Source organism: Aplidium turbinatum, chromosome 8 (genome assembly GCF_918807975.1).
Source record: "Aplidium turbinatum chromosome 8, kaAplTurb1.1, whole genome shotgun sequence".
In the NCBI taxonomy this organism is placed as follows: Eukaryota; Metazoa; Chordata; class Ascidiacea; order Aplousobranchia; family Polyclinidae; genus Aplidium; species Aplidium turbinatum.
The window spans coordinates 7,281,527-7,353,615 of record NC_137479.1 but is presented as its reverse complement, the minus strand read 5'-3'; the positions used below and the strand labels follow the sequence as shown (position 1 = coordinate 7,353,615).

Here is a 72,089-nt window from a genome sequence, read left to right as displayed (position 1 = left end):
AATAACCTACCACCCGCAGCTTTCTCAAGTGAGTCTGTTAAAATGGCCATTTATTGCTTATTCAGTATATCCGCGATTCACCTCTGCAATGGAATCTCACTAGCAGGAGTTCAACCTAGTCCGTAAACATTGCTGGAATTTGCCAATTTTAAATTACGAAACTGTTTCTTTTTCCTTTTTCTGAAAGTGCTTTATATACCTCTGCACAAAACAATTTTGACTCATAATAATATAAGATTTACTCATAAAATTCAATTTTTAACAGAGACTCATAATATTATTGAAAGTAGACTCAGACTCATAAGATAACTTTTCAAATTCAAAATTTAAATTTGACTCGAACTCACGAATAAAAGAACTTGAGACTCATTGTGTTATCTTTACGCCATCGAAGCTTTGTTACGCCAGCAGCGGTTCTGCTGTCATCAAGGGGTTATAAACATTTAATATAAATAAAACCTAGAACCCCTGCAAGTGCATTGCTGCAACTGCAATGCTGCAGAGGAAACAGTTTAGCTGCGAAAGTTGCCAGATTGTCTTATGAAAATGGACCAAATAGAAAGAAAAAGTTCAAGCACAATGCAAACATTTCAATGTACCACATTCAAACAAAAAGAAAATGTGCATCAGTTGTAAAGAAAAAATATTATGTATTACAAAAGACAGCGTTTACGATCTTGAAGTACTGTAGTTGGAAAAATTATGATTACCGGATTAAAACTGGACTACTAATACTTTGCTTTATTATCCATGTCAAAACAACTTTATTTTTTCTTTTTCTTGAAATAAAGACAAAATTGTGCGTAAACAAACAAAACTAAACAATTATTTCAAAATTTCAATTATTCTTAAAATGTTATTTTTACATACAAATCTAATCAACAACTTTTTTGAAAAATGACAAAAATAAAGGTTAGAAAATTATGTATTATGAAGTGCTTCTGGTGTCAAATTAGAAGCTTCAGACATTAGAAGTACCTTATTAGTCATTAAAAAATTTAAACGTGCAGATTAATCCAAACGGTTCAAAAATGGCTAAACATGATCAAAATTTATTTAATTAGTTTGGAAAATACAAAAATAGACGAACATGCTCAAAGCATAGATATCTTATATATAGATATGCAACTGAGTGGTGCGTAACGATGTTTGAAAGCTAACAGCGTAGCTATGGCTGTATGCATTGACTTCAAACTTGGCACAGCAAAACAACTTTATTTTTAATATATTTTTTTGGTTTTTGTTTAAATAAAACTTTCTTCGTTTTCAAGTTGACGTATGGATTGCTTGTGATGACGTCACATTCTCGTTCCGCATGGACTGCTTTATGGAGATTCTGGCGATTGAAAACAAATCACAGTCACAGAGGGTAGGCTACCTCTAAATACCCATTGTCTGGCATTGTAGGCATTGTCGGGCATTGTCAGGCATTGTCGGCTTTTTGGGGGGTTGTGGAGCATTTTCAGGGGTTGTCGAACATTTTCAGGGGTTTCAGGTATTGTAGAGTAGGCTAACTACTTTCAGGCATTGTTGGGAATTTCTAGGCATTGTGTAGGATTTCCAGGCATTGTCGATCATTATCAGTGGTTGACAGGCTTGTGAGGCATTGTCGAACATTTTCAGGCATTATCGAACATATTCAGGGGTTGTCGAGAATTTTCAGGGGTTGTCAGGCATTGTAGAGTAGCTACTTTCAGGCATTGTTGGGAATTTCCAGGCATTGTCTACTGTCTAGGATTTCCAGGCATTGTCGATCAATATCAGTGTTTGACAGGTTTGGTAGTCATTATGGAACATTTTCAGGCATTGTCGAACATTTTCAGGGATTGTCGAGCATTTTCAGGGGTTGTCAGGCATTGTAGAGTAGCTACTTTCAGACATTTGTTGGGAATTTCCAGGCATTGTCGAGCATTTTCAGGGGTCGTCAGGCATTGTAGAGTAGCTACTTTCAGGCATTGTTGGGAATTTCCAGGCATTGTTAATCATTATTAGTGGTTGACGAGTTTGTCAGGCATTGTCGAACATTTTCAGGGGTTGTCTAGCATTTTCAGGGGTAGTCAGGCATTCTAGATTAAGCTACTTTCAGGCATTGTTGGGCATTTCCTAGCATTATCTAGGATTTCCAGGCATTGTCGATCATTATTGGTTTTTGACACGTTTGTCAGGCATTGTCGAACATTTTCATGCATTTTTATTCCCAGCTCTGCATGAGCAGCAGAATGATCCCTTTCTATTTTGCGTAGGTTGTAAACGTATTTACGGTATACACAAACACAGCAGCGTTTAAATGACCTGGCTATCATAAGTATCGACAACGCCTGACAAACCTGTCAAAACCTGGTAATGATCGACAACCCAAGAAAACGTTCGACAATGCCTAACAAACCTATCTACCACTGAATATGTTCGACAATGTCTGGAAATCCTAGACAATGCCTGAAGATGTCCGACAATCAGTGGCGTAGCTAGGGGGGAAGGAGGGGTGGACCGCCCCGGGCGGCACGTCTGGGGGGGACACTTTCAGACTAAGATTTTTGATTTTGATTATAATCTGATAAAAACGCATTTCATTTTCACACAGGGCCGGATTTAACTGATGGGAGGCCCGGGGCACTTTTAGATCAGGGGCCCCCGTGCAAAACAACTCGCCTACGGCGCGAAACACCCCCTCGACGTCTACAGTAGCATCAATCCAGCACTGCACAGCATTTTGCAGAAACCACAAAAGCTAAAAAAAAAAAAATAACACGAAATTACATTTTTTTCACGTAAGGGGGCCCTTTAAAAGTCGGGAGTCTGGGGTACCTGTACCCTCTGCCCCCCCCTAAATCCTAGACAATGCCTTGAAATTACTGACAATGCCTGAAAGTAGCTACTCTACAATGCCTGACAACCCCTGAAAATGCTCGACAACCCCTGAAAATGCTCGACAATCCCTGAAAATGTTCGACAATGCCTGAAAATGTTCCATAATGACTACCAAACCTGTCAACCACTGATATTGATCAACAATGCCTGGAAATCCTTGACAATGTTTGGAAATTCCCGACAATGCCTGAAAGTAGCTAGGGCCTACTCTACAATGCCTGACAACCCCTGAAAATCCTCGACAACCCCTGAAAATGTTTGGCAATGCCTGAAAATGTTCTATAATGCTTAACAAACCCGTCAACCACTGATAATGATCGACAATGCCTGGAAATTCCCAACAATGCCTGAAAGTAGCTATTCTACAATGCCTGACAACCCCTGAAATTGCTTGAAAATTTCCGACAATGCCTAACAACAAGCCTGTCAACCATTGATAAGTAGGTAAAGACCTTTTTTGGAGCTGTAGTTCCAGGACAAGCTGAAGTTTTATTCAATTAATCTACTGAGTGTTACCAAAATGAGAGTTAGGCTACTGCTGGCTACCGAAAGCTGTGCTATAGCATTTGGTAGCCTAGTTATGGTGTGTACCAAACATTAAAATTGTCTTGGTTTGGCGGTTGGATCCGTGATGCTAATGAAGCTGTCTCAGCAGGGGAGAGGATGCCCCCTGCCCTCAAATTTTTTCTGGATGGGGGGCAATGGTGCCCTTTTAAGGTCATGTAAGCTACTGCACATTTTGCAATATAACAACTTCTGCTATTCGCTTTTAGCCAAATTATAGGGCCTATAGCCTACAGTAGGCCCACACAAATTATCCCGTGGACACATTTTATACTTTGCAGCAGATTGTGATGCTATGAATGTGAAATTTGCCTTTCGTTTCTTGTTCAAGCTATTGCAATTATTCATCTGTCTCACATTTCGACTTTCATGGCTAATAGCGGGAAAACGAACGAGTTGCCCAGCATTATCGCTACCGTATATCTCACCCTAAAATCGTTCCGGCGCCCCTCTATCTCAGGTTTGTAAACTGCCTACAACAAGCTTTAATGAGTCACTGGAAATAAGCTTAAATGGTAGTTCCAACGATCATGAAACAGAAGTTGCATAACCTACGTGAAGAAAGATTATTGTCTTGATTTTTCATAGTAGGCTATTCTGTGAAAACTTGAAATATACGCCAAACAAAATATTCCAAAGGAGCTCAAAAGCCACCACTCGCCAAGCTCAAACCGTACAATAATAGCCTATCATAGATACGCTAGCCAAGCTGGCAACCTTGATTGTTGATTGTGTCCATAAAGTCAGTCGAGCGTGACGATTATTCCACGATTGCTGAGTTGCATATCTATATGTAAGATATCTATGCTCAAAGTTAGACAAAAATCTCCCTAAATTTGAAACTGGCAACGCTACGTCAGTTGCCAATTCTTGGCTTTATGCTTGAGATTTGAGAAGGGTCAGTAAGTAAGTATGGTCAGTTTATTTTATTTATTTGTATCAGACAAGGTTGTCCATATTAAAGCCAAAAAACAAGACGTAATGAGTCACTTGGATGACATGTGCAACATATCATTGTAGTGCTTAAAATAACAAAATTCCTAAAATACCTAACAAAATTCACATGCTGCTCAATATACACCCATGTTTATTGGTATAACAGAAACATGGGCGAACAAAGATATATCAGATGTCGTTTTTCAACTAAGTGGGTACAACATGTTCAGAAATGACATGAGGAATCGTGCTGGGGGGGAGGGGGGTTCTGTTGTATGTAGATAAACAGATCGAATGTACACTTGTTGAAAACCTAACTTGTGATGTGTAGGTATGAAGAAACTATATGGTGTAAAGCCAACTTTCCATCAGATGTAACAGTGCTGATCGGCATTGTCTACCGCCCTCCAAATAATTTCGCATTGGACAACGAACATCTCAATGAGCTTCTGTGCAAAGCCTGCCAGGAAAAGTCAACTTTTCGACTTATTGCTGGTGATTTCAATTTTCCTTCAATTAACTGGGCTAACCTCTGTTACAAGCCAAGCAATGATGATTTTATGGAGGTAATTCTGGACAATAACTTAGTGCAGTGTGTATTAAGCCCAACAAGAGAAGAAGCAACTTTGGATCTGCTGTTCACCTCTAATCCAGAGCTTATTACCAACGTCGATATTTTAGAACCCTTAGCTAACTCGGACCATAACATGGTCTTGGCAGAAGTTGCGCTGTTAAGCATCCGCCGCAATAAAAGCTCTAGATTGCGTTGGAATTTTAGGAGGGCAGACTGGGTTCTGTTTCAAGATCTTGTGAATGCTGCTAACTGGGAAAATGTTTTTTCCACCGTAGAGGTCAATTCAATCTGGGAAAATTTTGTATCAACCCTGGATTGTATCTTGGAAGTTACAGTCTCATCAACAACACAAATAACTAAGACATCTCCTTTGTGGGAAACTCAAAAGGTCCGTAATGCTCAAAAACAACGCAATAAAGCAGAAAGACAGTTTCTCGCAAATAAGACTACTGAAAACAGGAGAATGCAAAATATTACGGCAAAGAACCTTAAATCAGAAGTTCGGTATGCCATCAAAAACTTTGAATGCAGACTAGTTGAAACTACTGATGCCAAACCGTTCTGGCACTATGTGCGTTCCAAGCAAAAATCAAAAGTTTTCATTGGTCCTTTGGTCAAGAACAGCGATTGTGATTTAACAAACAATGCAACTGAGTGTGCACAAGCCCTGAGTAACTTTTACTCCACTGTCTTTACCTATGAGGATACCAACCACATACTTTTTGCTCCTCCAAAAACCAAAGAAGAACTAGTCAGTGTCACCTTCACGACTGAGCTAGTATCGAGGAACCTGACCAAGACAAAAAATTTTGCCTCAACTGGGCCTGATGGCATTCCATACATTGCACTTAAAGCTGGTGGTTTTACTCTTTTATGTCAGTTGTGTCGACTTTTTCAGCTGTGTCTCGATTATGGTGACACTCCAGGGCAGTGGAAGATTGCCCATGTAACCCCAATCTTTAAAAAGGGAAACCGAAGAACTCCTGCAAACTATCGTCCAGTGAGCCTCACAAGTTGTGTCTGTAACTTAATGGAGTCATGCCTAAGAGAAGTCATCTGGCACTTCTGGGATGAGCGTGACCTTATTAAATCATCCCAATTTGGATTTATCCCACAATCCTCATGCACAACCCAACTTCTTGAATTTCTGGAAGACATCACATCTATTGTTGATAAAGGTCAATGCGTTGATGTTGTCTATTTGGACTTTTCCAAAGCCTTCAATTCGGTTTCACACGAAAGACTAATGAGGAAACTGTCGGCTTTGGGTATAAAAGGCAATGTTTATTCGTGGATACATTCCTTCCTTTCTGGTAGGAGTGAAGTCGTTGTGGTGGATGGAGAGAAAAGTGATCCGAAACCCATGATATCCGGTGTGCCTCAGGGAAGTTGCCTTGGGCCTCTGCTGTTTATTGCCTATGTCAATGACGCTGATGACTACATTAGTCACAGCACCTTGTTGAAATACGCGGATGACATGAAAATTTACACAGAATTGAGCAGGGATGATCCCGATCTTGCCTGAAATTGTTAATGGACTGGTCTGAATCCTGGCAACTACAGTTTAATGTTGACAAGTGCTCCACTCTGCACTTTGGTCATGGCAACTTAGAGCATCAGTATGTTCTAGGTGACATGCCAATTGCCCCTAAAAAGAGTGAAAAAGACTTGGGCGTCATGATAACGACTGATCTTAAAACATCCACCCATGTCTCGTATGCAGTTAAAAAGACGGAGATGGTCCTGGGTGTTTTAAAACAAACACTGGTCAGAAGGGACAAGCATGTCTTTTTAAGATTATATAAACAGTTGATCAGGTCCCACTTGGAATTTGCAATGGCGGCTTGGAATTCCCATTCTGTTCGGGACATTGATTTGCTAGAGAGGGTGCAACAACGAGCAACAAAATGCATTCATGGACTGAAAAACCTAACCTATGAACAAAGACTGTTTGAACTGGACCTTCTCTCGTTGGAAAAACAGAGATTAATTTTTGATTTGACAAAAGTTTTTAAATTAGTATATACACAATGTTTCGGTATCACCATCTTCCAAATATTTCCTTTTTAACTCTAATTCAACCAGAGGCCATAATTTTAAATTGCATAAACAGTTTGCTCAACTGAACTGGCGTAAATGTTCCTTTGCCAATAGAGTAGTCGATACTTCGAATAATTTACCATATGCTGTAGTCAATAGTATGTCTATTGCGATATTCAAGCGACGTGTCGAAAACTATTTATGATTGTGTCTTATCTTTTTTTTCCTTGTGATTTTTGTTTTCTCCAAAAATTTCTTATTTTTATTTATTTATGTTTTCTTATCAATTGTTATTTGCGAGTATGTTAATGTTTTTCTCTGTAGTACCATGTGTACTGGACCAGAATACATTATTATTATTATTAATATGTCGTTTTATAGAAAGCGTCTGAGGACATTAATGCTATGATAAGAGAATTGTAATAACCGGAATGGCCCGTTTCGGCGAGTCCGATTCGGCGAGTCCGATTCGACTAGTCCGATTCGGCGAGTTCCCTATTCGGCGAGAGCCTTTTTCGGCGAGTGCCCTATTCGGCGAGTTTTTGAAATTTTTAAAATGAAATTATCGGGTACCGTAGCCTAACTACAATTGCCGTTTTTACATCGTTTTGACGTCGCTAAACGTTGAAATCGTGCAGAAAGGAATAAAAATAAAATGTTTGAACTATTAAATTAAAATTCGTCATGTCAGTTCAGTTGTTTTTATTTTTGACCATCATATCAAAACCAATACACGTCAACATAGCAAAGGTCGAGAAAAAGGTAGAAGCGACAAAACGTGAAGTTAAAACGTGCTTGTGACCGAAGTAAGTTATTGAGTTGAAAGAAATTTGGCACGGTCGCAACACCTTCAGAAAAATTTAAGATATGAAGGGAAAATAAACCAAACAATGTTACAAAAAACATCATGTTTATGTCTATAAGTTAGTACTTTTGAATAGTTAAAATGATTAGTTTGGATCAACAAATGTGTGACCCACAGCTTAGATTGAAAGGAAATTATCGGGTACCGTAGCCTAGTTATCCCGACTATCAAAAATTTGTTCCTAGAACCCAGTTAGCCTAACAGTTCATTTTTACATTGTAGTAACAGAATAAAAAGGCTAACCAAATGTGTGGCCTATCGTTTTAACGTCGCTAAACGTTGAAATCGTGTAGAAAAGAGAACTTTGCTGACTAGGATACGTTGAAACTGAAAAACATTCACAGAAGCCCTACGATACGTTGCATTTTTAAGATAATGTATTCAGACGTTGAATCAATGTACAAATGAAATGTTATGCTAAATGGGTTCTTGGAACAATTCGAAAGGCTTCTGTGAATTTTTGCTGGTCGGGATAACTGGGCTACGGCACCCGATAATTTCCTTTCAATCCAAGCTGTAGGCGGCCTACAGTAAGCCACACATTTGGTTAGCCTTTTTATTCTGTTACTACAATGTAAAAATGAACTGTTAGGCTAACTGGGTTCTTGGAACAAATCGAAAGGCTTCTGTGAATGTTTCTCAGTTTCAAAGTATCCTAGTCAGCAAAAGCTCCCTTTTCTACACGATTTCAACGTTTAGCGACGTTAACACGATAGGCCACACATTTGGTTAGCCTTTTCATTCTGTTACTACAATGTAAAAATGAACTGTGTTCTTGGAACAAATTTTTGCTGGTCGAGATAACTAGGCTACGGTACCCGATAATTTCCTTTCAATCCAAGCTGTAGGCCACACATTTGTTGATCCAAACTAATCATTTTAACTATTCAAAAGTACTAACTTATAGACATAAACAAAATTTATTTTATTTTTTTTTGTAACATTTTCTTTATTTTATTTTCCCTTCATATCTTAAATTTTTCTGAAGGTGTTGCGACCGTGCCAAATTTCTTTCCATAGGCGCCGACTTTTCAAAAAACCTTGGGGGGCGAGAAAGGTGATGACGTCATAACCATAACGCTATTTTACTCAATTAAAATAGTCTTTAATTAAGCTTAGTGTCTTGTTTATATTAACAAATAGGTCCCAAACCGTATTTATTAGAAGCGCTGCTTGAAAGGATTAGTTTTACGCATGCAGTACGCCTAGTCGTAAAATTTTTGAAATTGTTAGCTCATAATTGGAACTGTTGGAAAACAAGCCGATTCATTTCCTTTTCGTGCGAGTGAATAACAACGATCAAGACAGTGAAGTTATCGAAATAAAACGCAAAAATCATGATCTCAAGCAGAGTGAAAACCCGCTATCAGTTTTATTAACCTCGTTTCGCTAATTACTTTCAAAGCGTTGACAACGGCGAAGTGTTTTCTCTTCTGTTTTTTATCGAAAGTCTTTATAGTCTTTTATTGAATACAGTAGGCTATACTCGAGTAAAGGTCGAGATGTTCCCACGTGATTTTCACCTCAAAAAGACAAGTTCAACTAACACGGGACAAGCTGTTGTCTCCAGCTCGGCAATTTTCAAAATGAACGCACTAAAAATCATTGTCGACGTAGATTACGGAGTGTGAAATCGCGTCGGCCTAAGTAAAACTTTTGAATACGTTTATTTGCAGTGATTTAAACTTAATTTTCAAATTCAATGATTTCTTGTCAATTCTAAACTTTATGCACTTGTTGAGCAATATGCAAAGCTCACGAGACAAAACAGAAAGAGGAGATCAATTTTTTTATTTTTGCGTGTAGGATATAATCGTTCTTATTATAACGTAACATTCCATGATCGTTGAAGTCGATGTCAAACCTTAGCGGTCGCATAAAACAATGATGTCAGGTTAGCTAGGTGATAATAGCGGTAAGAGACGTCGTTAATGCAGGCAATATCTGCGACCAAGACCATTAAACACCTTTTCTTTTATCGGTTTTCGATTTAATTCTCACACATTGCGAAGAAAACAATGCGTTCTGTTGAATCATAATTGTCTCACAGCGGGAAGACCTCGTTGAAAATAGCGCGTCTAATTTAGCTGGTTTACTTAATATTGCAGTGAATAGTTACGTGACTATTCCAGCAGTGCAAGTTACTCTACCATCTACTTTGAAACTTCCATACCGTATGAGAAAGCCATGCGATCAGCTGCTGTTTTGCGGGCAAGAGCAACGTAGGCTTTTCTTGCTTTCGGCATTCTTTAAGTCCGTTTAAATTATCTAAATCTCTTTCACGAAGTGTTTTATCTTTGAAACACCACTTGTCATCACCATTTTTGTTGCCCTTCAACCATAAATTTACGGGGGGCGCCGCCCCCCGGAAGTCGGTGCGTATGTTTCTTTCAACTCAATAACTTACTTCGGTCACAAGCACGTTTCAACGTTCGTGTTTTGTCGCTTCTACCTTTTTCTACCCCTTTGCTATGTTGACGTGTATTGTTTTTCATATGATGGTCAGAAATAAAAACAACTAAACTGACATGACGAATTGTAATTTAATAGTTTAAACATTTTATTTTTATTCCTTTCTGCACGATTTCAACGTTTAGCGACGTTAAAACGATGTAAAAACGGCAATTGTAATTAGGCTACGGTATCCGATAATTTCCTTTCACAAATTTCAAAAACTCGCCGAATAGGGCACTCGCCGAAAAAGGCTCTCGCCGAATAGGGAACTCGCCGAATCGGACTAGTCGAATCGGACTCGCCGAATCGGACTCGCCGAATAGTAGCAGACCCTGTAATAACGTTGCACAAAGGTATAAACTGTTTTCCGCAAAAGAGCATCAAAAGTTGTAACATTTGCATTAACTTGACATTCACGTGCACTAGTAAAGCGAGGCATATTGTGTGAAATGAGTCATTATAGGCAATTCTAATCCGATTGATCGAAGAACGGCGATAATTGTGCCAAAGTTGACAAGCATAAAGAGGTGTATAATATAGTAAGAGCAAAACAACACATTTTTTTTACTCTTTGTGAACATTTGCTATATTTATTTTTTAATTTGTTTACAGTACGGTACAATAAAGAGATTTAACTTGTCGCAGTATGTTCTTGTCATCTGATAATGAGGACGTGATATGCACAATGCACATGTCTAAATACTTAATATTTTCAACAAACTTGATCGGTTCTTGGTCAAGAATAATCCTTGGGGAAGCAGACCGATCGCAATGTTTGGGCTTAAATAACACCCCAAAGGATTTTCTACAGTTAAACATATTGTCATGTTGCTTTGATTGATTGAATCTTTATCCTCGGACTGGGAAAGCTTCTTGCAGAGCTTAATCCTGGCAGTTTCGCATACTTGTAGAGGCTTTGAATCACTGACGCAGGCCCGGTCACCGAGATTGACAGAGTGAAGTTTCCGATTGTTGAAGTCTTTGTTGCCGGGGAACTATTCCATCCATTAGATGCCGCTGAATGGAGAGCAGTCCTTAACGTGCGTTGCTCAAGCGCACACCCCGAGAGTCGAACCAGCGCCGCTTGATCTTGAAGCTTCTTCGTTCCAGAAGTGACGCGCTAACCAATTGAGATATGCAAACTCTTGGCAGATTTCAATCAATTCACGTAAACCAACAAGGCTGGGACAAAAGCAGCAAAGGTCATCAGCAAACGTAATGTGATTTAGCAATGCATTCCCTACATAGCAACCCTCTTTATACATGTTAAGCTTTTTGGATAGATCATCAACATTGAGGGCAAAGTTTAGTTCAGTTGTTTTTATTTTTATGTTTAGTTTTTATTTCTGACCATCGCAGCAAAAACAATACACGTCAACATAGCAAAGGTCGGGAAAAAAGTAGAAGCAGGTGAGAACGAGTTGAGTGGGCATCTTTCCAAGCACTGCAACAGTTTTAAAATTTTGGAAAGTTAACTTATTTTTAAATGAAGTCAATAGTATTCACAGACAGGCTTATATCTGCCTGCAAATTGATAGATAACTCCCAGATGAACTAACTACCGGTATGTATTGTAGCTTTGCACAGAAAATCCCAAGAGAAGTGTTGTTGCAGGAATTGCACTTCTTGCTTCTTCGGAAGTTGATCTTCTGTTCATGTTTGTGTCACAAATTGTTATCTTACAGTGAGTGTACTATGTGGTGGTTTATATTATATGCTTTTCATAACAATTAAGTATCAATGTATCGAACAAATTTTTGGCTTGCCTTCATGTTGTAGCAAGTAAGAAAATGCATAGAAGTGTTTTTCAATTCTGTCAAAGCTATATAAAAGGTTAGTTCTTTAAAAATATGTTACTTAACATTTATGGTTAAGAGCAAGATGTCGTGATGCATCACAATACCATATTGTTTTTTTATGATAAAACATGTCTTGTAATGTGTACTCAGTTTCTTGTCAATACAATGCAAATGTTAAAACTACTGACTTTGAATCACAGGCCCATTATTAATGGCAGCAGTCAACATGTCATCTTTGTCTCAATCATATAACTTTGAAACTCTGTCTGTAACCTCTCCAGACCAGTTTATTTTTCATGTGCAATTCAACAGGTAACAACTCAATGTTTTTTTTTGTATATTTTATGAAATTGATCTATGTAGCCTATATGGTACAGTATTATATGCATAACTAGAACGTACATTGAAGAATTGTCATCTATGTGACAAAGCATTGATTTTCTGTTACTGCAGGATGACACTGCATGAGATGTTTAGTAACACAATTAAGCGCAAGAATATTGTAAAATAAACCTTAAATAATATTGAATAAATTATTGCTTTTTTATATATTTTTCTCAGACTGGATGTTTGGTTGCAGCCTGCAAATTATTTTGTTCATTCAAATCCAGCATCCGAATTAATGGTATGACCATTGGCCACATACAATAAATAGAAGAGGACTTTGAGCCTTAAAATGTTCATGTGAACGTAGTTTCAAAACTAGTAAATGAATAATGAATATGGTATATTTCCTGATTTAATATAGTTTTTTGAAGTTTCTAATCACACATTCACAAGTTGTATGTAGAAGCCGATAGGTGCGCAATTGTGCATGTCAAGTTCTCCAGATGATAAGATGCAGGGTGAGGGTAGTTATTTAAATAAGTACTTTTGAAAGTAGCTCTATGTTATTTTATAGACCAGAAAAACTCAATGCAATGACAACTAAAATGTGGAAAGAAATGTCACAATGTTTCAAACAGGCTTCTGATGACGAAGGTGTCAGGTCCATAGTTTTGTCTGGAAAAGGACGGTTGTTAATGTTCACTGCTGGTGATATAATATTCTTAAGCCATATGTATGTCCATTGTCCATATGATATATTGCCGGTATTTGAGTTATTTTTTTATGATTTGGTAAAGAGGTGACTTTTTTGAACCATTGACAAATAAAATCTAACAACCACACGACATTTAACATAAACAGAAAAATAAACTAAAAAGTTTTTGCCTCTCCTCTGCCTTGTTGTTTCATTCTACATTACACTTTCCGTTTACCGTTTCCTACATTACACAGTGGTTAAGCGCAGTGCCAGTGGATGATGTTCATTACTGCTTTGCCTAGATGCCATATATGAACTGGCTCTATATCCATTATTTTATTATCCACATAAGTTTATTCGTAGGACGATTTCATTTAACACTTTTTCGTTGTGTTGTTAAATGATTAGATTTGTTTTCCACAGTGTACAAAGCCGGTGATAGCAGCCATACATGGGGCTTGCATAGGTGCTGGTGTGGATACCATCACAGCTTGTGACATACGAATGTGCACTGGGAATGCTTTCTTTTCAGTAAAAGTTAGTGCTGTGAATAACATCATGATATTATTATACTTATCTGATTACGGTTGTTGTAAACGGAACTAACACGTACCGTACCATGAAACCAAGGGTTCTTAAACTGGGGTCCGTGGACTCCCAATGCCAAGGGGTACACGGACTAGTTTTAGGGGGTCCATGAAAGCCCAATGGAAATCTTAGTGTATAAGTTCAAAAATGGAATAAATTTTTCAAAAGGAAAGAGATTAAGTTCAAACAACGCTGATGATTTCTAGTTTGGCGTTTCGAGATAATTGTTATCGCATTGCAATTTGAACCTTTGCGACTGACGGTTTTTGTTTATCATTCAGGAGGTGGACATAGGTGGTGCTGCAGATTTAGGAACCTTACAGAGACTCCCCAAGATCATTGGAAACGATGGTTTGGTCCGTGAGTTGAGTTACACAGGGAGGAAGATGCTTTCGGAAGAGGCGCTGTCTTGTGGCTTGGTCAGGTACAGTAAGAAATGATTTACTTATTGTAAGAAAACCAAAAAATACTGCTTTTGCAAAAGCAAGAGACAGTGAAGATATTGACTGTAGGTTGGGGCGATTCAATTTGAAAAGGAAGGGCCACATTATGTCTTGGGAACTTGCCACTGCGTTTTCCCTATCCCTGACAGGTAGACATGTAAGACCTGCATCATTTATTAACGTTATTTGTATTTTGAATGAAAGTCCACCTAACTGAGATAAAAAAAATATTATTACTTGAACCTTTCCTTTATTTCAACGAATTTCACGGAAAGGCCGTCTAGACAGCATCTTGCTCTGAGCAAACTGAGTAGAAAGACGTTGCCTTAACGTAAGCGATTTTCCCCACGGCAAAGTCACAAAAACTGGTGCAAAACGCAAACACAATAATTATCCCGAGAAGTTCCGGCACTACGTAACAGACAACTGAGGCTACAGAACATCTATGGATACGAAAGGCGGGCGTTGCATTGTTGCCTATCTTTCGGCACTTTTCTAAGTTTTAAGTGAATGATTGATTCATCATCTTATTAATTGCTTTACAATTCTTTTCTCTTAAACTATTCACAAAAAAAAATAGAATGGCGTTTTTGGGTGCAAGCGAACAGTTTTTGTTAGTAGTTGCGTGAGATGTGATTTCAATGTTGTACAGCTGAAGTTTAAGTAGAAATATCAAAGCAAACTGATAACGCTGAGCTTGAAGGGAATGATCAATTGATCATTTACTGTATATGGAGTGTACTGCAACTGAATCACTGTTTAGTAAAGTTCACAAAGACTATGAAGAACTGATAGAAAGCGCCATTGAGCTTGCTGGATTGATTGCCAGCAAAAGTCCTGCAGCAATTCAAAGTACGAAATGCAGTTTAAATTATTCAAGAAATCATTCAATACCTGAGGGTTTAGAATACATGGTATGTAATTATTGCTGCATTATTTTTGGATTTGTAAGAATTCTATACCCATCTGGCTGTCTATACTTTTCCTTTTCCAGTCATCGTTGGGTAATCGTATTAACAATGTCAATGAACGTGCTTAAACCTACTCACGTCTTTTTCACATTTGAGATGAGGCTATGCCGGTCCAGCCGCTTTTAGCCTACCTCCGTTGTCGACTTTCGGTGCACAAGTCAATGTGATAAATTATAACAACCTGTATTTTTTCATAACAGACTAACCTGTATTTTTTTATACAATAAAAAGTGGGAAAACAATATCGAACGCTGGGTGATATAAGCCTAGCTTACTTCTCATAATCATACTAGCCTACGGGCCTACCATAATCATACTACTACGGGCCTAACAGAAGTCTGACTTCTACACCATGACAATCTGCTGCTATTCTTGCAGGCTTCCAATCCCTTAAGCTTCGCTGCATAGAAGCCATTCTGTCTTAGCCGACAGGTGGCGAAGTGAGCATTCCCATTGATTGGACTCAACCCAAGAATTCATGCCGGTCGCTCAACTTTTTCTCATACGAGACATCCCTGTAGCCAACTGAGCACACTACAAGTGGAAAGAAGACCGAACACGACCAGGCTACGTTTCCACAACGCCGACACGCACACCATTGAACTGACCCTGTCGAGACAGGCGTGGGTGTGTTTCGGCCGTTTCCACTCAAGCATGCACAAGCTGGGGGAATCATCCTCCTCGTCATAAAAGTGTAGCAGTTGTCGCACCAAGAATTCCACCGCAGGCCATCTACGATTGTAGGCTACCATGTTCCATTCACATCAAATGCAGCAAAGGTTTCGAGTGTGTAAAGTGATGGGGCTAAAGTTGAGGTGTCCTCTGTTACTGTAGCAGCCTCCGCCTTACCTGTGCAGGTCGTAGAAGCGTCGACCCGGGGTACCAAGATATATGTAGCCTAAACTGTTGGCCTCGGCACAAATGATCGAGGCATTTTTGCGTTATGCTTAAAACGCTTTTTCAGCATTCTTTTATTGTTTCTTAAAAGTGGTAATGTGCAATGAACCGTGTCTTCCGTCGTTAGTAACGTAACATTTGTAGCCTAATTTGTTCCACTGGTGATTAAGTTTGCTCACAACGTTTGCTCTTCATCGCGACGAACTTTTATGTAAATTAAACAAGAAAACGTATTGTTATAACTTAAAATTTATTGGGCGACTATTACAGCTAGTTTATGGTCAATTGATGGTTCAGACTATTTCTAAGTTAGTAGAGAGTCAGGAATTACTTGCAGCTAAACAGGATAGTTTAATCAGAGTCACTATATACAGAGTCACTATATGTATATAGTGGCTCTGGTTTAATTAACGGACGGGTTTATACGGCAGTGATGTATAGCCTACATTCATTGTATACAGGTCAACACAGACCATACCATTGTGCGAACAGACTATCTATAATAATAGAGATTGAAAGCTGGTGTAGGCTAATGCTGACTTTGAACTTTCGGCTAAACCGTCCATGGCCATAATAGCCGTGATCCACGGATTAACGTTCTTTACAACTTATCTCTTGGAAATGATAGTTTTGAAAAACGAAACTAGTGTGAGCTCTGCACAAGTTATTGTAAAATTGGCTTCACTAGATTTTAGAAAATGACTTTTTTTTATTACCAGTGTTGGCAATTGCTCTTTGGACTTTCAGCACAAGTTCCAATGTTTGCATAATAAAATACGGCAACCCAAAATATAAGCAAAGATTATATTACCAACCACAACTCAGAATACGAACTTTAATCAGCGATTTTCACTGTTATTAAGGGCAGAAGATATGTTTTATTTCCGACCACGTTGTTGGTGTTAGTCAGTGATGGGCATTATCGGCGATAAATTTTTATCGCCTATCGTTATCGCTCAATTATTTTTCAGTTATCGTTATCGCCAAAGGCAATATTTGATTATCGCCGATAAATTTTATTTCGGATCAACACACAAGTGGAAAGACCATAAAAAGTAATATTTTTACTAGCCACCTAGTTAATGAAACTAAAATTGAATACAGATTGAATCTAAATACAGTACGGTATAACCTTTCGCATTTACCTATGCGACATAGCCTACCTCAATCAAATATTTTTATTCCCACTAACATAGTGCCTATATTGTAATTCTTATCTCAGCGTTCTGCCATTGATTTAATGATAGTGTCCACAAAGAAAACAAAAAAAATTATCAGTAAATTACGATAACTATGTTATTGTTTTAAAACAAACACGACTAATTTGACAAGCTTGATGGATTTCACAGTATGCACATTTTTACTACCAATATACGGTAACGCATAAGATTAGCCTACTGATAAATTTTCAAACATTTTGCGTTTTTTGGAATTTTTTCAATTATTGCTGACTTTGCTGTAAACAGCCCTGCAGAAAGCAAAATACAAAGTTTGGAATTTTTTATGGTATTTTCATTTGATAAAAGCATCCAACTGGTATCTGAAGGTATAATTATAAGCACGGCGGTTAGCCTACCTCAGTGGTTTGATTCTAGATCATGAGGTTGAAGATTCGATACTCACGCCGCTGTTGCGATTCTATTCATGCATAACTTACAAAAAGTTTTGTCCCTTTACAGTAGCTATATCATGTTCGATTTTTCGTCATGTTGATGAAAACAGTTCGTGCTGCGTCAGATGGGGCAGCGTTAATCAAGAAAAAAAAATTATCATCGGACATTATCGGCGATAATTTTATCGAATATTGTTACCGCTTAACTTTTTTTTGGTTTATCGTTATCGCTTTAGGCATTTTTCGTTTATCGATTATCGTTTAACTGAAAAATGAGTTATCGCGCCCAACACTGGTGTTAGTTAGATCTTCATCCTTGGACTGAGAAAGCTTCTTTGAGAGCTTAATCTTTGTAGTTTCCCATAGGCTACTTGTAAAAGCTTTTCAGTGACGCAGAGCCGGTTACTGAGATTGGCAGAGTGAAGTTTTCCGATTGTTGTTAAAGTATTGTTGCCGGGGCGTCATTCCATCCACTAGGTAATTATTCCATCCATTAAATCATCATATAGATTACCAGAGATGTACGTATACGCCGCAAATTCTACGCCGCATACTTGTGGCGTAGACTTTTTGTTTACACTAACGTTTGCGGCCACATTTTTTTAGATAGTTTGCGCTTGAGGCTACGCCGTAGGCTAAAGTTTTCACGGTTTTTTAGCGCATAGCGTCAACGCATACTTTTTAATGTCTTTTTTTCGCTATAACACGCCAATACGTTCCAGCGCTGCTGTTGAAAGAATGTTTTCAATGGGCAAAGACATATTGGAACCAAAACATAGCAAAATGTCGGATGAACACTTTCAGATGCTTGTGTTTATTCGTGGAAATTCAAAATAAAACTTGTTTGTTTTGATCGAGTGGTTTATACCGTGTAAATGTTTGGCACCTAGCAAACAAAATGAGTTTACGCTAGTGTATGCGCTGACGCTAACGGCGCCAACTTTTTTAACAAGTTGCGTTGACGCATACGGCGTATGGTTTTTCGAACGTTTGCGTTAACGTTGACGGCATCAATATTTTTTGTATGCGCGTACATCCCTGTAGATTACTGATTTTTGATTTTGTGTGCCAAAATATAGCCTAGTTCATAACATAACTTCGCCAATGTCATCAATCTTCATAAGTTTGTGGCGAGTTCAGTAAATTCTTCTAAGAGTGTTGCTTCGAAACTTATGAAGCATTTGATTGCCTTGGGGAGCCGATACACTAAAATTTTAAATACAGTATAATTTTTTTAGGGATCCTCGACTGCTTCGAGGCACCAGGAGGAGTCCACCGAGACAAAAAAGGTTGAAAACCACTGATCTAGCCTATTCGTAAAAAACATCAAGTAAGTATATACAGTGTAAATTTATTTTTAAAATTATTTTCCGTTCATTTAATTCAAAACGGACAGCGTTTAGGAGATTTTGCTAGTTCGGAAAGATTGACTTTGGTGAAATGAAGAGAAGAAAACAGAAGGTAGGAATATCTGGTAGAAAGCAGAACAACGGATTCACCAAAAAACAGGCAACTAGTCGAAACTCAATTTACATTGTGTCAAAAACTTTGTTTTATGTGCAATAACTAGGGTTGGCAGGTAGTTTTTTAGACAAGCTACCCATTTTTGGATAAAATTGAATGTCTATCTGGCAACTTCGCTTTTGAACTTTGATCCCTGAGGAAATTTTGCCAGACGCTCAGAGTAAAGGAAACATTGTTGCAATTGGAAAAGATGGATAACTTTGATAAGAGCTTTGCTTGTTTGTTGGTCTGCTTTACCACTTGAAAATAGTGAATATCATTAAAATAAGTGCAGAATGGTAAAAATACCATAAAAAATACAAGTGGCCACCTTTTAATATGTTTTTAGAGATTGTGCTCAGTCCGAGAAGCTGGTGAAAAAGTGCTGGCTGCAAGAAGTGGCTTTTGAGGAAATAGCTTGATTGCCATAAGAAAAGTTATCTGCGACCTCTAGCAACACTAGTCAGATTACGGAAACTGAAAAATAGACTGAAACTTTGGTGTTTATGTTAAATTCTCATTTTGCTTGTTCCTAATTATAATACTGTTCACTTGCATCAGACAGGTTGCAAGAAACTGTTTTTTCAAGTTTAATTTTCAAAAATATGTATCGAAAGATTCTGCAACGTTGCAACAATTTTATCAGAGGTACATGTAAACAGATTGATGAAATTCACTATAGGCTACTTGCTCATGATAATAATAAGCCTCAGTTATATTTCATAAAGCCGAGCTACGCTTGACTTCATAAATAGGTATAGGCCTGTAGCCTACACATCGAAACTATACTGGTATAAAGTAGGCTAATTGCTGAATGAAAAATTGTAGGCAGTGGCTATTTGACCGGCTCCGGTCTTTGAATCTGAAACACTATTTGACCGGTCATGACGTCACTACATAAGCACTTTTTTCTTTTTCTCTTTCAAAGCAAAAGACGATAAGCGCCTTAAGTTTTAAATTCAACACGTTGTCTTCAACTGAGTCCGTGGCGCATACCGTACGTAACGTCTCGAGCTGCCATTCTTGAGGGAATGAGTTCGATACTATCCGGAAGCGTCCTTTTTTTTTTTTTTTTTAAACTACAAAAGGATACAAACTGATATGAATGAATCAACAAGTGAATAAAAAAGTTTTAAAACGAATTTAAAAAAGTTTTTTCTAGTCTTTATTTTTAACAAATTCCTTTCATTTCTTGGCACAAATTCTCTGAAAAAATCACACCTTCTAATAGGCTGTAAGATTACGTTTCGCTGAAGTCCGAAGTTAAAAATTAAATCCAGTCTCATTGTCGCACAACAATCAGTCAAGTTTCAAATCATCATCTCAACCAACCCTTCAAGACAACTTTCCACTTTCACTTTACTACGCTACGCTGAAGAGGTCGGGAGATCGAAACACTGGCCTTTGTCCGTAGTTGCTTTTCATAATGTCTTTTTAGACATTCTTTTTGGGTCAATAATGTCTTTTTAGATATTACTTTTAAAGAAATAAAAAGGAGTCAAAAGGCATGTAAATTTCACTCTGTGTGGAGCTACATGTACTTGAGAGGTTAACTGTTATTCTTTTATTCACAAATTTAAAAAACTTAACTTTATTACTCACATTTGGAAAGATTTAAAAAAATGGGCTGTAGGCTACTCAAATTAAAAATTGACGACAAAAATGCACTTTGGGTCAAAATTTAATTAAAAAAAAAAAAAAGAACGCTTCCGAATAGTATCGAACTCATTCCCTCTAGTATGGCAGTTCGAGACGTTACGTATGCGCCACAGACTCAGTTGAAGACAATGTGTTGAATTTAAAACTTAAGGCGCTTATCGTCTTTTGCTTTGAAAGAGAAAAAGAAAAAAGTGCTTATGTAGTGACGTCATGACCGGTCAAATAGTGTTTCAGATTCAAAGACCGGAGCCGGTCAAATAGCCACTGCCAAAATTGTAAGTTTGAAAGTGCATGTTGTTTTGCATTCTAAAGGTATCAGTTTTATACGTATTCTAATACAAAACTTGAACTCTATCATAAAATATATATATTTAGAAATTGTAATATATAATGTGAGCTTGTTCACGTTGTACCCTTCTTTGTAGTCCAAGACGCTCTGAAGTTTATTATCACGGAAACAATAGCCTGGAATAAATGTTAGAGCAGTTATCTAGTAGCTATTGTATTTGGTCATCTAATTCACATGGAGTACGCTACGGTATAAGCCCCCAGTGAGTACGTAGTACCGGTATAAGCCTCCAATCTGATGCCTGTATATTTCCCTTGACAGAAGCATGTAAATGGGTGCCCTGGGCATTCTTTAACAAATATTGATTTTACTTTATTGATGGTCTCTTTATTGCTACATATTGGAAACATACAATTAGCCTACTTCATGGTCGTCATAGTAAATATATATTATATATCGAAATCTATGTGATTGAATTTGTTACACTCTGATTTAACATGCTCGCTCTTCCAATTTAACAATTTTGACATACCCTTTCAATTTAACAATACATTTTGTTACCGTATCTATTAAATATTTTGAACATTGAGAACACAATCCCTTTGTTGAGATTGTCGGAAAGATATGCTGTAGAAAATTACACGTCATCTATTTATGCTATTGTCAAGGTCTTTTGGGTAAAAAACTAATGACTTTTAGCAAATTTAAGTTCTTCTTTCCTATTATCAATACTTTGAGCATTTAGGTTTACTTTATTCTGTTGACAAGCTCCTGAGGAGAGATGAAACACACTGCAGCTTTGAGCATTGACAAACTTTCTTCTTGCCGTATTCATGTTCTGTACCACAAATCAACTCTTTAAATAGTCTTGTTTAATATCTTAATTGAACACACAATGCCTACAAACCAATAAATACTTTGTGTATACGTGTGGTCTTTTGCTGGTTAAATAGTTGTCTGGTGATAAATTAAGTTACTTACATTTTTAGTGGCGCCTCAATTGGTTTCTGCCAATATGTCATCTTCTACCGATGCCTACAAATTTGAAACATTGGCTGTATCTTCCCCAAACAAATTTGTTCTGCATATTCAATTCAACAGGTAGGCTATTATAAAAAATTTGCAAACAAACTGTTTACAAGTTATGGGGATTATTATCTAGAGTTACTGTGAATTTCGATTTCCAGTCTGTGGTTTTTAAGATGTGCATGTACACTAATAGTATATATATATGCATACAGAAAATAATATTACCATTCTCTAAAAAACCTGTTTCACTCTTATCATAATTGTTAGGTTTCTTCCTTTAGTCAAGAGTTTGAGGCATTGAAGCGCCAAAATTTTCTGTCAGATTTTTCAATTGTAGTTGTACTGTTGAAAATGGTGGTCTACTCTTATTTCGTTTTTCCGCTTATTTTCATTTCTTTTAACTTTTCCTGTTTTCATTATTTGTAAGATTTTTATGTTAGTGTGCATTCTCACAATCATGATAACTTGTTCCTATGTGCACAATAATGTATAATAATTGAAAAGCAAAGTTCAAAAGCACCTTATAAAAATAATCATTTTGAGCATAGTTATTCAAACAGAAAATTTCTTGTGTATGTGATTGCATAAGGTAATACAAACTTTTGGGTAGTGTACAAAAAATAAATTTTTCAAGATTTAATTTAGGGAAGAGAAACTCAATGCAATGACATCGAAAATGTGGAAGGAGATGTCACAATGTTTTAACCAGGCTTCTGATGATGAGAATGTCAGGTCCATTGTTTTGTCTGGGAAAGGACGAGTGTTCACTGCGGGTATGTTCTTATTTTTAAATCCTTGATTTTTGGCCCACAACCCAGCTACCAGATGTTGAATCATATAAATCTTGTGTCATTAAGCAGATTTCTCATAACCATATTTTAATACAATGTGTTTGTTGAGTTTATCATTGGTTCATATTGACGGTACCCGGTCATTTGGTCGACAGGACGTTTGGTCGACAGGACGTTAGGTCGACAGAACGATTTATTTTAGGGTTAGGGTTAGTTAACTAACCATAACCCTAATCTAACCCTGACTCTAACCCTAACCCTAAAATAAGTCGTTCTGTCGACCTAACGTCCTGTCGACCAAACGCCCTGTCGACCAAACGTCCTGTCGACCAAATGTCTGTCGACCAAACGACCGTGCACCATATTGACTGGCGTGTGCATTGGTTCATTTGCATGTTGTTTTTAGCAAAACCATTTAATTACGTTGCTGACATATTTGTTTTAATGAGCCATGTTTGTAGGTTTGGATTTAATGGAAGCAGCTGGTGCCTTTGCACCTTCACCAGACAAGGATGTAGCAAGGAAAGCATTCCAAATGGTGAAGTTTATTGGAATAGCCCAGGAATCAAACAATGCGATTGAAAGGGTAACTTTTCTTGTGTATGTTCATTAATTTGAACCATAAATGTAGTACCGGTATGTCTATGTGGTAAACGTTATTTTAACCACATTCTAATCAAGGTTGACCCCTCGGTTTATAACTGGACGGTTCTCTTCTCTCAACTCAGCTAACAAGTTATTCCTTATCATATCCCAGCCACCTAAATCCGTTCTTTTTACATTGATTCAACTTCCTTGATTGATCAATAACACAAAGGGCTAACATTACCAGTTGAAATAGTATCAATTCCAAGACAACAAATCAACCGTTATTTGCAATGTTTCAACGTCTGCAGTGGTTGAATCGTCTGCAGATGTTGAATCAATGTAAATAAACGGTTGATTTGCTGTCTGGTTTACGGCATTTGTTTCTTTGAATGCAACAAAGGTTAACGAAACGTACTTTTGTGTTCTACAGTGCATGAAGCCAGTGATAGCCGCCATACATGGAGCTTGCATGGGTGGTGGGATTGATGTCATCACGGCTTGTGACATGCGACTGTGCACAGAGAATGCTTTCTTTTCAATTAAGGTAATTGTGTCAGTCTGAACCAGGTCTTTCAACCATAAATAACCCAAACGGGCTGATAATGCCATTTCCTTGCCCTTTCTCTCATGTGATGTATTTCGCTCTCCTAGATGGCATTAAATAACAGAGAGACTTGGATCATGATGGACAACAGAGTTGGATCAATTACAACAGTAATTAAATGCAGTTAATTGCACATTTGGAAGTGATTGTACTTTGAAAGTTAAGTAATTCAGAACAATGGAATTGTAATGTAATCAAAATTTTGATGGTGTAATTGAACTGAAAACTATTTAATTGATCCAACTCTGATGGGTGACGTCAGTATGAAACCAGGCGCGCAACCATCGTATGAGGTATTATGACGGACGACGGTTCTGATTTCCTCTGCTCTGCGAAGGCATGATGTGATATTTGAATGGCCTCTAACACTGCGGTGGCGTGAGGAAAATATTTAGTTGCAATCACTCGAGTGCAATAAAAGAAACAGAAACGTCAAAACAATGAGATCTATATACTTTTAACTCTTTTTTTACGTCCGCTGTACAGAATTGCGAGCTTTTGACGAACTATTTGAATATTTTTGCAGGAGATAGACGTCGGTCTAGCCGCTGACATAGGAACCTTACAGAGACTTCCCAAGATCATAGGAAACGATGGTTTGGTCCGTGAGTTGAGTTACACAGGGAGGAAGATGCTTTCGGAAGAGGCGCTGTCTTGTGGCTTGGTCAGGTATGGATCATCTCCAACCATAATCTAGTTTCAAGTCCTATCTATTGTTGTTGCCGTCTTGACGTTGCAAATGGAACGTATTTGAACTTCGTCTTTAGAAAAAATAACTCACATCTCATACACACAATATGTTGCTGAAGGTTGGTTTGTGGGGTAGGAATTTAAACGATTGTTGAGTGAATTTGATTGATTGATTGAATCTTTATCCTCGGACTGGGAAAGCTTTTTGCAGAACATAATCCTGGGCATTTCAAGCCAGGTTTGACATAGCGCTTCCTGTACTTCTAACCTTTGTTTTGTGCTGATACTTCCAAATGCTATTTGGGCTAACATGTTCAGTTGTTCATATTATGAGTAGCTTAAAATGGGGGCTACTTAAATAAGACAACATCTTCCAATTTACCATTTTTCATTACAGCAAAGTTTACAAAGATCATGAAGAATTAATGGAAAATGCTATCAACCTTGCTTCGACAATTGCCACCAAAAGTCCTGTCGCAGTTCAAAGCACGAAACACAATTTAAATTACTCACGAAATCATTCCATTCCGGAAGGCCTAGAATACATAGTGAGTATCAAGAGCCGTCAGATTATCTTAAAAAAAACTTTAAGTTTGGTCTGAACATGATTGATAACCACGTGGTTGCAGATTTAAATTGAATAACTCAAAGATGCTGTTCAGGCTAATAGATACAAATATTTGTTAGATGAAGGGTCTCAAAACACGCGGCCCGCGAGGATGTATTAGTGCGGCTCGTAATGCATTTTTGAACTTTCAAATAATTAACAAGATAAAATTCACTCTAAAATATTGTGCTACGGTATGAAATTCACACTTAAAATTCACTGCCAGGAAGACAGACTTAACTTTCGCAATGCAAAAGGTATTGCTGCCCTCCAGTTAATTTACAAGAATTCATTTGGCCCTCGAGCAATTTGTGTTTGAGACCCTTGTGTTGAATACTTGTGTCGAATACGAGTGTAATCAACGAAATACTCTGTAACTCTAAATTATGTATGCTTGCAAAGATTTACTGATGCCTGGTGAGAGACTACTTGTACGCGCTAAACCTCCGTTTTTTTTAACAGAAATCTTGGAACGCAAGCATGATCCAAAGCGAAGATATCATGAAGTCCGCCCAAGCTTTCATGCAGAAGAAAACACCTGCCGATGTTGAATTTGCAAAGTTGTAATCTGTCTAGAATGATTCTGTTAATTCAGAAACAACGCATCATGCAAACAAATACGTTACTTCGATGAAGGCCAATTGCTACCCAGGTCATGAAAAAGACCTAATTTTTTAACTGGGTTCAGATCCTTTTTGTTCAATAATAATGTTTGATTCGAAATGTTTCTTTTCTCGGCGCTACCTTCATGTGTTGTGATACGATTTTCGTCAAGTTTTGCGATCGAGTGGAGTTGATTGAGGTAACATCGTGCAGCCTCACTCGAAAAGGGTTTATTGATATTTCTTCCCGGCTACTCAAATACGATATGTGACGCCCAAGATTAGCAATGCGTCAAGATTGTCTTGGTGCGTTGTTTAGCTCGACGAAAAACGTTATGTTCGTCGTTATATGGTATTTGAAAAGCTCATTTGCTTCTTTGTTCTTTCATTTTGTTTATTTGAGAATTGAAACTATGGCGCTTGTTAATTTATAGATATTGAAACAAATTTAACATTGTTTGTTTGCCGTTGTTCTAGTTGTGTGGAGATGCGCAGGTTTGAGAACCACTGGGCTGGATGGACTGCATCGCAGCTCAAATTCCGTTAAGTGAATTTCGTCTTTCCACAACGGCTGCTTCTATTATAAGAAGTGTTCGTGCTTCACGCAGGCGCCTGAGGATTTTGGTGTGCTGCCTGGTGGGAGACGGACGAGTTTGTTCATAGGAGAGGTGGCTGGTGATGATGTCATCACCTGATATCAGTGTAACTCCACCAGGACACCGAAGTCAGAGGTGTTCTGACAAATTTTCGCCGCAGCATCTACAGTTCTGGTAGTCTGTCAAGCCTGTAAAACTTTGGTAGAGAGTTTGCTTTTTTGAACCATAAATAAGCAAAACAAAGTAACTTTAGCGGATGTAACATACTGTGTTATACACAAAACAAAATATATAACATAATAACTCAAACGTTTTCGACACGCACGTGTGTCCTCATCAGGAATTAAATCTGCAATACCGTACATAAGTTGAAAAATTGTAAAATAAATTTGACTTTGCACTATAACTGTAAGGTACCGAAGGCGGAACGTGCTTGCAGTCGAGAATGGAGAGTTTCAAGTGGAAACAACGTCGTACAAATGAGGATAATATAGAAATAGTGGACGTTTGATTGAATCAAATAAAAGCCATCATCAATGTATGGGGTAGGCTATACTTTTCTACATAAGATTACTAAGAATTGCTGATTGAAAAATAAAAATAATAAAGATGTTCTGTGCATTTTATAAAAGGAATCTATTATGAAATGAAGAGAAAAATAGATTGCAAGTAGAAGGTTGCACTTAGCTCGAAGCTGCAGGTTTTCGTCTGACTTTCTTCAGGAGCTTTCGTCAGAATAAAATAAACCTAAATGTGGTGAAGCATGGCCACCTAAAGATACGGCCTGATTTGTCACATTTTGCAGAAATTTCCAGGTTTTTCTAACTTTGGGCAAACGTTTAATTAAATTTTTCTAATAATTAGATTTTTACGCTTTCTTTTCCCCAGATGACACAATAGGCTTTAACATTCTCATGTTGAAAGACAAAGAAAATTTGATTTCGAAGATTTTAGTCAGACTGTTAATTTTTCAATAACAGTCTGATTTAGCGTTTTTTAACTTACTTTTTCTCATTTGCTACTGCTTCCCCAAGGCAACAAAAAAGTTGTATGTCATTAGGAAACCGCAAAAAGTAAAAACATCTCAAAAAATGTCAGTCCAGCGCTACCAGTAGCTGTAATCAAATTGTGACAAATCAGGCCGCATGTCCAGGTGGCCATGGGTGAAGTATTCATAGTAGAAGAAAAACAATGTCAATTTGGCTAATCAAAATAATTCAAAATTAACGAAGAAGTTTTAAGGCATAAGATGGGATCGGGTGTTTTTATAAAGATTGCTTCCAGTGCTGGGAAGTGGAATGCTGGGAAGTGGAACGGCGTTTAGCAAGAATTGAAAACATTTCTAGTCTAAAGTTCTGGAAGCAATCTTCATAAAAACTCTCGATCCAATACGCGGCGTTTTATTTCCAAGGTCGTTGGAAAGATTTCATACTCCTTAAAGGGGTACTAAAGGAAAAACCTGACTTGGCGATTTTCCACGTTCTTTGTGTTTAACATGCTACCATAAAACGATTTTCAATAAAATTTTGCCCCATTGCGGTCTGACCACCATTGTGGGCCGCTTTTGTCAGAGCTTTCAAAATGAGATTGAGCCTGAGCAACGAAGCGTGCGACTGTGCAGTCTACGTCATAAAGGCTAGCAATCAACCGATCACGCAATAATTGTTACTGCGGGCGATTTGACTGTAGGCTATGTATGTATTTGCATCAAAACAGCACATTTTAACATCAAAACAGCAGACAGTTTGCTCAAAACATCAGATTGGTAACGTGGCTTTTGTTATTGCTGGCCTTTATGACGTATTCTCGAGCAGTGTTTGCACGTTTTGGTCATTTTGAAAAAAATGAAAATAAATAAAACTCTGGACTTTGGGCCTTGCCAGCGCCATTGAAAACAAATTTTTTTCGGTAATTGTTTTTGAAATGTATCTTGAATGTTCAGTTTACTCATTTTAATGCTTAATTCCAGTTTGAAATTTTCCTTTAGTATGCCTTTAAACCAACAAAAAGCCTCCATGTCAACGGTACTGGGAGCAGCAGACTGCTTGAAGGTAGAGAGCTAACCAAATACAGGTATATTTCCAAAATAAAACGTTACTGAACGTTTTATTTAAACAAACTTCCTTTGAATTCACGAAAAGGATGCGCAGTACGACAAAAACAAGATATTTTCAACTTGGCTAAACTATGAAACTCCTGTATATTGCTAGCTCGCTTGCTGTATACCATTATAGGCTAGTCACCCCACTGGGTTAACTATCAAATGTCTACAAGCAAAATCTGGGTGATTTTATGATGCAAAGTTAATAGCCCACATGAGATGAAAGAAAACCTTAGCCAACCCATTTTAGTTCTGACGAAACGCTGAAGCAAGACATCTAACTTGTCAAGTATGACTTCGCAAATTTCGACGTTCCTGTCACAAGCAGGTGTACCGGATTTATCGCATTGCAGCCATCATCTCAAAGCCGTCGGTTGGACACAAAATGTTACTTTCGAAGTTGTTTGTTTGTCGTATCCAGGCTTACACCTGGTGGTTGAAAATTTAGATTAAGTGGACGGGAAGGCAGGGAAGTCAATCTTCATGTCCACCTTCAGGCATGCCTTTAAGTGCCCTACTAAAGACACAGCCGCATGCTCTTGAGCGGTGTCGAACCGGCGCCATTTAAATTGCCGTTCCGTGTCTCTCACCACGTGGCTATGCAGCCGACTTCGAATATTCGAAGTTGTTGATGTCCCTTGAGGCTAATGGGTCGAAAGAGGAATCTTGGCAGATTTTTCGACAATCACAGTCAAAAGCTTGTATCCTACTGTGACGATCCAGGCTTTTAAGAATTACAATTTACTACGTTGTAGTTCATTTTTCTCACGAGCTTGAATGGCCAAAGAGCTATCACCAGCACCAGACTAGCCACATAATCCTTCTTCAGTCACAAAAGCATGCGGAGTAAAGCTGTTCACATAGGCAGATATCGTATTCGAAATGAAGCCCAGAGCAAAATGCAATCGATCATGTTTTCAACCCCAAATTTATTGTGCAAGCATTGCTGCGATGTCGAAATACGTACGAGTCAAACAAACACAAATGTATATCCCAGACTATCTTCGATTTAAACACACAATATAATGGTTTTGATTTGACAAACCGCAGCAGTTCAAGTTTTCACCCAGTCAACAAAAGTCATTCTAACGTTAATAAACGTGGGTTGGTGTGATTTTATAGGGAAATAACAATGGATGCTCCCTTACACCGCGTGTACAACTGCACTTTAATGACGACTTAATTCAGAATACTGAATCAAAACACCATCCACGTTTGAGTCAAGACCGGTCAAAACACGCTCAAGGAAGTGTTCCGCAAATCAAACCTATGTCGTTGCTCTTTGCTAAAACTCACCAGAAACTGGCGGCATGCTTGAGCGCGCAATACTTCAATGTGGCCACTCTAAAAAAATCCCATTTTATTTTATTTGACTTATAAAAAAGTGTTGTAACAACGTTGTGTGATGTAATAAAATGATTGATGTAAAAGTAGATGGAGTCGTCCGTTTCAAAAAGATAGAAAGTCGGTGAGGAAGTCATAACAGATCCCAGAAGACTCACAAAGCGCTGAACGTGCAGGTGGCACATCTGCTGCAAGTGTAATGCTTGAAGTGGCTTGTTCAATGTTCAGGGTTGACCTTCGCCAACAGCCAGACTGCGTTAGGCTTGGCTTTCATAGCTGCGATGTGATTTCCTCGGCAGTTTCGAGCCAGTAAAGTTTTGATGGAAACATTTCCTTTGACGGAATATTCGGAAACAATTTTATGACTAAATTTCATATTTCAGCGTTTTCGTCCATCCGGTATATACAACATATCCATACACGAAAGCTGTGCGAAGATGTTTAACGGCTAAGATACAACACACAACGAAGCAAAAACATTGGTCGACTGCATTAGTTTATGTAATGGGAATTTCACAGACAGTTTCTTCTAATTTGTTTCATCTGGATTATAAATGTTTTATTTCATATTCCATTTTTTTTTTAAAGTTCTGTCATTTTTCCTTTCCCATTACACAAAATAAATCCAACAACTGCGCAGTTGAGAGAGCATCAAATAATGTTGATTTGATGACAATAAATCACATTGTGCAAAATGCCTGCCCCAGTTTACGAGTGCGAAACTGTGGCAGTAAAAACTCAAGAGAATGAACAATGCAAAGTGCAGAAAAAAATCCCCATAAGCTGGTGTTGATTCATCTATAATTTGAAAAAAATGAAGCCTCGACGAAACCTGTGTGCTTGAGTGAGATGATAAGAAAACGTCTTTTTCTTGATAAATCAATTAATATCATCTTTTTTGTGAAGTACATTTGTTTCCTGTTGTCCAGGTCAAGCATGTGTTGACTTTGGTGAATGTTTAGATTGAGATGTCCTGGATGGATAGCAAGTGTTGCTCTTGGTGCACTCCGGTGAACGGAGGTTGCTGATCTTCGGGGAGAACGAGATGCTGATCTTCTTGAATGAGAAAATCTTCATGGTCAGGGAAGACTGATCTTCGTGGGTTAGGGTAAATTTTGTGGTTGTCTTCTCAGCGCCGCAGCGAGTTGAAGAGGAAGCGCCTGCAGTGACAGAGCGCGGCTGTTCGTCAGTGAGAGGCTCAATTGTCTTATAAATCCCGCGCTGGACGCGAAACTTACGGGGCAAGAACTATCGCACTTTGCATGGGCACATTTCTCTTGAATTTTTTGGCCACAATGGAAAAGTACAAGAGGATTGTTTGCAAAATTTCACGTTGAAAACATTAATTCGACAAGTATGGGGAATATTAGTCACTAATGGAATTACAGCACGAAAACTACGAATCACACTTTACTACATAACAAGCGGTCATAAAGAACGGTAAAAACTAGGAAAAAACATGAATAAAAAAAAGTTTATGTACAATTAAGTTAGCATTGCTGCTAATAACTTATCAGTGGTAGCTAAACCCTTAATACAATAAATTACCGTGTTTTCACGTTTGAAATAACTTAAAAAATGTCTGTTTTTGATTGTCGTACACGTTGGAATAGTGTAAAAAAGACTCATTTGATGGGGATCTATCGAACCTTTTGTTTGATAGATGCAAAAACATTACAGCAAATTCAGTAAAAATCACAAAATATCCGAGCTAAAAAATGCATGCTATGAATGTATTTACATACGCTCTTGGCTTACGCTGATTGAGCACTTTACTGGAGGCACCTTTGCTATGCATTGCGCAAAGCTCACTGCTTGCAGTTTGAGCATTTTGGCAAGGTTGGCAGTAATACCATTTTTGGTGTTTGGGTACCACAAATGGGAAAATGTCACTTGAAGGTATATATCTCCATGGCCATTCCAGTGTACCTACTGCACTGAGAAGACCGGAAGGTCGAAACGGTGTGCACTGTGTGCTGTTACTTACATATTTAAATGCCTTTGTGTATTTTTTTGTTTGTGAATTGTGTTTTAGCTTTATGCAAAGCTGAACCGCAGCCCAAACATCTTTGTAATATTTGAGTATAGTCAAAGGAAATGCACGTATTTTTGAAGCATTATAATATCCAGTTATATTTATAATTTTTGATTGTGAAAAACAAATGAATTATTTTACAAATAATTTTGTATTATACAGGGTGACCCAAAAAGATGCGTACCCATGTTTTATTCGATTTTTCACGTTTGAAACACATCTTGGGAAAGCCACAAATTGACAGCAAAAGCTGAAACTCTGGTCAATGGTCTTCCATAAACTGAATAATGTGTGGTTGTAATTTGAAATAAATAGCTTTTCAATCAAAGTCACAATTGAAATTTTCATAGGTACGCATCTTTTTGGGTCACCCTGTATTATCTAACATTTAAGGGGTTTTTGGATCAATCGTCAGCTTTTATTTTAGTTTCTATAGAGTGGTCCAAAACTGGATTTACGGTTATGACGTCATCTTTAATGTGCTTGAAGTAGCTTGTTAAATACCAAAAAAATATAAAATCAATTCCTTAAAATATTGATCATATTTGGATTTAGGCTGTTAAGTCGCTTGTGGTTGTTACAAACCTTGCCTTTGAGCCGCCCTAGCACACATCGTCGATTACTGAATCAAAATTTGTCGCGCATGCATTTCATTGAAAGCATGAATCATATTTCCTAGTTGTTAGTTTTTATCATCTACTTATTTAGGACATTTTAAAAATTGGGATGTTTTTGGGTTGTTTAGATTTTAACTTGATTTTAATATTGAATTGTTTTTTTCGAGTGCACATGTTTGTTACTATATATCGCGTGAATTCAACTAAATTTTAAAGACTACATTTTGAAATTAAAGATGAACGTGAAAGTGATGAAAGTAGTCCTTCCACAAACCGGAATTGCACTTGCATCCGCTCAACATCAAGGAAGAATCATTTCTAATCAAATCTCCAATCTACGAACTGTCAATGTTGTAGAATTGAAACTTTTAAAATCATGAACATGTTTGATACATAAAATCCTTTACCACGGAAAGCTAGAAAACAAATCCATATAAAAAAAAGTGTTGATGAAAGTGTCCAACATCCAAAGGCTTGAGAGCGGAGTTGGGTGTTTCATTTCCAGTCACCACTTAAATCAAGGATTGTTTTGTCTTTCTGATCTTCAATTGGTTGGTCAATGATCTCACTTGAAAGCTTCTGGAGGAATTTTACCTTGTTCCTGTTTCAAACGTAAGACAACGTTAAATTAATGTCAATTAACCACCGATTGTGTGGAAATCCGTCATTACCATAAAACGACCGCAAACAGCTGAGCCATTTTTTTGAACCAGCAAAATTGCTATTTTACATCGTTTCAAGTCAACATGTGGCGACGTTGAAACAATGAAAAGTGGAAAGTGTTGGTGGTTGGGTTTTTACCTTGAGCGTTAAAAAGACCTTCCCCGCTTCTTCGTAGTTCCAGTTGTTCTCTTTGAGACACTGTTCGGAGAACATGACGTTCATGCCGGATTCTTTAACAAACGCGGCTATCATTTGCGTTTGTATAGTTGAAGATGATGGCAGCTGTCAAAATGAATTATAATAGTTGATTAGAATTTTACCTGAACCTATAAAATGGCTGCTTTAGATTGTTTGAACTTAAAACAAATCAATTAAAGGCAGGCAAGACACAACAATAACACAGGGTTGAGCATTACAACAGTATATTACATATTTACAATAGTTCAACATTCAAACGTTTTCGACTTAACTTAAGTCCTCATCAGACTTAACATTAGACCTCATAATGAGGACTTAAGTTAAGTCGAAAACGTTTGAATGTTGAACTATTGTAAATATGTAATATACTGTTGTAATGCTCAACCCTGTGTTATTGTTGTGTCTTGCCTGCCTTTGGTATAAAAAAGCAAACTCTCTCCCGAAACTATAAATCAATTAAAACTCTTCAATCTTCAGACTATTATTTTTAAATAACATATTTTTATCTCTATAATACTACGTTGTTATGTTATAGATATAACTAAACTACATTATCCAAGAATAAATTGTAGCAAATACAAAACAAAGTGCTCAATGCAAGTAACAGAACTGTTTACTTTTATTTTTCAGTGTTGCGCCTGACGATTGCACCTAGTATGAAACCTTAGGTATTTAATAATATTATAGTGTATAATCGATATAAGTACAGTATCATAATGAACATATTTAAATTTCCAAGGCAGTTTTAATGAATCACTTTCAATATATACGTTTTTGTGATAATGTCCAAATATAAGATGAGTTACTGAAAGTCACCTTAGTTTGAGGCTGGATTGATGCAGAAGAAGATGTGGAGGCGGATGAAGGATTTTTAGACTCCTTGATTTCACTGGAGGTGGGATTCCGGACAAAATACTGCTCGTTGATGATCTTCAACCTGGAGGAGAACGGATCAAGTTCTGAGCAAAACTTTCATACGCTTGGTTTGAACCAAGACAGCAAATCAAACGCTTTTCACATTATTAATTCAACGTCTGCAGATGTTGAATCAATGTTAACAACTGTCTGATTTGCTGTCTGGAGATGAACAAGTTGCCGCATACAAGATCAGTTATATTAAAATAAATTATATCTTTAGAATCATTTGCTAAGCTCCTCTGATGTGAAAATTTGGGACATTTTAATGCTTGAAAATGTGTAAGACAACAAATCTATTATCGCGTTTCAGATGAAATGCTTTGTGTGGCGATTAATATCAGCAACGTTACAGTGACTGAAGATGAACTTTGTAAAACCTGAATCTGACAATCAACTATCTGGCAGCCCTAATGAAAATCAATTGGAAAAATGTTAGACACCGCTGCACCGAGAGTTGGTTGGGTTTTCGGGACAATCACAACAATTGAAGTAGAAGCGAGCAAACATAAATAAAACGTTAGTTTTGATTGTAGTTAAATATGCAGCCAAGTTGTCAAAGTGATTCATAGCCAGATAAAGTGAAACGTTGTTTCAAATAAACTAATTCTCGACCTCGACCTGATTCTAAGACCGGGCAGGCAGAGTTGTAGTTTTTCGTCATTTCAACGTCTAACGACGTTAGAAACATGTATTCCCACTACAAAGACAGCAAAAGCAAATCAACGTCTGCAACGTTGTATCAATGTAAAACATGGTTGATTTGCTGTGTGGGCAATGGCTACTTTGTTGGGATTGGACAACCGCTGTCATACTGATGAATGATGCAACACTAAATTCGCTTACCCGTTATTTACAACTTGGCAAAAGAAACTTCTTGAAAACGCCCGCAAGAAACCATCCCGGCCACCTGGAGAGGTTAAACATGGGTTAAAATTGTCAAAAAAGATGGTAAAAACATTTTTGCAAACACAACAGTGTTACAAGTGCGTAATGAAAGCTTCCACGCAATGCATCCACTATCTCAGCAGCGGCAACGGCAACCCTGCTTTATCTTAATGAAGGCAATACTGGATAATAATTTTAATCCTAAACAAAGGTAATCATCATCATCAAGTTCAAATACCCAGTAGCTTCTTCACAAAGTGATCTCCGGTTTTGATGAATACCCAATCTTCGATACCACCTTTGTGACGTCAAGATTGATCACAATGCGAGAGATTTACGGTAAACACTTTCACATTTTCTTTAGACACAAAACAATTTCGAATCACTCAGATCTCAGTTAAGATAAACGAATACAAACGCATCAGTTTGGTTTCTGTTGCACAAGCACAAATCAAATTTCAACAAAGGCCCAGACAGCAAAATCGATTCAACGTCTGCAGACAATGAATCGATGTAAAAATGCCGGGTTTTGCTGTCTTGGGCGTAATACAATTGAACCAAACTCACTTTCTTTGAAAAGTCCTCGGACAATGAAGTTAACAATGGTGGATGTGACAAGCGGCACGTCAATTGAGAGGCTGGTCAATAAATGCTTGGTGGATGGAAGTTTCTCCAGCTTCGAGAGGACGTCGGTTCTCCGCGTGCAAACGCTCGATGTCTTGAGACCTGAGTTCATTTATGTTTTAAAATGACGTTGAATTGAAGCAAATGAGAAGGACCTCTCAGGCAGCGATTAAATATCTTTTGAGATTGATTTAAAGTCTACAAACGTTGATCCGTTCGTTGATCAAGCGTTTGGTTTCCCAAAATTGTTAAACTCTTCTTTCTTTTTAATTAAAAATTTATTAAGAAAATCAGAAATTAATTTATAATCAAAAATGTTTTTTTTAAATGCCTGGTGAACAGTTTCACTTTGTATTGTCACTTTTATCTTGTTTTGTTATTTATTTCTTTTCTTTCTAACATTTTGCCAGTGAGCACGATTATGAAATCAATCAAGAGAGGCCTGTCAGTATCTCAGACAACCGGGACAGCAACTGTTGTACAAATGCACAAGCTTGCAATTTTCGTGACTATTCAAACATTTTCAATAAAAAATTCTCTGATAACGTCGCCGGACGTTTAAGCAACGCAAAAGAACAGTTCCGTTCTCGCTCAAGGCGTTTGCACAAAAAGTCTCACTTCAATCTCACTCAACCGACTCACGCCAAAATCACGCCACCCACACGTCATAGTCACGTGGGCTGACACACCAACATTTCGTATGATTTCGACAACCGCAAAAAGACTTGTTGCAAATGGACTTCGGACAAAAAATGTCTCGCCAAGAACTTAAAAACATTATCCCAAGCAAAGACTAGATAGTAGATATACTTGGTGCACGAAACCAAATCGCAAAAAAACTTTAGAAATGTACTTCGCAAATAGTCAGGGCCGGATTAAGGTTTTATGGGGCACTGGGCTGAGCTGAAAGTGGGGGCCCTTATCAAGTGACATATTTCGCTAAAATTTAATGGTGGAGTGGGGCTACGACACGGGCCCAGTTGCATGTATCTGTGGCACCGAGCCCCAAACAGCGGACCAGTGGCGTAGCCAGAAAAATTTCTTAGGGGGGCCAAATATTTTATGAATTGAAAAGAACAACAAAGTGTTTGATTTAAAGCCATCGCCACTTGATGTGCAGTGGCGTATCCTGGTGGGTTGAAGCAATAAAAATGGTAGGGGGTTAGAGCGTGCCCACGCGTATGCTAGGGGTGTCCGGGGGCATGCTCCCCCGGAAATTTTTTGAAAAATTACACTCAAATAATGGATTATACCGCTTTCTGAAAACACTTTTAGGGTAATATTTGTATGAAATTTATTAGCAGATAAACAGCTATTAACTTAATTAAGATAGCTCTTACACACAAACGGGCAAAAACTGCGGCTAAAATTAGAGAACACTAAAAACTCAGCTACACAAAAACTCTAATAACTACACAAAAACCCAACAGAGTAAGCCATTCTGAAATTGCTTCCACAAATTAGTTCAAAGAAACGTAAATCGCGTAACTTTTGCGCGAATTACGATTTGCAAAATTTATTGGTGTCTTTCTGTGTGTCTAAAACAAGTCCTTGGGGGTGTTAATAGCCAGATGTCTTGGAAAACGATATAAATTTCTACAAACTTTATTATATTTTCAACAAAGGGCTCAACTTCGGAATCCAAACTTGGAAAATTTTTGGGGGGCATGGCCTCTTTCGCCCCCCCTGGCTACGCCTATGCAGCGGATCACTTTCTTGTTTGCCCTCGGCTTGCCACCCGGTGCAGTAGGTGGGACCTGTCAGTGCATAACGCCGTTGCGGAAGAATGTGTCAATCTTTGGTGTATCAACGAACTTTAGAAGACTTGATAGAAGAACTGCATCATATCTAACTGACCATCTTGTATCAGATAACGTCTTCAAAACAGGCAAACCATCTAGGAATTTTCGATGGACTTGCCAACGATGAGGAGACGAGCCATGAATAAAGGCTTTCCAACGATTCAAAAAGCTCAGCGGCAGAACGGCATGTTTCTACAGGACATTTAGGCTACCGATTAAATTAAGTGAATGTGCTGTGCAAGGGACATAATGAGCTACACTACATTTCTCGCGCAGAAGAGCTTGAAGACCGTTATACTTGCCACTCATATTGGCAGCATTATCATAACTTTGACCCGTAATCCGTACCATTTTCGGATATGAAAGTATCAAATAAATACGTTTTTTGTTAAAAAAACGAAGAAAAATTGAATAACTGGGGCTGGGCAGGGGTGCTGCAGCACCGCAGCACATATGGGTGAGCCGCCCTTGCTTGTTTGAGATACGAATTAAAGCAGTAATCTCCAGCTGTGCAACTAAAAAAACTAGTAGATTTTTTTTTCTTTGATGTGGGGGCCCCCAAAAGTGGGGGCTAGGGTGGTCCTCAAATGTATGCAAAAATTTCAAACTTAAAAAATTGTAGTGCACACACTTCTATTTGGTTCCTTTTTGTATAAAAACATTTCCCTTAAAGTTTGAAAGAATTTGATAAAGGTTTAGAGGTGCCAGATTACAGGTGAAAATTTAATAAATTAAGCCATTTACGAAACTCGCCGAATAGGGAACTCGCCGAATCGGATTCGCCGAATAGTAGCAGACACCCAGGTGGTGGTGTTCCGTTGAGGATTATGACCGATAATTCTAGAAATTCTTGGTAGTCGTCTTTTGGCAGATTATTATTACGCAGATGGTGGATGCAGAACTGTATGATTTCATGAGAAAAGCTGCTGTCATCTTTTTCCAATGTCACATACCCATATCCATTGTGAGTTAAATCGCTTAAAAAGGAGAATGTCTGGTCCAGATGATGGCCCAAGGCATGTCAAGAAGGCTTTTTGTAATATTAGTTCCAGAATAATGGTGACGACAAGCCAGATGAAGCATGTCCTTGTTCAATTCTTTTGAAATTAGGACACAAGCACCAGACTTCTGACCAGTATTGCTTGCTGTTGTGTCAAAACACATCGCTTAATTACATTACTAGCAACACCACAATCCCTGACACATGTCACAACTGCACTGGCCTGTGTGCATCCTGAAGATGACAGCAACTTTGGAACGCCAAGCAACTTATTAGTAGTGATGCCAGTGATAATTACTGGCAATCGCTCAACTACTGCACTCCCACTGATATCTGGAAAGAGTTTTCCATCCCAATGAACCGTGAGAGTTGGATCATTTACAAATAAATCGTTTATTTTTGAGGAGGTGTCTTTACGCTGAGCAATTCTAGCTCTTCGTACCGAAGAACGATTGACAGCCAGTTCATCCAAATCACATCCCAAGCTATTAGATGTTGCAGCTAAAACAAATGTTGCTTTTCGGTGCCACTTCTGTCTAAAGCAAATGACAATGCCTTATTTATGACCTTCCGGGGTCTCTTTTTTGGTGTTGCATTTTTTGTCTTGTAGACCACGCTTTCAATAACATCTTCTGAGTCATAGCTGTCTTCTGCACTGCTGCTAAACACATCATCAATATTTACTTTTTTCAGCAATTGTTCCTTGTCAGCATCTGATTTCGCTTTTCGTTTTAGTTGTCCTTTTTTTGTTTCATATTACTGCTTTAACTGTTGCGCCAAAGCAATATCTTTACCAGTCATTGTACCTTGTCGAACTGGCATACGCTGAAATATTAAAGACCTTTTGTCTTCTTCAATGGTCATGGTAGTGAGAGCATCTTTATGGGCAAGGTCAAGTCCTAAAATATCATCTTCATATTTCTTTTTTCAATTTGCGGTTTTGATTTTGCTTTGAACCCCTTTTGCAAAGATTTCCAGTGATGAAATAACTTTTCAAGTTTGTTTTTGGCATAACAATCTGTTGAAGTTGGAATAGCTGCCTTCAGCCAGTGGTCTATAACACGCTTTATCACAATAGATATACTTTCCTTCAAGGTTTTCTTTTCTGCATTGTGATAATGGAATAATAATCCCAATAAAAGTTACAATCGGCTGACTTATCAAAAGAATGCAAGTTTTTGCTCTTGTTATCATTATTATTAATCAGTTTATGATCTTCTTTTTGCAATAGCAAGTAGCAGTCAGGATTATGTTTAAGGAGCGCTTTAAAAATATGCTAATATCTGTAGTTTTAACCTGTGTAAAGCTCTATACTGTTAACTTTCACTATAATAATTTATAAAGGACAACCAATCATCTGCATGAACCTCAGTCTTTTTTAAATTCTAAAAACTAAAATGTAGCTGAATCTAGAATATCTGCTCAACTACAGACAAAGCTTTGGAAGCTAGTGTGACATAACTTTATCTACGGTACTGTTAAGACTATCAAATTCAACATGGCAGCCAAGTAATGGTGATCAGTGAAATGGAACAACATCATGCTGAAAAAAAGAGATTAACCCAGTTTAAAAGAGGACATTGCCTACAACTATATCAACAGTTGGATAATTACAACTTCAGTGTGTCAAGTATGGTTTTACAGACTGTAGCTTCTCAAGTTCTCATATGTTTGCATAGGGAAAAAATCTGAATTTTCAAGGTAAATCTGGCACCTCTAAACAAAGTTCAATCTCTCTGAAATTTTTACAGGGTCCATTTTTGGTCATTTGGAGATGTTTTGGGTAGTGTCACATTGCATTTTCTAAAATTCGGTTTTCGGGACCACCCTAGTGGGGGCCCTGGGCTTCAGCCCAGTCCGCCTCCCCCTTAATCCGGCACTGCAAATAGTCACATTAACATTCAAATATCCTAAAAATTGAACAAAGCAGCTATTCAAGCATCTGGTTTAAAAGTATGGAAAGTTCTTGCGTGAAATAAGCTGAACTATCAGAGATAAGATTTGCATTTATTGCGTCATTATTGATCTACAATGGTAAGGTACTCAAAATCCATTTGCTGCGCCGGGATGGAATAACGTAACGGCTACAACTTTATATGGTGCAAGAAACAACGCATCCAGTGCTCAGATATTCATATATTTCCAGCAGGGATTCCTAGATCCCTGATTACTGGAAGTAATTACCGCGGAAACACTCATTCCGACCGAACAAACACATACACAGCACAATGCACAAACCGATCAGCAACACATTATAGACACACTCGAGTGGCTCCCATAGAGAAAGGCAAAGTATAAATATTCTTAAACTTCAGCTCCCCATTCAAACCACCAAAGATGTCTCGGGAGGTATTTCGAAAAGTGCAAATACTTTCAACGTAGACAAGCATGCCAGTTAGAGGAAACTAAATATTTCAACCACTTATGTTTAGTCTACAGACGTTGAATTAACGTAAAAAACGACTGATTTGCAGTCTGGGTGATGACCAATTATGAACCTTTCTACGCATTTTTCAACTTACTTGAATTTTTCATTCTTTTTAAGTTCCTGCTCAGTTGGTAATATTTCGATAACGACGGTCCACGTGGAGAGGAGGGTACAGAAAATGAGAAGACCGTGTCCTCCTGGTAAGCTTCAATCAGGTCGGAACGGGACTTGTCGTAACAGGTGAAGTACCTGCGAGAGTTTGAATACCAATTTGAACCATACTTCTATCGATCGTATTTTTTAAAGAATAACGCATTTCTCTCCACTGGTTGTGCTTATTGTTTCTATTTATTGTCTGATTTAGTTTGTTTGCACGCATAGAAAAATAATCTTGCCAAACTACATTTACCTGGTCTGCTACTATTCGGTGAGTCCGATTCGGTGAGTTCGATTCGGTGAGTTCCTAACCTCTAACCCTAACCCCTAACCCTAAAACGGCAATGATAATTAGGCTACGGTGCCCGATAATTAAAAAAAAAAATTGAAAAAACCCCCCGTTAAAGGATCGGACTCACCGAAACGGGCCATTCCGACATTTACCACGAGCCATGGAAATTAATGCTTGCAATCAAGCGAATGACAACCATCCAGACTGTCAGTCCTAGACAGCAAAATCCGTCATTTTAACATTTAACAAACATTAAACATTTAACATTTAATTTTAACAATTTTAACAAACGCCTGCAGACGTTGAATCAATGTAAAAGTGACGAATTTTTCTGTCTGGAATAGTAGCTCACAGAACTGTACGCAACTCCATCCTGTACAGAGCAACGTCGACCCAGAGCATGCGCTCTTCATGTCTGATAACTGTTCAGGGCGGGCAACTTCGGTTGTCGTATGGGAAGACGTGACCCTATTGCAGTTAAATGTAGAAGGTCTGACTATGCCGAAAATGAGCATCCAATAATAACTGGTACAAGCTACTTGAATATCAGTTTCTCAAAATATTTGGAATGTTACACTTACAGTTCAATGAACTGACGGATGACCTCCTGTCCATTGGTGGGAACGTAGTCCCTGATAGGTTTCGGCATCTCGCTGTTGTCAAGCGTGGGCAATATAACCGGTGCAGGTAACGTGTGGCCATCCTGAAACGTACATACATCAATGCGTCATCAAACAACCGCAATGTGGTGAAATGGAATTTTATTGATGGGTAGTTGTCCACTGTCGAGTCACTTCCCAAACAGCAAAATCGGCCATTTTTACATTGATTCAACGTCTGCAGACGTTTAACTAATGTAAGTATGAGGGAATTTGCTGTCTGCGACGTATCGACGGTTGTCTTGAAGGGTTTCTTCATAAACACATAAAACACTCAACAAATAGAAACTCGTAATTCCTCGTAACGTTGAGACACTGGAACAGAGATGGAAACATCAGCGCCTTTATTACTCAATACATAGCAAACAGCAGGTTTCCTTTTATCGGACACAAGCTGTCAAACAGTGCATTGGATGAGATACCAAGGTATTTCTAACCATTTGCAAATACGTCGAATAACTTGGTTAAATTACTTCAAGAATAAAAACAAGGTCAGCAAAGATTACAAGTTTAAAATACATCAATGCATACAACATTTGAAACTTACCAGTGTTTTCAACTGAGGGAAAATGTCTCTTACGTCACTGCAAAAAAGAAATCACTTCATAAGAGACAGACACATGAAGACAGAAAACGAACAAAAACGAGTGAATTTTGTTTTTTTATACGATTTGTTGTATTATCACTTTCAAAATTTTAAAAACTACGTAATTTATGAATGGTATGCGCGACCAGACTTCAATGCAAATGTTTGAATCAAATTGAAAAAAATGAGTGCAAAATTCAAATATCAGTTTCTAAAAATGCTTCCGTCAGTTATGGCATTTCAGTAAGGAATTAGAGAACACGACGGTTGTAACCTGATATATTCCGTAGTCGATTTGTAATCGCCGCATACAGGATTTTTATTCAAAGTCAATTCCGCCAGATTCCAGTCCTTTAGTTTCTCAAGTTCCTTGATGGACTTGATCTGAAAAGGTCACACCGTCTTTGAGGTTCGTCAGGCACAAGAACAACGTTCTATCAAACAACATTTAAACCTCTAGGCCGAAAATTGAAGAAAACTTAACGACCATGCGAAGAAGCATGTCTTGATTTGATTGCGTATGGGAAGAAACGACAAGATCAAGCAACAATGGTTGAGGGGGACCTTTAGCTGATCTGTGTTTCATTTTTTAGTCTTCCAGGGAGTCTTTTCCATGTCTCCAGCTCCTTATCGAGCATTAATCGAGGAATTAACGCTAACATAACACTACTTCAATATATACATAGGTTGGACTGTCATCTTCAATGCATCACTGGTTCAGAACCTATTGCATGCATGTGAAACTGCCAGGAGTAAATTTAAAAATGTTGTCCTAGTCTGAGAATGAAGGTTCCACCACAATAAACTATATAAGTGTTTGCACGTAAGAGCAGTATCAGTGAAGAATAAGCAACTCAGACAAACATTTCGGCATCTTACGTTATTTTTCTCCAAATTGAGCGTCTTCAGACAAGGCGTCATTGGGACCAGCAGCTTCAATGCATCCATATTGCCGATTATATTGGCTGATAGGTCCAAAGAAACAAGCTGAATGGGAAATAAAGTGTGTGTACATGTACTATTACGTGCAATCGTACATATCAACCTTACATCTTATGAAAAACACATAAGCGTGTAAATTAACAAAACCGGGATCAACCGATTTGCACACAAAACGATTTTTCTAATAAATTAAAGTCTTACTGACAAAGCTGGCCCACAAATCAATATTTGATAAACAGTTAAGCAGTCCATGCACTGCATCAATTCAATGACAAGGCAGAAACAATTAACCACATATCATGCAAAAAGAAACTGTACTAAATATTCATCCGAGGCCGTCAATGCCTTGTTGAGATAAATCCCTTGCGTAAGCCACAAAATTTCCCTAAAAAGTTTTCTTTCATTCATCAAATGAGGTATTTTCAACAACGCAGCAACAATGTTCAAAACATCGTTTAATAAGTGGAAAAATCTGTATGATACTGCTTGTGTGTGGTGTAGTCATGAAACGTTTTTCAAAGCACTTGATAAAATGCCTACTTCCTCTTGGCAAGCAAACTGTACCAAGATTGCAACACAGCCATCATCAAAACAAGATGTACAAACAGGTTATTAAACTAACTTGGTTTAGTAACTTTCCAAGAAAACACATTGCACTAAGACTAACAGCAATGGCTGAGCTATCTCAGTGACAAACCAAAATATCTGTCGGCACTAATCAGTCTTTTTTATATTGATTTGACGTTTGCAGACGTTAAATCAATGCGAAAAAAGGAACGAGTTATTGATTAAAATTGTGCCACATGAGTTTTTGAGAAGGTGTGTAGAGGAAAAAAAAACTTTACCATTTTGCAGAAATTCAACACTGTAGCAAGAAACCGACAGGAAAATAGTGTTGAAAGCATCTTAAGACTAAGAATCGTAAGTGTGGTCTGCATAGTCACATACAATGCACTCTAACAAGCTTATCGCTTTTTTCAATCTAATTTCTTTTTAAATAATCCCCTTACCGACGATATGTTCTCGGCGATGATCTTCGCCACCACAAAGAGATGATAAGGGAAAGGACCTATCTTCAGTTGGATCCTCTCATCAGTGAGCGCACGCTCATGAAATAAGGAGGAGGCGTTCAAATGCTGGTCGATTGATGAGAAGCGACCGCCCAATACTTCCTGCAATGGAAGTCTGAGTTTGTGGGGAACATCGGGAAACGTAAAATTGTAAACAAACAATAATCAATTTGTTACAGTGAGTATGACTCACATTTATCCAGAGAGCAAAATCCGTCACTTTTACATTGATTCAACGTCTGTAGACGATGTAGACGCAAACGAATCAATGTAAAAATGGCGGATTTTGCTGTTTGGGTAAGGTACACAAATTAAATTGGAAAGCTAACAAATTTGTTTTTAGCCAGCAAAGCAGTTCCTTTTCACATTACGTCTGCAGATATCGCTACAACAAAAACTCAAACCAGCAAGAATTTTAATAGTCAAGATATCATTGAAAAACTACTGAGGTACAAATCAACAGTCACTGACCTTGATTTTTTCAATTTGTTTTTCCGTGAATGGTGGTGAGCGACTGGTCCTCATCAGAATGACAAGCTGTCGAAGTTATTGCGTTTAGAGTGCAAATCAACACGTGTAAACACTTTAATTACTAATTGCCAATATGAAGATGTCATCCAATGTGTTGTATTTGTTTAAAAAGACCAAGAAAATACATTGGGAATGATACAAAGATAGGCTATTCACACAGAATATTTTCTGCTTTATAGACTACCTAGAGTCTTAGACAATCTACATTCTATGGAAATATATCTGCAAGATATAAATAATGAAAGGCACGGAATGCAAAATAAAAGCCTCTCTGTACCAAATAATAGGTTGAGGCTATGTTGGATTCCCGAAATTTGATCATTTTTACCTTGTTGCCGTCAGGGCCGGATATTTTCTTACTGCAATCTCTGATCGCCTCTGCCGTGGTGCGATCCTCAATAAAGAAACTTGATCTTTGCCCATCCAAATGATACTGAAAGTAAAGCTCGATCAATCAAGGCAAAGGATTTGAACACGACACATGAAGACTTGCACAGTTACAAAGAATTTTAAGGTATTATTTATCTTAAACTGCCACCCTGGCTGGGAAACTCCGTTATTTTAAAGTTGATTCAACGTATACAGACGTTGAATCAATGTAAAACAGACAAACTATGCTCACTGTCATGTTCAACTGAGAGTGAAACTGCTTGAGCTGCATTGAAATAATGTTTGAAAACTATTTTAGTGACGTCGCACCTGAATTGGATGAAATTGAACGAAAGCAGTATTTTGAATTTCCTCTCTCAGCCATTCTTCATCGTACATACTTCCATCAATTATCTGAAGGCAAATATTCAACATTAAAATTTCTTGCACCTTTCCAGCATATAAGTCCTTTTTGACAATGATTTAATGCCTGGAAACAATATCCCAGACTTCCACTCATCCAGATGTTAAACAACGCAAAAATGACGAAATTATTCGTCTGGGATATCTTTTACGCCACACAAACCAGTGAATTTACATCACGAAATATGAAGACAAAACAAATGAAGCGGACGACTTCAGCTAAAAACATAAACAGCTTTAAATTACACTTTTTGAGTGAACATTAAGATTGGAAAGAAAAACTGGCTCCTTAACTTTCACGTCTGCTTAATCCAGATCAGCTATAAGATATGATGGAAAACTGGATTGTTAGTTCAAATGAATTATTAGAGAAAATATTAAAAGCCTGTTGCACAATTCAATCAATTCTTTTATGAGGAAATTGAAAACCACTTTTTACTTGCCGTAATTTGATACCATGTCTTTTCCGTTGGGGGCCTGGACCTGGGATTAGGTCTTTGATTGAGCCTTTCATTTCTGTTTGTTCTTGGCCGATCGTATGGCTTCCTATGCAAAATATGAAAACAATTAATTCACTTTTAGCATAGGTGATAGTAACGGACGGTAGAAATATCATCATAGTATCCTCTTAGCACAAAACAGCTTTGGTAATCTCACAACGTTATACAACTCTACAAAGTATGTTTTTCTTACTGTTTTGCAATTAACACATTAAAAAATGCTTTTTCTGTAATTAATTGTGAAAAGCGATTTCTATAACCTTTCATATAATGTACACGACTGTACCAAACTGTTCATTTCCCGAAAGATCAACATTAACTAGACACACAAAAACGCATACGATCTTTGGCTGTGTTGTGTTTCCCCATCCATATTGACATCTCCATCCTCATCTTCAAGAGGACTAGCATCCACTCTCTGATCTTGGAAGTAATTTGATCTTCCTCTTGAAGATCTACAAAAATATTTTGCCTACATGGACCCAACAGTGCTTGGGCATGTTTAATTGCTTTGAACTTGTGGTGTTTTTGATGAATGTGTGAAGATAAAGCATGTGTAGTGAACTGTGCTCTTCAAAACTAATTTAGATTGGGTTGACTGAAAAAAAATTAAAGACTTTAACAGCTTTCTGGTTTGGTGCTTGAGTTATACAGAAGTAAACAAACATTCAAACAGCATTGTGAAATGAAGCTTTAGAGATATGACGTCATTGTAGTTGAATTTGATGTAGGTTTTTGTTTTCTATGACAGTATAACGTTTTTAAGTGAGAAAATTGAAAAAGAATTCATTTTTCTCTATCCAGCAATGGAAGATTTGTAAAATGTCTTCCACTCCAGAAGCTGCCGAGATTCAGTTATTCCTGCAACAGCATTCATAGTTTATGATCGTAGAATATTGTATTATCACAAATGAGTGATAAAAATGTTGATACAAAACCATCTTACAACACAAGTGTAGATGTAGAAACTTATAACGTATTGCTCTATTTCAATAAAAGCACACTGGCACGAGTGTGAACTGTGAAGCCTTCAACTGGATGGTGCATTGCAATGGGAACTTACCCTCCTCTATAATTTGGTCGTCTACCTCGGTTACCGCGGTAGTTACTTTTTTGGTTATTACTGTAATTGCCACGGTAGTTGCTGTTCCCGCTTCTTCTTCCTCGATAGCTGTTTCCTCTCATCTTGCTTTGGTAGGAGCTTCGATTTTCATAATCTCGATTAGAAACTTCTCCACGATCATCATGCTCAGAGTATCTTGAACTATAATCTCCTCCAGCACCTGATGGCATCAATGAATTCAGGATGTTTTGATTTCAGGATGTCTTGGTTTACGAATCAAAAATTTTGATACGTCCTTTTATGGAGGTTGCACTGTTGTGTTTTATTGCAAGTGTAGCAATAATTTTCCAGTGTATCAAAACAAATGCAATCAAATAGCACAAGCAGAATGTTTTAAACACTTCAGAAAATTGTTGAGACACATTTAGTTTCACCATCCATCAAAAGCTTACCAGTTTGAGAATCGCTAATAGAGAGTTTACTTTGTTGCATCACAAACGTCAAGAACACTTATCAACATAAGTTACTGTACAGAAAAGCAACTATGTTCTATCTAACAGGGAAGCAACACTTAAAATTTTAAGCTCCATATACAATTTTAGAAAGTGATATTTTCAAGCAAATAATGAATTTAAAGATGAGATGATTTTTAATTTTAAGTTTAACTCAATAAAAAAATGCATTTTCTCACCAGATCTTCCTCGACCTCTTCCTTTTCCACGGAATGACATTTTTAGCAAGTTCAATTAACAGAAGTAAGTTCACAGCAAGTGCTAGCAGCTGCCTATGTAAAGGCTCTGCAGGTTAATCAATAAAGCATTATTCAATCATTTGATGCAACTTTTGCTGGTACACAACGAATAAGTGAATTCTAATAATTACAATGCAGAAATTTTATAAATCATTATCATACAAACATGTAGTTTTTAGACAGTATACAAAAGTACTGCTATATACATACTATGAAGCAGTGCAATGCACCTCTTAATTTCAATGTTTTGTGATGTAACCACATCAAAAAGCTGTAAAGTTTTTTTTCCGTAAGGTAGGCTATGGAATGGATGGTGTGTGACTGTTTCAAAACCACAAACCTTTGAACACTTGTTTTAATTTATGGATTTAAAATGCACAAAAAGAGGCAACACTGCAATCAAGAATTACTCGATAATTTCATTCACCACAACAATAGACTACTACACTAAATTGATGCACCAATTGTCAATGTAATGAATGTGGTTTTGGATTTTCAAACTGTCTATTTGGCTGATGATCAACATCCAAATACCTACGTTGATATAATGTTATTCAGCTTTATGACTATTTAATATTATAAATTGATGGTAGACTACAGTAAAATTACTTCTCTCTTGAAAGCTCCACAAACTTGATTGGAATTATTGTGGAAGGACACATTTCAAAACTCATTGAACATTGTGTTGTTAAAAAATATAAAAAATCCAGATTGTGTATTCAGGTTCAAAATCCCAGTATTCAAGTTCAAAAGTATTGACATCGTTTGGTCAAATTATGTAAAATCATTGTTATAATACGTATTGAACATGAAACAATTATTCACAAATATGCTTTTCATAAAAAATGCATGTCAGATTGGAGGTACCATAATGTAAATGAGTGAGTGTGTTGTAGCCTACTATAGCTTCAAAACAGTTTCCAGTGATGATTAAGTTCAACTTAACACAAACATTAATCAGTGTAGAATACTTCACAATTCAACTGCGACATCAAAGCAATAACCTGGACAAATATTTAAAATGAAAAGCATCACATTACACAAAAACGATGTAAAATTTGAAGGTTTTATAAATTGGACATTGTCTAAACTCAACTTCAATGAAACAATATTTCACATGACATTTACTCTTAAAATAATATATATACAGCTGATTTCAATTCATCTTGATTTGAATTACAGTTATTGTGTAATCAATACTAAAATGCAATTTAGCTCAAAGTTACAACAGTGCTCATTAATATGTGTGTTACATGAAAAAAATAAGCAAAACCTTTCCATATACAGCAACCCTGCTCAATCACTTAAGCTTCACATGTCACATGATTGGTCTGGGAACAACTTTTCACATTAATGGCTAGCTGTACAACTCAAATGCCATTCCATTGTCCACATTCGGTACTACTGTCTATTCCACTTTCTTGTGGTGAAAAAGATTTTATGAACGCAAATCTTTTTGCACAAACAACATTTGGTAGCTAAGGTCTAAACATCCAAACAGTTTTTAACAATACCAATAAAGTTGTTAATACAATGGAAAATAAAATGAATAATCACCTTCATGAGATATTTCTAACTGAACTACTGTCCATGCTCCAGTTTTTTTCACATTACTAAAACTAAATATATATTTGGGCACATTACAAATTTCGTATATAATTCAACTTTTTCACACCACAAATTATGAAATCTGTCTATTATTGGTACAATATAAATCGCTTAGTATAGAGGTGGATTTGAGCAGAGTTTGGTATACAAAAATTTTAAACCATTCAAACAAGCAAGCTTTATAAACAAAATCTCTCATGTGATGTTAAAATAGCACTTATCCTTTTTTATTTATGCAGGGGTTGAACAAAAAGGTATAATCAGAGCAGCATTTCCTAATATTTCAATGATCTTTTGTATTAAAATTAGTGAACAAGGTTTGGTTATCAAATTTAGTATCTATTAAAAATAGGTTTGTCCATCTACTGAAAAGAAATTTCTTCATAAGTATTAACATTTGTTGTAGTTTTTGATCATTCGATTTGTTTGCATTTATGAACTATGGCACAATTGCAACAAAAGTTTGAAAGCAAAAAATTGTATTTCCTCCAGTGTTGGCATCAAGAAGTGACCATTGAACAACTACTTTGACATCTGGATAAATAGACTTTATTGGCAAAGTTGCAGTGTACCTGTAAGTGCCACCTGCTTTAAGTGGACACTTCAGTCCACTAAGTCCACCTTTGCATCCATCTGGCTGATCAATAGGAAACGGGACTTTAATACCATCAATAATTCCATAGACTTTGGCTTTAGTTTGATTTGCACTTTCATTAATTGTGAAAGTGACGTTGATAGTATAGCTCTTTCCATGGTGAAGCTTGCAAGGAAATTCAGTGCAAGGGAATACTTCAACTTTTGAAATTTTTCCAACTTTTGACCCACAATCATTAAATTTCACTGTCTGGGATTTTGCAACAGAGAACAAAGCAACAATACACAATGTTATCACCAATAACTTCATTTTGATGTATCTAAGTATGGCTATAGTACCTACAGACACATAAGAAACAGAAAAAATTTAATATTAAACGTCGAATGCTAAACTGGGTTTCTCAATTCCCACCAAGCAATCATCAGACAACAACTATCAAAGTAAAACCTTCCTCATAATTCAATTAACGAACATTCAAATCTGCGAATAAATGGAAAACCTAAACAAAAACTTCTTTGCACGTGCTGATTGAGCAATGCACCAATACATTTTTGAGAAAATGCTACAGCCGTTGTTTGTCAAACACATCATAACCATTACACATAACGACTTATATGCACAGGCCATACCAGAGTGCTAGCTTTAAATTTGGGTGCAACCTAGTTCCTACCCTGAAAAGATCGAGAGAAAAAAATTAAAAAAGCCGAAGTTGCTGATTGCAGTTTCCGCAAACATTTTAAAGCTGATTGCAGTTTCCGCAAACATTTTAAAATTTCCGGTAATAATCATAAGAGTTTGCCAAAGTCGCTGATCGCAGATTCAGCAAACATTTCAAAAGGGTTTGATTGATTGAATCTCTATCCTCGGACTCGGAAAACTTCTTGCAGAGGTTAATCCTGGCAGTTTTGCACACTTGTAGAGGCTTTGAATCACTGATGCAGGCCCGGGTTAGGGTTAGGAAAAGATCGAGAAGAAAAAGTTAAAACTAGCCAAAGTTGATTTCCGCAAAACAAACAAACTGAAAAGATCGAGAGAAAAAAATAGAACAAAGCCGAAGTCGCTGATGGCAGTTTTCGTTTTTCCACGGTTTCCGCAAACATTTTAAAATTTCTGGTAATCATCCTAAGAGTTTGCCGAAGTCGCTGATTGCAGTTTCCCCAAACATTTTAAAAGGGGTTAGGGTTAGGAAACAATCAAAAGAAAAAAATTTAAAAAAAGCAGAAGTCGCTGATCGGAGTTTCCGCAAACAAACAAACTGAAAAGATCGAGAGAAAAAAATAGAACCGTTTTTCCGCAGTTTCGGCAAACATTTTAAAATTTCTGGTAATGATCCTAAGTAGTAGTAGTCCAGTTTTAATCCGGTGATGTCCCCGTTACCGAGGGTGGCCGAATTCACCTCCAAATGCCGCAATCGCCTTCACACCCTGCCTCCACATCGATCTGTCTAATGCAGTGGTTCCCAACCTGGGGTTCGCGGACCCCTTGGGGGTCCGTGAGAAAGCATTTGGGGGTCCGTGATTACCTTGAAGAATTTTGAACTATATGCATGCATTTGATGAATTTTGTTCCATATGCACAAATGGAGCACCAGCTATGCTCGGGAACAAATCCGGATTTGCTGCTTTAGTAAAAACGAAGCTCCTCGCGTGGTTTTTACCCATTGCTTCTTGCACAGGTACGCCTTAGCAGCAAAAACTTTACCAGCAAGTCTCAAAGAAATTCTGACGAATTGCATGAAAGTCGTTAATTTCATCAAAAGCAGAATTGTAAACCACCGTACTTTTAAAGCGCTCTGTCAAGAAGTAGGGTCAAATTACGAAGTACTTTTATATCATTCTGAGGTACGTTGGTTATCTAAAGAAGTTTTAAAACGACTGCAGCAGCTAAAAAATGAAGTATATGTCAACTCTTTTGAAAGCAAAAGGAAGTCCCCTCTCAAAATTGTTTGAGAATGAAAGTTTTCTATAGGGCATGGCCTACTTAGCCGATATTTTTGGTCATATTAACAATGTTAATCGTGGAATTCAAGGACCAGGTGTGACAATAATTGATGCAGCTGAAAAACTGAAAGCGTTTCTAGCCAAGTTGCCGGTTTGGAAACACAGATTGGAAGCAGGTAATTACGCTAACTTTCCAATGTTAGAAGATCTTATCTTGATGGATGAAACTCAAAGAGAATGTACCTACTCTTTTGATCTCTATGAGAGAAAAATTTTGCGCACACTTGAAACCCTGCAAATCTCATTTCAACGTTATTTTACCATTAGAACGGCCAAAAAAAAAGTGAAAGTTGAACCTCCAACGGCCGCTGGTGTCGAAATCGACACTTTTCAGAAAAACTTTATTTTTGCGCAAAATCGACTGTAAGAGTTCGTTTTATTTTACAGTGATAAATTATCTGAAGCACTTAATACTTTTGTCACCTATTTGCGCTGTTCATTTTTTGGTTTTAGACGAAAATTATGACGTATGCTACCAGGTTTTGATCAGTTCAAAGCTTGACTGTATGTGTATCTTGACTTTGTACGATGATCTAAAAATTCAACAGAGCGAAGACATAATTATCATAAAAATAGGACAAAGTTTTCTTATTCCGGAGAAAAAAATCAAACAAACCAACAAACACTTCACGCAGTGCAGCCTTTGCACTCTGTGACTCTCCAGTCACCATTGTCACACTTACCATTTTTCGACAGTGGCCGCAAATGGTAACTGTATTGTTTTTGCAATAATATTCAGCACATTTTCTGCGTTTTCTAGATGGTCGTCCCTGCTCTTCTTCTCTCTGCAGTGTCGGCTTTCGTTTCAGCACATGAGCTGTTCTCAAGCTCTCAATCTGGAGGATAAAATCACGTCGGCTGATGTTGCTGCCGGAACGTTTTCTAAAATTAATCCAAGAGTTCAAAGCTGCAATATCTAGCATATTTGTCCAAACAGCAAGAGGCCATCTTTTGCTTGCTGCAAGTGTGGTGCATTCTCTTGCCATTTGGTCAAACACATCAACTGCTACTTTGTTCTCGCTATAGCCTAAAAATAGATCGCAAAATGTTTCTTTTTCTCTGTTGCATCAATACTGGGGCTGTCAGGCATAGTGGAAGGACACTTGCATTTTTGTTTGCACTGATAGTTTACAAGCATGCAGCTGTTCGTTGAATTGTAGAAGAATTTACTGGAAAATCTTTCTCCTCCACCATTGGTCATCTCCTTTGTCAGTCCTTTAGCCTACTGTTAGCTCGAACAGTTCCAACAATGGTTATATTTCTTTCCTCTAGTAAACTAGCAAGATTCACCCTAGTAAAGAAGTTATCTGTTGTGACGTTGTACCCGCTTTGTCTGTGTAAATTGATGGTGATCCTGATCACTACATCCTCGGGGAGAAGCCTTCCATTTCGTTGCTTTCTTTCAATAGTTCCGAGGTACGATAAGTACGGTATTGCATACGTATTTTGAATAAACCTCGGCTAATACACAGAATTTCATGCCAAACTTGTCTGGTTTGTTTGGCATGAACACGATAAAAAGACATCTGTTTTTCATTGGAAATAGCTGTTCATCGATTGGCAGGCTCCAATCCGGGGTGTAATTGTTGATGTAATTTGCAACAATTCCTTCCAGTGACTCTCAAATATGAATAAACTTATCTGTTGCAAATCGCTGATAGATTTGTGTAAGGTATTTGTAAACTCAGTATAGGATGACCTAAAATCAAGCCGAGCGATAACACACATCAAGCCGAGGGTTGGATTATTACCATGAGAAACGCTATAAATAATGTGTCAAGATGATGTCACAATGCAAATTAACATCAAACAGCAAGCGCTATTACTAGACTACAAAAAATAATGAAAATGTTGCTTCCAATGCTTCGTGCAACTCAGCGTGAGAACTCTCATTGCCTCCCTTCCACAAATCAATCATTGTATTTTACAATAAAAATTAATTAATTCATATTTTTTTTTCAAACGGCTAAACTTTCGCTTCCGTCGCCCACTTTGGCCGTCGCCCACTTGGCTCGTCGCCCACTTGGTCCGTCGCCCACTTGGCTCGTTGCCCACTTGACTCGTCGCTAGGGATGCACAATACAGAATATCGAATCTTAGAGATTCGAATCTCAATGTATTCGAATTGCATTTGCACTTGCAGTTTCTTTTCAGATATCAGGATTCGAAAATAAATCTGTGAAATGCACAGTGTGCGACGTTAAGCAAATGTAAAGCTGATATTTTCCGTCTTGCGCGCCGACTTTTTTCTTCATGGACTGTTTGTTCCAAGCGCCTTTTTTTCTTCCTTCATAGGGTTTGCGCAGTTATCAGAACTCCAGACACGCAGTGCGTTTTCGTGTCATCGTATGATGATGCATCGTATGATGCTTGATTTATCATATGTTGTACTCTGTTTGACATGTGATACTAATGCAATTCAATATAATGTACAAATATTTTTGCTTTTTGTTCGATATTATTTGGAAAACATTGCCGTGTAATTTCAGAATACATTCGAAATTCTAGATTCGAAATTAAGTATTTTAGAATATTCTAGAATAGCCAGGTATTCTGTATTGTGCATCCCTACTCGCCGCCCACCTGGTCTCGCCCAAGTGGGTATCGCCCACTTTGTCTCGCCCAGTTGTCTTGTACCGTGAATATAGGCTACGGTATATTTTTTACTGATGTTTAGTGTAGCTATTATTTGACTTAACTACAAGTGAACTCAGTCAGAAACTTGAATAATTAATTTATTGATAAAGCTTTCGCCGACGCAAACCTCGACTAACAAATAAACACCGAACATGCGCATTAAAAAAACAATATATTTTTCTGTTCAATATAACATTTTATGTGAAAAGCATTTACTAGGAATAGCACATAAATGAACGGGCACCACAGTGCTCTGCATCTAAATATCCAGATGCCACAGTGTGCGTGCCTATTAGACCGGCGCCTAACTGTCTGCGCCTAAAAGACTTGCTCCCAACAAATGGAGCTCAGAGTGGAAGAACAACTCCTCAAGACTCTAAAGTTTTATCTCCGACACCAGCTCCCATCCAACCGGAATGCATAATTTGCCAAGGAAGGCCTGGGTGCGACTCAACCGCCTGCGTACTGGGCTACTGGAGTCAGACTATTCCGCCCCAACATGCACGAATGAGGGATGGCTTCATCCGCAATCTGTGAGTGTGGCACTGTGGCAAAGAGGAACAAACCACAGACCACACCATCTGTAACTGCTCCAAATGGTATGCATGGTCTGCTTGAACTGGATGACGAATCAATGCAATTGCTGCTCGACACCTGCTCAAGCATCTAAACCGCATCGCCACTGCCCAAGGGTGGTAAAAGACAGACCTCTTGACCCCTGGAGTAACAAAGAAGGTTTAAGCGAAGAAGAATTGACAATATTGTTCTTGTTGGAATTTGGAAACAGTTTCCTGTGTTCAGTAACAACTTGCAAAAGAAACTGAAGTTGGTACTCATCTTCAGTTAAGAGTTTGTTAAAATCCTGGATTAGACTTAGAGCAACTCCTCTTTCTGCTCTGTCATTGACTACTGAAAGTCCCTTCGCCATGTGTAAAGCTTGAATAAATGCACCATCTTCAGTCCAATGAGCAGGATCCTTTGAAAGTATAATTATTGCTTCATCTTCACCCAACAGCTGAAGAAGCCATTTTGAATTAGAGGTGCAATACTGTTCTAGACCCTTATTGCTAAGAAACGCATCTACTTTGATGCTTGGTCTCCTTAGTGGACGTTCTCCTGTTTCATCTTTGAACATGGTTGCCACTATTAGCTTTTTAATTTCCACAGACAATCGAGAGTCAAACAAGGCTAGTCCGACCTTTTTTTCGGACAGATATCATAAATGCAGACCAAGCTTTTTGCATAAATCGCCTTCACCATCCAACAAGTGCGATGCATAGCACCTGAAGCTTGAAAGCGGATTCCACACTCAGGAGTTTCTCCAAGGAATATGACAAAAAACGGGCATTTTAGCTATGCATGAATGCATAAAAGTTTAGGAATACTTATTTCGTTTATTGCTTTACCAGTTTTACAAGTTAGTTTATGAACTTTGTTTATTGAATAGCTTGGGCCACAATACTTGTTTAGCACTGTTTTGTGCTAGAATACCAAAAACAGGTTTTTTCTGAATAAATGCTTTTCTAGGCCTACTCAAGATAGACGCAATCACTGTTCAGAAAGCAAATAGGAAATCATGCTTTCTGCATCTTTTGACACAAAAACTGTATCTCTAGATCAAGCAGTTTTTGAGATATGCAGATTTGGTATTTTGGAGGAGGGCGCAAAACTTTAGGGGGGGAGGGCCACCTCTAAATCAATTTCAAATTAAAAAATTTTTGGCAGGAGTTATTTTTTCTGACAACCTCACCTTTTAAAAGGGTGTCCCACACAAAATTCAAATTTTTTGCCAAATAAGAGCCACCCTAATATTTAGTCTAAGGTTTAATATTAAAATTATATTCATATTTCGCGAAATTCGTTAAGTAACCTCATACCTTACCCAGGGCCGGATTTAGCTGATGGGGGGCCCGGGGCACTTTTAGATCGGGGGGCACCCCTGCAAAAAAATTTTTCAAGCCTACGGCGCGAAAAACCACCTCTGCGTCTACAGTAGCATCAATCCAGCACTGCACAGCATTTTGCAGAAACTTCAAAGGCTGAAAGGAAGAAAAAATAACACAAAATCACATTTTTTCCACGTAGGGGGGCCCTTCAAAAGTCGGGGGGCCCGGGGCACCTGCCCCCCCCTAAATCCGGGCCTGACCTTACCAAATAGACAAGCTTAGAAACTTCATCGCACGACGTGGTTCGATTATTCGGTTGTGCTGAGTGCTGACACATAAAGAAAGCAAGACATTGACACAAATTCAGAAAGGAAAAGACCTTGGAAGGAAGCAGAGTTGCCAGATAATACGAGGAAAATGTCTTGGACAATATCAGTCCACAGTCTCTATTATTACTAGTCTGGAAGGCTAACGAAAAAGGCAGTTGTCGTCGCTCGTGAAACAGCGCCCCTAGTGGTGGGAGGGAATATTATGAAAGCAAAGCACCAAAGGTATGCAAATACAGGAATATTGTCACCACCGTCATTCTGACAGAATAATTTTTCCGCTTTCCACCTAAAAAGTCATCCGTGAATAAGTGCGAGGTATCAATCAATCAATCAATGTTTTATTTGTCAGTAACAGGAACATAGGTACATGTTTGAAATATGCAATATACACAACACAAAAGTTACACAAGTTCCCATACCGACAGGGAGACAACGAGACGACCATACGGTCTACTAGTCAATTGCCACCCTACGGAAATTACGATTTTGCCATTTAAAATAAGCTTAGGGCAAGCTGGGGTAAGATGATCACGGGGGCAAGATGATCATCACCCCCATTTATTTTCTTTTAAAATGAAGCTTTAACGCAATGCTGCCAAGTAGTGGCAGCTCTACCAAAGCGCCACTTTACATGTAACTTTCAGCCATTTTAGACTAGCCGTTTAGGACTTGTGCTGAAAAACGTGATTTTGGTAGCTAAAAGTAAAATTGCGAAATCACAAAAAGCAGGTGATAACGTTGTTTTTTAAGAATGTCAGAAAAGCGAAAGTATGCGCATCGGATAGGGAGTCAATTCATAATTTAGCCTTGCTTCTTATAGCTCGTTAGTATTTTTAAGTTTCAACAGAGTGCACTTGAAAGTAAAATGTTTGGCATGGGGCAAGATGATCACTTGCACGTGGGGCAAATTGATCAGGGTGATCACCTTGCCCCACTTGAAATAATTTTGGACAATATAATTCTGCTAGTTTGAGACTAATTTAAATGAGTGGATTTATAGTTAAAATTGCTTGCACTGTTCTTGGCTAACCTCGTGAAATTCCATAAAATGACATCTTCATGAATTACTGTAATTTTATTGCAGATCTTTTGATTTCAAAGGCCTACCATACTTCATAACATATTTACTTTTTCTTAAAGAATTAGGCTATGGTAGGCTACGGGTATATAAACGAAGAACTCATCATGGGAAAGCTTCTTTGGAACTTCAATACAATGCCAATTCCTTTTGCCGATAGCTCCAGTGACTGCGATTTAAGTAATACAGAAATTGTAGAAGGAGACTTCATTGTAGTAAAGATTACCTAAACATCGTGAGTAGTTCCATATATCGCGAGAATCGACTCTTTTGAAGATGGCGAATTCGAGGGAGTATTTTTGAAGAAAATGCAGTGCTTACCAGGAAATTTTGAAAAGCTTCTCTTTGCAATTGATGAAGATGATAGTGCTTCATTCACAAAAAGTGATATTGTTCACAAATTGCCGTCACCTCACTTAAGTAGTGGAAGCGAGAAAAAATCACATCAACTATATTTTAATGACAACCTGTATGCATTTAATTTGTAAAAACTTTGTCTAAGATTCTCCAAGCAGGGCCCAACTATTAGGGAAGCACATTTATGTTTGGGGTGCAGAATAAAAATCAACGTTTTTGTATAGGAAATATCATGAAATCAGACGATTAACATTCCTAAATTAGTAATGTTTTGATATTTATGCATGCTACACTAAAGAATTGGGTTTTGTTCAATTGTACCCCATGATTTACCCTTTTATAGTACCTATGGCCCTGCTGTTGAGCAATGTGCCATGTGTTTGAATGTTTTTTTGCTGTTCGTTTGAAAGATTCTTTTGCAGTTCACGTATTGCATACCAATCGCTGTTTTTCATAATGTCAATCGCTTGCCTCTTCAATTTGAGGCTACACCAAGTTGATTCTATTTTTGATAATAAACCCCACCTCACAAAATGCAAAAAATGTATGATCACCTTGCCCCATATGTGTGATCATCTTGCCCCGGTACTGGGGCAAGATGATCATTTCGTCCACATTTTTTCAAATGGCTATAGATTCTCATGCTGTTGGCTTATAATGCAAAGCATGCTACCATTAGATGCGCTGATGAATACATATTTTTGTAATGCTGAGAATTTGTAAATATCTTTTAAACTTTGAATTTTATGGAGATTTTAACCTTACGATGATTATCTTGCCCCACCTTCCCCTACAAGAGAAAAAATAAAACGTTGAAACGTTCCCGCGCTTCAACAACAACACACGCACAAAAAAAAAAAAAACATATTGATGATAACGTAGGCCTAAACACAAAATTCCATGAAACAAGCAGAGAATAATCAAGTTTCCGAAGAAACTGACAAGTTGGTTTCCATAACATATCATTTACGATGCACTGTAGCTTTGTAAAATTAACGTTTTGATCTCTGTTTTGAAACAATGAAATGATAAGTTTTTTAGCCTACTTGGAACCTCTGACCAGAGCATTGGTCCCAATACCTGCATGGACTTTTTGCCAAATTCTGTGTTAGATCTATTTATAAAATAGTTGTTGCTTGTTTGATATCTTGTGTTAAACAGCTGAAGAAGCCATTTTGAATGAAGCCATTTTGAATGATAGGTACACACTGCGACCTTAGCTACTTTCAACAAAACTCAAATAAAACTATAATCCGCAACATATGCCACTTTAATTTTACATGCATCGGATTCAGTATTGAATTACCTTTCCAGGGGTGTGCACCAATAGGTGGGCATTTGGTAGGAACTCTCAGCAGAACGGTTCAAACATTGAGGATATATTTACGATAATCAAGAAAATAATGCAATTTTTGCATAATTGACACCTCTCCAATAAACCTCAAATAAAACTATAATCCGCAACATATGCCACTTAAATTTTACATGCATCGGATTTAGTATTGAATTACCTTTCCAGGGGTGTGCATCAATAGGTGGGCATTTGGTAGGAACTCCCAGCAGAACGGTTCAAAGATGGAGGATATATTTACAATAATCAAGAGAATAATGCAATTTTTGCATATATGACACCTCTCCAAACATCTTCGAATAAAATTATAATCCGCAACATATGCCACTTAAATTATACATGCATCGGATTAGGTATTGAATTACCTTTCCAGGGGTGTGCACCAATACGTGGGCATTTGGTAGGAACTCCCAGCAGAACGGTCCAAACATTGAGGATATATTTACGATAGACATTAAAATATTACGATTTTTGCATAATTGACACCTCTCCAATCAACCTCAAATAAAATTATAATCCGCAACATATGCCACTTAAATTTTACATGCATCGGATTTAGTATTGAATTACCTTTCCAGGGGTGTGCACCAATAGGTGGGCATTTGGTAGGAACTCCCAGCAGAACGGTTCAAAGATGGAGGATATATTTACGATAATCAAGAGAATAATGCAATTTTTGCATAATTGACACCTCTCCAAACATCTTCGAATGAAACTATAATCCGCAACATATGCCACTTAAATTTTACATGCATCGGATTCAGTATTGAATTACCTTTCCAGGGGTGTGCACCAATAGGTGGGCATTTGGTAGGAACTCCCAGCAGAACAGTTCAAAGATGGAGGATATTCGTAAGATAATCAAGAAAATAATTCAATTTTGCATAATTGACACCTCTCCAATAAACCTCAAATAAAACTATAATCCGTAACATATGCCACTTAAATTTTACATGCATCGGATTCAGTATTGAAATGACTTTCCAGGGGTTTGCACCAATAGGTGGGCATTTGGTAGGAACTCCCAGCAGAACGGTTCAAAGATGGAGGATATATTTACGATAGACATTAAAATAATAGGTACGACTTTTGCATAATTGACACCTCTCCAATAAACCTCAAATAAAACTATAATCCGCAACATATGCCACTTAAATTATACATGCATCGGATTCAGTATTGAATTACCTTTCCAGGGGTTTGCACCAATAGGTGGGCATTTGGTAGGAACTCCCAGCAGAACAGTTCAAAGATGGAGGATATTCGTAAGATAATCAAGAAAATAATTCAATTTTTCATAATTGACACCTCTCCAATAAACCTCAAATAAAACTATAATCCGCAACATATGCCACTTAAATTTTACATGCATCGGATTCAGTATTGAATTACCTTTCCAGGGGTGTGCACCAATAGGTGGGCATTTGGTAGGAACTCCCAGCAGAACAGTTCAAAGATGGAGGATATTCGTAAGATAATCAAGAAAATAATTCAATTTTTCATAATTGACACCTCTCCAATAAACCTCAAATAAAACTATAATCCGCAACATATGCCACTTAAACTTTACATGCATCGGATTCAGTATTGAATTACCTTTCCAGGGGTGTGCACCAATACGTGGACATTTGGTAGAAACTCTCAGCAGAACGGTTCAAAGATGGAGGATGTATTTACGATAATCAAGAAAATAATGCAATTTTGCATAATTGACACCTCTCCAATAAACCTCAAATAAAATTATAATCTGCAACATATGCCACTTAAATTATACATGTATCGGATTCAGTACTAAATTACCTTTCTAGAGATGTGCATCAATAGGTGGGAATTTGGGAAGAACGTCCAGCAGAACGGTTCAAACATGGAAGATATTCTTAAGATATTCAAGAAAATAATACGATTTTGCATAAAAAACACATCTCCAAACATCTTCGAATAAAACTATATTTCGCAACACGTGCCACTTAAATTTTGCATGCATCGGATTTAGTATTAAATTACCTTTCCAGGGATGTGCATCAATAAGTGGGCATTTGGGAGGAACGTCCAGCAGAACGGTTCAAAGATGGAGGATATACTTACGATATTCAAGAAAATAATACGATTTTCCAAAAATAAACACATCTCCAAACATCTTCAAATAAAACTATATTCAGCATGAATATCCTCCATGTTTGTTCCGTTCTGCTGGACGTTCCTTCCAAATGCCCACCTATTGATGCACATCCCTGGAAAGGTAATTTAATACTGAATCCTATGCATGCAAAATTTAAGTGGCACGTGTTGTGAAATATAGTTTTATTCGAAGATGTTTGGAGAGGTGTTTTTTATGCAAAATCGTATTACTTCCTTGAATATCATAAATATATCCTCCATGTTTAAACCGTTTTGCTGGACGTTCCTCTCAAATGCCCACCTATTGATGCACATCCCTGGAAAGGTAATTTAATACTGAATTTGATACATGCAAAATTTAAGTGGCACGTGTTGCGGAATATAGTTTTATTCGAAGATGTTTGGAGAGGTGTTTTTTATGCAAAGTCGTATTATTTTCTTGAATATCGTAAAAATATCCTCCAGCATCTTGGAACCGTTCTGCTGGACGTTCCTCCCAAATGCCTACCTATTGATGCACATCCCTGGAAAGGTAATTGAGTACTGAATCCGATGCATGCAAAATTTAAGTGGCATATGTTGCGGAATATAGTTTTATTTGAAGATGTTTGGAGATGTGTTTTTATGCAAAAATCGTATTATTTTCTTGAATATCGTAAATATATCCTCCATCTTTGAACCGTTCTGCTGGACGTTCCTCCCAAATGCCCACCTATTGATGCACATCCCTGGAAAGTTAATTTAATACTGAAATCGATACATGCAACATTTAAGTGGCACGTGTTGCAGAATATAGTTTTATTCGAAGATGTTTGGAGAAGTGTTTTTTATGCAAAAATCGTAATATTTTCTTGAATGTTATAATAATATCCTCCATCTTTGAACCGTTCTGCTGGACGTTCCTCCTAAATGCCCACCTATTGATGCACATTCCTGGAAAGGTAATTAAATACTGAATCCGATGCATGCAAAATTTAAGTGGCACGTGTTGCGGAATATAGTTTTATTTGAAGATGTTTGGAGATGTGTTTTTTATACAAAAATCGTATTATTTTCTTGAATATCATAAATATCCTCCATCTTTGAACCAGGGCCGGATTTAGCTGATGGGGGGGCCGGGGCACTTTTACATCGGAGGGCCACCGTGCAAAAAACACTTTTACGTCTACAGTAGCATTAATCCAGCACTGCACAGCATTTTGCAGAAACGTCAAAGGCTGAAAGAAAAATAATTAACACAAAATCACATTTTTTCCACGTAGGGGGCCCTTCAGAAATCGGGGGGCCCAGGGCACCTGCCCCCTCTGCCCCCCCTAAATCCGGGCCTGCTTTGAACCGTTCTGCTGGACGTTCCTCCCAAATGTCCACCTATTGATGCACATCCCTGGAAAGGTAATTTAATACTGAATCCGATGCATGCAAAATTTAAGTGGCACGTGTTGCGAAATATAGTTTTATTTGAAGATGTTTGGAGAGGTGTTTTTTATGCAAAATCGTATTATTTCTTGTATATCTTAAGAATATCCTCTATGTTTTAATTATTCTGCTGGACGTTCCTCCCAAATGCCCACCTATTGATGCACATCTCTAGAAAGTTAATTTAATACTGAATCCGATGCATGCAAAATTTAAGTGGTAAAAGTTGCGGAATAAAGTTTTATTTAAGATTTTTCAAAAGTATGTCATGTCGCAGTGTATGCCTCGCACTTATTCACGGTTAACTTTTTTAGGCGGAAAGCGGAAAAACTATTCTGCCTGAATGACACCACCGTCATTCTGGCAGAATAATTTTTTGGTGATCCGCCTAAAAAAATGATCCCGTAAAATATTGCGCGGTAAACAATGCGATGAAAGTTGAAACACTCGGAAGCTGATAAAATCACTTCTCGTTACCACATCAAAGCAAATCTTATATTTTTTCCATAGCCAAATGAACAGTGAACACAGAAATTTAAATAAAAAACTTGACTTGTCAAAGATAAAGCAACTGCAATTGCAAAAAGTAAGACATAAAATCGTATCTATTAAGACTGCTATATGTGATACGGCAAGAAAAGTAAGCATCACAAAAACGACAATAAAAATATTTTCCCGAAATATTTTTCGGAATTTTATTTTTGTATCGTGTTCAGAATTAAATTTCCTTTCTAGGGGTGGCAAACTCGTGGTGAGGCAGACGAAGAAAACGCGAGCAGAATATTTCGGAAAATATTTTTATAGACGCCTAATTGAAGGCCTCCTATAAACGTTAAAATCTCTATTTATTTTGAAATACGTAAGACATTTACCCCATTTTTAAACCATTCTGCTCGCGTTTCCTTCGTCTGCCCCACCACGAGCTTGCCACCCCTGGAAAGGAAATTTAATTCTGAACACAATTAAAAAATAAAATTCCAAAAAATATTTCGGGAAAATATTTTTATAGACGCCTAATTGAAGGCGTCTATAAACGTTAAAATCTCTATTTATTTTTAAATACGTAAGACATTTACCCCATTTTTAAACCATTCTGCTTGCGTTTCCTTCGTCTGCTCCACCACGACCTTGCCACCCCTGGAAAGGAAATTTAATTCTGAACACGATTCAAAAATAAAATTCCGAAAAATATTTCGAGAAAATATTTTTATAGACGCCTAATTGAAGGCGTCTATAAACGTTAAAATCTCTATTTTTTTTGAAATACGTAAGACATTTACCCCGATTTTAAACCATTCTGCTTGCGTTTCCTTCGTCTGCCCCACCACGAGCTTGCCACCCCTAGAAAGGAAATTTAATTTTGAACACGATTCAAAAATAAAATTCCGAAAAATATTTCGAGAAAATATTTTTATAGACGCCTAATTGAAGGCGTCTATAAACGTTAAAATCTCTATTTATTTTGAAATACGTAAGACATTTACCCTATTTTTAAACCATTCTGCTTGCGTTTCCTTCGTCTGCCCCACCACGAGCTTGCCACCCCTGGAAAGGAAATTTAATTCTGAACACGATTCAAAAATAAAATTCCGAAAAATATGTCGGGAAAATATTTTTATAGACGCCTAATTGAAGGCGTCTATAAACGTTAAAATCTCTATTTATTTTTAAATACGTAAGACATTTACCCCATTTTTAAGCCATTCTGCTCGCGTTTCCTTCGTCTGCCCCACCACGAGCTTGCCACCCCTGGAAAGGAAATTTAATTCTGAACACGATTCAAAAATAAAATTCCGAAAAATATTTCGAGAAAATATTTTTATAGACGCCTAATTGAAGGCGTCTATAAACGTTAAAATCTCTATTTATTTTGAAATACGTAAGACATTTACCCCATTTTTAAGCCATTCTGCTCGCGTTTCCTTCGTCTGCCCCACCACGAGCTTGCCACCCCTGGAAAGGAAATTTAATTCTGAACACGATTCAAAAATAAAATTCCGAAAAACATGTCGAGAAAATATTTTTATAGACGCCTAATTGAAGGCGTCTATAAACGTTAAAATCTCTATTTTTTTTTAAATACGTAAGACATTTACCCCATTTTTAAACCATTCCGCTTGCGTTTCCTTCGTCTGCCCCACTACGAGCTTGCCACCCCTAGAAAGGAAATTTAATTCTGAACACGATTCAAAAATAAAATTTCAAAAAATATATCGGGAAAATATTTTTATAGATGCCTAATTGAAGGCGTCTATAAACGTTAAAATCTCTATTTATTTTTAAATACGTAAGACATTTACCCCATTTTTAAACCATTCTGCTTGCGTTTCCTTCGTCTGTCCCACCACGAGCTTGCCACCCCTGGAAAGGAAATTTAATTCTGAAGACGATTCAAAAATTAAATTCCGAAAAATATTTCGAGAAAATATTTTTATAGACGCCTAATTGAAGGCGTCTATAAACGTTAAAATCTTTATTTATTTTTAATAACGTAAGACATTTACCCCATTTTTAAACCATTCTGCTCGTGTTTCCTTCGTCTGCCCCACTACGAGCTTACCACCCCTAGAAAGGAAATTTAATTCTGAACACGATTCAAAAATAAAATTTCAAAAAATATTTCGAGAAAATATTTTTATAGACGCCTAATTGAAGGCGTCTATAAACGTTAAAATCTCTATTTATTTTGAAATACGTAAGACATTTACCCCATTTTTAAACCATTCTGCTCGCGTTTCCTTCGTCTGCCTCACCACGAGCTTACCACCCCTGGAAAGGAAATTTAATTCTGAACACGATTCAAAAATAAAATTCCGAAAAATATGTCAGGAAAATATTTTTATAGACACCTAATTGAAGGCGTCTATAAACGTTAAAATCTTTATTTATTTTTAATAACGTAAGACATTTACCCCATATTTAAACCATTCTGCTCGCGTTTCTTTCGTCTGCCCCACCACGAGCTTGCCACCCCTGGAAAGGAAATTTAATTCTGATCACGATTCAAAAATAAAATTCCGAAAAATATTTCGAGAAAATATTTTTATAGACGCCTAATTGAAGGCGTCTATAAACGTTAAAATCTCTATTTATTTTGAAATACGTAAGACATTTACCCCATTTTTAAACCATTCTGCTCGCGTTTCCTTCGTCTGCCCCACCACGAGCTTGCCACCCCTAGAAAGGAAATTTAATTCTGAACACGATTCAAAAATAAAAATTCCGAAAAATATTTCGAGAAAATATTTTTATAGACGCCTAATTGAAGGCGTCTATAAACGTTAAAATCTCTATTTATTTTTAAATACGTAAGACATTTACCCTATTTTTAAACCATTCTGCTCGCGTTTCCTTCGTCTGCCCCACCACGAGCTTGCCACCCCTGGAAAGGAAATTTAATTCTGAAGACGATTCAAAAATAAAATTCCGAAAAATATTTCGAGAAAATATTTTTATTTCGAGAAAATAGAAATATTTTCTGAACATAAAAATATTATAAAAATAAATAAAAATATTATTAACTCTGAACATGATTCAAAAATAAAATTCCGAAAAATATTTCGGGAAAATATTTTTATAGTCGTTTTTGTGATGCTTATTTTTCTTGCCGTATCACATATCGCAGTCTTAATAGATACGATTTTATGTCTAACTTTTCGCAATTGCAGTTGCTTTATCTTTGACAAGTTGAGTTTTTTATTTAAATTTCTGTGTTCACTGTTCATTTGGCTATGGAAAAAATATAACATTTGCTTTGATGTGGTAAGGAGAAGTGATTTTATCGGTAGGTACTTTAACATGCAGATATCCAATCCAGCACGAACCAATCAGAAGCTACGCTGTTTGTGACGTCATCAAGATTGCGTAGAGAAAGAACAAAGGAAAAACGCAAATTCTAGCTAAATTAAGTCATCGCTTTGCTATCGGTTGGCTTGGCGCAGAGGGTTAGGGTGGTGGTAGGCTAGTCATTTCATTGACGTGGGTTTGATTCTCACCACTGCTATAGCTCTTTTTTCTTCTGTAATTACCCAACAAAGTTCAAAGTAATAATCAAGTCTCTGGCTGAATGCTGGAATGGTCACAATTGGACAGACAACGTAACATCTGGTTGGTTCATGGTGGATTGGATATCTGCATGTTAAAGTGCCTACCGATTTTATCAGCTTCCGAATGTTGCTGCTTTCATCGCATTGTTAACCGCGCAATTTTTTACGGATGATTTTTTTAGGCGGATCACCAAAAAATTATTCTGCCAGAATGAGGGTGGTCAGAATGAGGGTGGTTCGTTTCCATTGCTTTTGTGACATCAAGGAGTCCATAGTGGTGACGTGCTGACGTACTCCTACAACACTCGTGTTTACCAGATCAAGAACAGTATTACGAAATATGCTTGACTAAAAAGGAGGTAGGCGAAGTTGATTAAGGCTGGTTATTTAATTTTACTGATTTAAGTTTTGAATTGAATGCCTTTCCGAACTTTTAGCTTTTTTGCCTTAGTCAATTATTAGCCAAAAACTAATAACTTTACTAATTGAATTTTTAACCTAAATTTGAGTACAAAAAGTGAAAATGGCTCAGCCTCGAAAAAAATTAAGATTCAATGATTCCATGTTCAATTTGGTTTCACTGTGATACATTATTACATTCTGGAGGAAAAGTCGCAGTGCGTGCTATGCTGTAAAGTTTTAGCAAGTTCTGCTCTAAAACCTAGCAAGCTGAAAATACATTTGGTAACACATCATCCAGATTATCAAAACAAAGATGCAGATTTTTTTAAACGGCAAGCTAATAGTTTAGTTAGATCAAGATTTGATAGTACTAGTGATCAATGCAAGGAAAATACTGCAGGGTTAAGGCCCTCCTAAGAAGTTGCAAGAAAAATAGCTATCCCTAAAAGGCCTCACACCATCGGAGAACAACTGATCTTGCCTTGTTACCAAGTTATTGTATCAAACATTTCGGGGGAACCTGAAGCTCAAAAGCTGAAGCAAGTGTCTCTGTCAAACGACTCTGTGAGTAGGAGAATATCTGAGCTATCGGAAAACATTTTGTCGCAGGTGGTATCAAAGATACACAAGTCAATGTCACATTGATATCTATCTTAAAACAGGTTGGATGTAATGCATAATATCACGATCATATTGAACCAAACGGAACTTAACATAGAACTGATAACACTCAAGCAGGTGCACTCATTTTATTGACGTGTGCATTTGTACGTGCATGTAACAAATAAATTATTATTTACCGCTTTTGCGCTAATTTTCCTTAAGTTTTTGGTGGACCGTGAGTCGTTAAAAAAATCGCAAGGGGACCGTTCAACAATTTTTTTGAAAAAGTTTGAGAACCACTGGTTTAGCCTCTAAGGCTATATTTCTCTGTTTACTCAAGCAAGACGATGACCTCAGTATGCACTCAGGTATGTTGTTACGGCTCTGTTGTAATTTTTTCTCTATCTTTTCAGGAGATGAAATCGGGGGGTGAAGTGTTCAGGGGACAAAATACGTTGCACCCAGTAAAAAGCATGTGCAAGTGTATTTGGATAACGTGGTCAACTGGTCATCGATTAACAAGACACATTTTAATGCTGCAGGCTATATTAACTAAACCTGCCTGATCCTCCAAAAAACCAGGGTTATGGAGTTTGTTGGCCTCCAAAAAACCCGGGTTATGGAGTATGTCTGAAATAATTAAATTTTGCAAAAACCTATAAAAATTGCTGGTCAATCTTTTGTATTATACAAACAAGGTAACTTTAGCGGGTTCAACAGGTTTTATAACAAAGTAATATAAAAAAATTAACTCAAACGTTTTCGACATGTACGACACGTGTGTCCTCATCAGGAATTAGCTAAATTTGCAATATGTATTATATGTATACATGAAATACTTAATGATAATGTATCGGCCAAATACAAAAAGGTGAAACGAAAATTATAAGTTTGACCATGCATTATAACTGTAACGACACTCCGAACTGAAAAGCACAAACTGAACAAGTGATACAAGAATGATTAAGAGTAAATTATACCGCAGGAAACATATCACTGGAGGTGTAACCCACAGGCATGTGACATTGTGACAAACTATTAGAACACACACAAAAGGAACAATGAGCCACAGGCGAATAACTGCCGGTTCAGAGACGGATTATTACATTTGATTCTTAAGGCTTCCATGATCTTAGTCTGAAGGATCTGCCTGCAGAGATGATTTTCAATTGGTTGATCAAGACATTATCAGTGCACGTTCCACAAGAAGCATTAGCAATGTGCTCTTTAATTGCACTTTTGGTTGTTAACTTTGGATTTAAGTGCTAAGTTTGGGTAACAAATTGGAAATCTGGTTTAATCTTGTGTCTGTTATCTCGTGTTCGTTTGGTGTGTTCTGATGACCAGTTGTTTCAGAAAGAAGTTAAGAATTTGAAAAACATGTTTTATTTTTAAAATGGATATCCTTCTCATGTTTTCAATAAAGTCTTGAAACACCTTCATGGCTGATAAACCAAAGGACATGCTTGAAGAAGTAAATTTTAGTTATTTTAGTAGTATTCCCTTTTTAGGAAAAGATTCAACAGGTTTTGCAAAAAAACCTAGCTAAACTTATAAAACATAAATTTTCATGGGACGTTCATACTGTTATCTATGTTATAAAACATATTTAAAGTGGACCTTTATCTTCAACTGAAGTCGCCTACCCTCTTTGCTCTTTCTTCGAATGTTGTGTATAAATTTAGTTGTTTGCCTGACGCAAACCAGACATACATTGGTATGTTAACATGACATTTGTTGACAAAGACCGGGGAGCATTTTAAATCCAAAATGAAATTTCTATTTGAATAAGGACCTTCTGATGATCCTCCTTTAGGTGAAACAGGCTGTCAAGGGTTTAGATCAGTGGTTCTCAACCTTTTTGTCTTGGTGGACCCTTTTTGGTGTCTTCGAAGCGGTCGCGGACCCCTAAAAATTTCAATTTGAAATTTTGGTATATCGCGTTTCCTTATGGAATCATATGTTACATAAGTTTCAAAGCAACACACTTAAAAGAATTTGCTGAATTCGCAACGCACTTGACGATTGATGAGATTGACGAAATTATGTTATGACTTATGAGCTATATGTTGCAGTCCTCGAAATTAGCGGCGGCACACGGCAATTGCCGTGGTGGATGCCGCCGCAAATGTCATAATGGCCATTCTGCTACGGCAATAAAAATGCCGTCGCAAAATGAGCATTTAATTCAGACAAAAATTGTTCAAAATTTTTTCCTGTTTGATTTACTCGCAGCGGGAGTTTAATCAGCAGAAACATCGCACCAAGACCTCACCTCGGACTATTTTACTTGCTGTGAACACTCAAACAGTCTTCGAAATTGGCATATTTTTACTTCGCAAAAACGTTGACGAGGCCAAACGGCAAAAGTGGAAATTGCCTCGGCAATTGCTGTGAACGTTTATTGCGAAAAAATTCTACCAAAACATATAAAACGAGAAGAGAAAAAAATAATCGATGTCTTAATAGTCTATCGCGATCGCACTGTTTGATTTGTTGTGATGTAATAATACCAAAAGTAGCGATAAAGCAAACAACGCGATACGCACGCTGTTACGGTAATTCAGGTTAAATAACTCAAGGCGGGAAAAGTAAGTTAATTTTGGGTTGATTCAACGTTCGAGTCAGCACAAGTCGATTTAATTTTCCCGGCGGGTTATATCGCGTAACAACAATGCCCAATAAGAAATTTACGTTTGTTTTACATTAATTTGACATCTAGCGACGTTGAATCATGAAATAACGTTAATTGCTCAATCAGGTACCGGTAACAAATCAATAGCTCCCTGCGAGAAGATTGCCTCGATTTACGCATACACTCACATAATTTCGGCACAAGTAGGATACTCCGAGCAACACAAAGTCTGTTGGATAAAGAACCAGTCAGAATCGGAGGATGAGGTTGTCGCCTCGTCACTGGAAGACGCAAAACTGCCCTTTCATGAACGCTCGATACCATATGATCGGAAGCATTACTTTTCTTTACTGCCGAAGAACCATTTATCCAATTTTGTACCACTTTTTATATTCGCAACGACACTGGTAAAAAATAAGCATTCGATGAAAGAATAACTTTTGCGTAACAATTAAGCCAGTATTTGTAAGGTTGCAAA

General features: G+C 37.5%; 4 protein-coding genes across 16 annotated transcripts in view; 3 read left to right on the top strand and 1 right to left on the bottom strand.

The window, feature by feature from the left end:
* The first annotated feature begins 2,804 nt into the window (after window positions 1–2,804).
* Window positions 2,805–16,276, top strand: LOC145775134 (delta(3,5)-Delta(2,4)-dienoyl-CoA isomerase, mitochondrial-like). 10 transcript variants are annotated; one of them, XM_082586352.1, is made up of 9 exons: window positions 3,673–3,892; window positions 11,639–11,711; window positions 11,879–11,985; window positions 12,301–12,412; window positions 13,002–13,191; window positions 13,548–13,661; window positions 13,994–14,136; window positions 14,919–15,007; window positions 15,505–16,276. In XM_082586352.1, exons 1-9 carry the CDS (start codon window positions 3,802–3,804, stop codon window positions 15,549–15,551), a joined length of 966 nt encoding a protein of 321 aa, XP_082442478.1. In that variant the 5' UTR covers window positions 3,673–3,801; the 3' UTR covers window positions 15,552–16,276. The 10 variants fall into 10 exon arrangements, with proteins under 10 accessions (XP_082442480.1, XP_082442481.1, XP_082442478.1 ...); XM_082586351.1 differs by having other exon boundaries at window positions 14,919–15,069; XM_082586354.1 differs by lacking the exons at window positions 3,673–3,892; window positions 15,505–16,276 and adding an exon at window positions 2,805–3,312 and having other exon boundaries at window positions 11,916–11,985; window positions 14,919–15,483.
* Window positions 16,277–18,894: 2,618 nt separating this feature from the next.
* LOC145775136 (delta(3,5)-Delta(2,4)-dienoyl-CoA isomerase, mitochondrial-like) lies at window positions 18,895–26,454 on the top strand. 3 transcript variants are annotated; one of them, XM_082586361.1, is made up of 8 exons: window positions 18,895–18,965; window positions 22,076–22,187; window positions 22,761–22,888; window positions 23,368–23,492; window positions 23,925–24,038; window positions 24,625–24,767; window positions 25,186–25,336; window positions 25,858–26,454. In XM_082586361.1, coding segments are annotated over exons 1-8 (879 nt in total). In that variant the 5' UTR covers window positions 18,895–18,964; the 3' UTR covers window positions 25,963–26,454. The 3 variants fall into 3 exon arrangements, with proteins under 3 accessions (XP_082442487.1, XP_082442485.1, XP_082442486.1); XM_082586359.1 differs by lacking the exon at window positions 18,895–18,965 and adding an exon at window positions 19,701–19,786; XM_082586360.1 differs by lacking the exon at window positions 18,895–18,965 and adding an exon at window positions 21,210–21,348.
* A 3,158-nt stretch (window positions 26,455–29,612) lies between these two features.
* LOC145776410 (nuclear RNA export factor 1-like) lies at window positions 29,613–50,600 on the bottom strand. Of its 2 annotated transcripts, XM_082587812.1 has the most exons (18): window positions 48,491–50,600; window positions 47,800–48,019; window positions 47,078–47,191; window positions 46,680–46,782; window positions 46,144–46,227; window positions 45,773–45,877; window positions 45,385–45,450; window positions 44,854–45,015; window positions 43,781–43,888; window positions 43,176–43,285; window positions 42,863–42,899; window positions 42,238–42,359; window positions 41,303–41,457; window positions 35,922–36,080; window positions 35,313–35,376; window positions 34,368–34,488; window positions 33,492–33,635; window positions 29,613–33,291 (listed from the first exon to the last, which is right to left on the bottom strand). In XM_082587812.1, the coding sequence occupies exons 1-18, from the start codon at window positions 48,528–48,530 to the stop codon at window positions 33,256–33,258; spliced, it is 1,950 nt and encodes a 649-aa protein (XP_082443938.1). In that variant the 5' UTR covers window positions 48,531–50,600; the 3' UTR covers window positions 29,613–33,255. The 2 variants fall into 2 exon arrangements, with proteins under 2 accessions (XP_082443938.1, XP_082443939.1); XM_082587813.1 differs by lacking the exon at window positions 47,078–47,191.
* Window positions 50,601–68,191: 17,591 nt separating this feature from the next.
* LOC145775567 (phosphoserine phosphatase-like) overlaps window positions 68,192–72,089 on the top strand; it is a 12,700-nt gene continuing 8,802 nt past the window's right edge. The window contains exon 1 of the mRNA XM_082586872.1: window positions 68,192–68,330. The gene's annotated coding sequence lies outside the window, so the exon portion shown is untranslated. The remainder of the gene's footprint in view (window positions 68,331–72,089) is intronic.

What these genes read in the sequence shown, in the direction of transcription:
- LOC145775134 (XM_082586349.1), top strand. Translation starts at nt 3,802, where the DNA reads ATGGCTAATAGCGGGAAAACGAACGAGTTGCCCAGCATTATCGCTACC. An exon ending in CGGGAAAAAAGTAGAAGCAG is followed by an intron (nt 11,712 to 11,878) that starts GTGAGAACGAGT and finishes TATGTATTGTAG; the next exon opens with CTTTGCACAGAAAATCCCAA. An exon ending in GTCCATATGATATATTGCCG is followed by an intron (nt 13,192 to 13,547) that starts GTATTTGAGTTA and finishes TGTTTTCCACAG; the next exon opens with TGTACAAAGCCGGTGATAGC.
- LOC145775136 (XM_082586359.1), top strand. Translation starts at nt 19,744, where the DNA reads ATGTATCGAAAGATTCTGCAACGTTGCAACAATTTTATCAGAG. An exon ending in CAAACAATGCGATTGAAAGG is followed by an intron (nt 23,493 to 23,924) that starts GTAACTTTTCTT and finishes TGTGTTCTACAG; the next exon opens with TGCATGAAGCCAGTGATAGC. An exon ending in CGGAAGGCCTAGAATACATA is followed by an intron (nt 25,337 to 25,857) that starts GTGAGTATCAAG and finishes TTTTTTTAACAG; the next exon opens with AAATCTTGGAACGCAAGCAT.
- LOC145776410 (XM_082587812.1), bottom strand. Translation starts at nt 48,530, where the DNA reads ATGTCATTCCGTGGAAAAGGAAGAGGTCGAGGAAGATCTG. An exon ending in AGACATGGTATCAAATTACG is followed by an intron (nt 46,228 to 46,679) that starts GCAAGTAAAAAG and finishes ATTTGCCTTCAG; the next exon opens with ATAATTGATGGAAGTATGTA. An exon ending in ATCCGTCAGTTCATTGAACT is followed by an intron (nt 41,458 to 42,237) that starts GTAAGTGTAACA and finishes AAACTCTCGCAG; the next exon opens with GTACTTCACCTGTTACGACA.